Raw genomic sequence first — 72,089 nt, 5'->3', positions numbered from 1 at the left:
TATCAGTGATTAATTTAAAATAAGAAATAACATTGGGTATATTCTTAAATCTCTCACCTATTTGTACAATAACAGTGTCAATCACAACGTTGAAAAGGTGACATCTAAATTCCTCTACTGGGTTCAGTAAAACTTCATCTTCTGCTAGTTCGGAAAATAATCTTTTTCTTTTTCGAATTCTTTTTTTCAGGGAAGTCTTCGGAAATATTCAAGTTTCGTGCTATCATTTTTGCGTCATCTAAAAATGCGTTAAATTTTGATCTTAAATTTTGGATTTCATTTTTAATTTTATTCACTAAATTAAAAGCAGAGTCAAGAACAACTATTTTTGCTTGACATAGTCTGTTGATACTATTAATATTTGATAATATTGTAAACCACACCGATAAGCTTAAAATAAATGGCATTTCTTGTAATGAAACTAGTAGACTTTTAGCTTCGGATACTGCTGTGTTATCGTTAGTTGCACCAATAAAATCTTCTAAGGCATTATAAGTTTGTTCAAACTGTGTATACAGTGCTTTGACTGCGTCTGTTTTGGCTTCCCATCGCGTATCACATAATGAGTAATATTTAAATAAAAATATAATAAAATAAAAGCGTAATATTTAAATGCTTTTGTATAATTTCCCAAATTTTTGTAGATGCAGAAAATACGCAGTATGAACGTTGCAATATTCCGAAAAATCTTTGACAATATATACTACTGGAAGCAGCACCACAAATTATCAAATTAAAAGAATGTGATAAGCAAGGTACATAAATTGCATGAGAGTTTAAACGAATTATTCTAGATTGTACGCCTTTATATGTTCCCTTCATATTGCAACCGTTATCCTATGCTTGCCCTCTACAATTCATATCTAAATCAAGCTCACATATTCTTTTTAAAAGCGAATTTGCTAGTCCTTCACCAGTCACATCAGTTACTTCAATAAATCCTATAAATGACTCATTTATAATTAATTTTTTTTTACAAAATTTATTCCTCCTGATATTCCTTGTGAGAAATATCAGGAGTACAATCCATTTGGATACTGTAATATATGGCTGCTTTTATATTGTCTTTAATTTTTATTAAGGACTTCATTGCCTAATGCAGCAATAATTTCCTCTTCAAATCTATGCGCCAAATGATGCACAATTCTTTTTTTCGTATTTTTAATTCTGTTATTCTGTTTACATGATCCATTAGTACAGGATCATATTTACTTAATAATTTTATTTAACTTAAAAATTTTTCATTATTCGGCATTCCTATTGTTTCATGGGATCCTCGAAATGACAGATTATTACTTGCTAAAAATAGACTTACATCTACAATTCTTTCTACTAGTAATTTTAGACGTTCCATTTCTTTATTTATATTAATTTGATTTGTTCTGTCAACAGTCGAACATAAATTAAGCCTTTTTAATAATTCTTGCCAAGCAATAAAAGAATTAAAGTGACCAACAGAAAGCTCATGGTCTCGAATTACAGATGACAGTTTTCTCCATTTATTAAAACCATATATAAATCGTGTTGATTGATCTTTTCCTCTTCTTTTGGAAAATAATACACAACAAAAGCAAAATACTGAGTCTTGAGGTTTTGAGTAAACTAACCAGCTGCAAACTGAATTTCACCATTTCGTTTTTTTTTTTAAATAGTACGATGTAGAAAATGATCTACCTTCAACATTCTTAACGAATGCGTCTTGATGATGTTGTTTGGGTCCGGTTTTAACACAAAATAATCTAAATTTATCAGTTATAATATTTGGCCACAAACCTGGATCATTTATATTCACTTGATCACCATCGTTATTATGGTTTTCATCGTTATTTGCTGTATCCAAAATGTTTGTATAATCAGACGCGTCTTTTTTCGACAAATCCCACAGTTTCTACATTTTCGTTGAAAAGGTGTGTAGCTTGTTTGAAGTTTTCTTCTTCAGTTGAAGTTTGAATTGCAACTGCTGAAGTTGTAGCAATTTCGTTGTCTGGTTTATTTTGTAGCCATGAAAACAAATCGACTTGTGACTTTTTGAGATTTTGGTTTTCTTCTTTTTTCTTTTCTGCTGATTTCCTTTTTTGACACCCAGAGGGATACTTTCTTGGCATGGACATTATGGGTTAGGCTTTGCCTGTCGAATAAGTAAATAATATTAAATATTTTTATCCCATGAATTAATAAAATATTAAATATGTACATGCTTTTTACAATATTACAAAATTTTAGAAACACTCAAGGAATGTGTTTATTTTTTTTTCGTTTGTTTACTTCAGTACATCAGTTTCACCTTTATCACTATTAACTGAGTTGAAATTAACGTAGTTAAGATCTAATCACGTGCAGACAACACTTCATAATCCTGAATATTGATAATACATTTCACATAGCTTTTAAAATAATTTATCATATTTACTGAAATATAACTGGTCCTCGCGTATAACTCGCACCCCTGATTTTACTTTGCGAAAAAAAAAAGAAATTAAAAAGTTTCGTGTAATCTCGCACAGAAAAAAAAATGTTTAATCACGTTCACCTCATGGGAATAGTGACTCACTTCCCGTGGCAAACCACACGCCCGCCATACTGGCCAATACGTCTGCAGACGTATTGGAGAAGTAAAAGCAGGTCGTTTCATTGTATCACTGAATAAGATACAAACATTTGCAGTCTGTGTAATATATTTTTCAATAAACAGTGCAATTAGAGACAGCTGGGATAAAAATGGCACTAACTAATGAATCGCATGTCCCTTTTCCCCAAAACACTATGCTATTTTGCCACAAGCAAAACCATATGCTGCACTGGCAAACACTAAAAACTAGATGTGTTGGAGTCTGTCCCCCCAGCTCAAATGCAGAGCAACAATAAAAATTAACAGAAAGTGTTAAAATTCGTAAACGTGTTAAAGCTAGAAATATATAGCGAATATTGTTATGGCACTTTCAGATATTGAATTTGGTTGAAGTGAATTAGCATTTCAATTCAAAAATTGTCTGCTGTCTTTTATCTTTGACTCGCGCGATCTTTTGTTAATACCGCACCAATCATATGCACGTATCTTTACTGACCTATTACCATGGCTGTTTGTTCATTAGTCATTCGTGAAGGATTGTTCATTAAGTATCTCAAGTCTTGTAAATTACTGCTAATTTTTGCTTGAAATAATGGGAAAGCAGATGGTGCTATTTAGGTAGGATGTACACAAGGAAACTGCTCACTAGGCAGGAAATAGCAATTGCAATACATGCGAGGATTTTACGAAAAAAAACTGAACACTTTAGTTTCCGAAAATCAATGGAAAGGAAATTTGCTTTTATATCCAATAAGTTAAACATATTAATTGACAATAAATACTTCCAATCCATATTTCAATGACTTACGATTTAATAAAATCCAAATCCAAATACACTTTAAAAAACGGATACGTTCTTTACGAAACATGAAAAGATATATCAAATGATGGTAAAGAAGTCCCGCCACGTCTGGATGCTCGACGAATAATGCAACAACTGAACTGGACAAAACTTGTACATCAGTATATCGCGGAGATATATCGATGGCTAGGAAATAGGATGTTTGTTTCTAATTTTCTTATTACTTATTATTATGAAACAGTTGGTAGAGTTTAATTAATTATTGCATTTTTATTTGGTATAGCTGTACTTAATAAAATTGTATTATATTAAGTTAAAATATGCGTCAGCGAAGATGTTTGAAATGTATTTTTTTATTTAATTATTTTTTAAGATGAGCCCCGGGTTGCGTGCCGGAAAAAAGTCATTCGCGTGCCACGTTTGGCAGGCATGTTAAGGGTTGTCCACCCCTGCTCTAGACTAACCATATATAAAGAATATAATAAATATTTTTTCAACGGTTTCGATAACAAGTTAAATTATATAAATGTCTAACAGATTAGGAAAAAACTAATGATGTAGCAGGCATTTTAGCATTTTAGGGTAAAAACGAAATCATGTTTGTTTATTTTTATACACTGCATAAACGCATCAAAAGGGTTAAGCAAAAACCCTAATATAATAGAGAAACACAGAGATATTATTATTACAGGGGCCATAAAATACTGTCGATGAAATCCGTTTTAGTTATAAGCAAAATTAGAAGAAGAAGAAGAAAAAAATAAAAATAAAAAAATACATTCCGCAAATGTGTACCGACTGTGCCTACTCGATCGTAGGGCCCTGGGTGCATTGCGCCCATCGCACCCCCGAGATGGTTGGCCCTGACCGCCTGCTAACAAAGGGATTGCAAGTGGTTTAGCGTGGCGACAACACGAACACAAAGGCTGTTCGAACGGCAAACAAATGTTCTCGGCGCTCTCTTAAGCGGCTAGAATTTATTAACTGTGTGTTGCTTTGCAGCGGTACTCATTCAGGATAACCAAATATCACATCCGATTGAAAAATGAGAGCGAATTACTTATTTGAATTTGGAAGACCGTTTGAGTGAGTGGTATATTTTTCATTAAATATTATATATGAATATTCTAGAGAATTTAATATATTTTATTTTAAGTGAAATAGGCGCAAATGCTGTATTTGAAACTTAAGAACAATTCTGAAAAAAGAATTTGCGGGAATGCCTTTTGGATGATATTATTTCTTTAAGTCGCTCAGTGGCGTGGAAATCTATCACGAGTATATACTGTATATATTCGTTAGCTCAGTCGTTTTCAAACTATTATGTCAAATATGAAAAGCACTTCTATTTGGGTCTAAAATTATGGCTACATAATATTTCTAATAATATGTAATTGCATCTCAAATATTTAATTTAAGAACATTTAAATTCTGTAAGATATTAGGAATAATCATTTGTACTGTATTACGAACTGTGGTAGGTCGGATTCTTCAGCCATGTATAGTGATTATCGACGCTGTGAAACATCATAATTTTTTAAAGTGTTTTTTGATCAAATCATTTTTGAGAATCTTGGCATAATTAACAGAGCAACTTATAGAAATATGATCCTTCGTTTCAGTACCTTCTGTCCAAAAGGAATTTTAAATTACTTTGTGTAATATTGAATATTTCTCCCATCCCGTTTCTTTTGTATTTGATGGACCAAACAATATGACGGTAGGGACCGTCATATGGTTTGGTTATTCTTTGAGTAAGCGCTGTAATACTCAAAAGGACATTGTCCGAAGCAGAGTGAGAAACTACGACTGAATGGGGCAGCTGCCATTTGACGGTATTACGTATAGTGGTTGTATAGTGATACAATGCACGAGATATTTAACCGACCGCCATCCGTAGTTCGTGTTGTTAACCACCCAGAGGACGGATGATCTCCCCAACGCCTTATCTGCATTTCGCATATCAAAGGAGGAAGATTCGCGTGAAGTTCTTTAATTCACTTTGAGAGGTGGGTGTTATCTTTAATTAAGACTAAAATCGAACTGTTGCCATACTCGGAAATATGATCTAACGCTCCCAAAGGAAATCTTACTTTCGATAAATGAAAATATGTTAATATAATTTGTTGACGGCTTCACACGAAACACTGATATCATCGGAAATGTGCATTTCTTGGCATTTCTGTACCACGATTTTTAAATTAAGCTTATTTATTTACTTTATTTTCGGTTCCTGTAAGGCGGTTATAAAGTAATATAAAGTAAAGAATATTTAAATGCTCGGTTATGTTGATGATAAACAGCTCGTCCTTGCTGTGCATATTTATTTATTTTTTTTTTTAAATAAAGCCAGATACTATCTGCGGCCTCAGGTATCTACGGGAGGTCTTGGAACACATCCCCCGCGGATATGGAGGAACTACAACTAGGTGGTGGCTATCAGATTCCCTATACATAAAGATTACCTTAGGAAATGTAACCCAAAATAATGCAAATTATATTTTGTCCAGTTGCTCTGCAATGTGTCTTGGACGCTATAAAATATAAATGTTCATCAAGAAAATTAGTCAGTGGGATTTAAAGAAGCTGAAGTGTGTGCGTGTAGCAATATGAATATTATCAAATTTTGGTCTAAGAGTTTGTTATAGCATCTGGTTCCAGTGATTTTAATTCCGAATAGTGACTTTAAAATGCAGTAACAGAGCAGTCCTCGAAATATGTTCATAATATTCCATAAGGTGGGAATAAACTGGTTAGTTTTTCATATCCAAAAGAGTCATCAGCAGATTTTGTTCTTCTAATTTTAGATAAGGTATATTCTGTTAGTAATTAATGATAACTTAATTCAATAAATGATGTATTAAGAATGAAGTACTTTTATAACTGAAGGTAAATTCCGGAAGATTATGTTCATGGACAGACTTTCCACAGGTTACTGTCCTTTTTAGTTTTTTTTGTTTTTAAATTGAATGAAGTAGTATATCCATTTTAAGGAGATTTGCAGAGTACTTTGTTTTTCAACCGTAATTACCATGCGTATATCTGCAGTTCCAATCTGATAATACACATACACACACATTGGATTTCCACGGAACTCATCTATTCGTATTGTAAATGGAAACATTTATTAACTTGAGACACTACAGTAAGAAATATTGTGAATGGCCGTTTGGAAGTCTTTTCTTTTCTTTTCAATTTATCGACAAACTCAATGTGAGCAGCATATGCAACTGAAGTCTAGCCACGAATTCTTTAATAATTACGAAGAAATGTAGCGCATTTATTTTATATCTAATTTCGTCTTTTGAGCCGTGTAGGGAATTTAGGTTTGACACTTTTATTTTAAACTTTACGTATCTACATAGTAAAATTATTAGGATGAAAAAAATAAAATAAAAATACGAAACGTATGGATTACGATGTGACGAGAAAAAGTTTCATTTAAAGTCAACCGCCAATCTGGCGGTTGAGTATAAAATTGGCTCTCAATTATGACTAGTTAGCCTTGGTTAATTGAATCCATAATATTTGACTGCTTTTTGATTAACATAAAACTCGCCGATTTTCTTTTCGTTCAAACTGTCTTTTACCAGACTAATTCTTAATGCAAAGAGGGAAGGTGTTTATGCCTTTAAAAGGGGGGGGGGGGGTATGTACTGTAACTTCAAACATCTTGGAAGGAAAAAAAAGTGTTTAAATTAGCAATTTTAATGATACATTTGTAATAAAATCTGCATATAAACTGGAAAAACTATTTAATTGTTTGGCTAATATTTGAGCCTGAGTAGCGCAGTTGGTTTCAACGGGGTCATTGTGATTGGGAAGTTATGGGGAAAAATAATAAAATTTCTAGAAGAAAATAAACAGCATTTTTAATTACAAAACTACAATAAAAGAGATTCTTTTGCTCTAGAACAGGGGTTCCCAACCCTATACCCGCGGGCACCATGGCTCCCGATGACCAATTTGTGTGTGCCGGCCGCAGTTCAACCATGTGCCGTATAGTTTGAAATAATAACGCAACAATTCATGGCATGCTATATGACGCATGCGTTAATGACACATGACGAGTATTAAACGCATACAATGTAAAGTAGATGCGCATTCGAAGTTGTTCATTCCAGTTTAAGAACTGGAATATCATCATATTCTTCTAATTATGAAGCACTGGCCAATGAAATGCAATGCCACACTAACTTACATATATATATTTAAATTTTTATGTAATGTAAACTTTTAAGTAATAAAACATTTGATTATAATGTAAACTTTATATGTGTTCATTTAATAAAAGAATTCAAAAAATTTGCTTAAAAAATAAATGGTGCCCGTCGCCTTATCGGTATTTTAGAATGTACTCTAGGAAACAAAAAGGTTGGGAACCTCTGCTCTAGAAGAAAGAATTAAAATAAAAATCATTTGTGTTCTATTTTTCGCTTTCATATTTCATGAAGTTGAATTTCTGTTCACATCCATAAAAATCCTTGTTGGATAGAAAACAAATGGGAGTTTTTAAATTTTAAATACTATACTACATAATTCATTTCCACCGTTCAAATATCATCATCACTGTTCATTTTAAAATTTTGTATTAATAACTATTTACAAACATTTTTCACTCTGACAAAAAGGTTTAATTTTCCCCCACCGAAAACCTTTCTCCCCATAAGATTCCAGTTAGCGTTATTTTTAATATTCATACACCAGGAATTGATGTATGCGTATTAATGGTGTCTTGCACTGTCGTGTGACTCTTTCATTATGTCCAATATTTCCATGAAGGTTTCCCTTTTAAGACCGTTCATAGTTTGAGGTCAGTAAAAGGAAACGCGTGCTTATTATCAGAATCCAATTTTCAAATTAATACCCTCGTTACGGCAGCTGCTAAGTGACTGTGCGTGAGCACTTATGGCCGAGTGTTCACAGCTTTAAAGATCTGGACGCATTAGAGTAAATAGAGATAATTTAATATTCACGAGAGTGAACTCATACCTCTCAGTTGAGGGTGACGAACAGCTGACACTAAATCAGCAATTATATCAGCGGAACTTGATGTAACCAGTCTAGTTCTTGCGTCGTTAAGACAATATTCACATCCCGAAATCTCTTCTCGTGGCGATGAACACATTCCATAAGTTCTTCAAGTAGTAATCCATCTACGATCGTGTATTAACCTATTTTGTACACATTTCGTTAAATTAATTCTTTATAAGGACACAATATTTCATTCTGATTTTTGACTAAACATTGTTTACAAAAATTTAATATGGTTTTCCTATTCGAGGAAAAATATATATGTTCATCCAGTTTCAAATATAAATGCGCAGTTGGCTTATTGCCACCAGCTTCTGAATGTGTATGCCATCAGTCTGGTAGAATGCCTACGACAACAAAGCACGGCTTCATTGTGTTAGTAACTTTGCAGAGAATGGCTGAACTGATCTTCAAGATGATATCTTGCTTCCAGAAATAATAACAATTACCATAATTACTTAATACCTATTTCTATGACCTGATGTTTTCATTGAAAATTCTTCTGAGTTCTGTTTCTTCGCATATCAGTTTTTACTAAACTCTTCCTGTAATCCGTCAACTGTTTTCTTTATCCTTTCTGTTTCACTTGAAATTTATAAGTTTAACGAACGTCAGTAATTCCATTTAGTTTACAATCAAATGTCGTTCATTCAGAATAATCACTCGATAATCTTAGATTGTTTAGTACTCAGAATTAGTATAGTTTTTGTCATCCGTAAAGAAAGAATGGAGGAAATATAGACTAAAGATTCCAGAAAAGTAGACGATTACCGCAATTCGTGATTTTTTTATTATAAAACTAGCACTGAAAAATCAAGTTCACAACATAAGTGTAATTCAGTGATATTTGTGAGCACTTACGATTAGTCTAAATATGTCATTTCATTTTTTCTTAAGATGCGATCTGTAATTTAGAAATTCTCGCCGAGGTTATTTGAGTTAAGTTGAGGAAATGCTGAGCAGCATTTGTTTCATAAAAGCATTTCCTGAAATTCACTGCAATGTTTATTCACTGAGTTCAACGCTCTTTATTGTACTGCAGACATAGAATTAATAATTAAAGGCTAATTAAAAAGTTTTCCTTTTTGTTGGGAAGTTCAAAATTCTGTAATACAAATAACACGTACGTCTGCTAGTTACTGAAGTATATATAACACGAAATAAACTTCTTTATTCTTTAATAATATTGCTGTCAACATTCCTTAATATTTACCAATACTTCTTCGGATAGAGTAACTCCGAAGGCTTATTACATTGACGAAACCCAACTTTATCGGCATCGTAGAGGAGATGAAGCCAACAAAAAAGTCAATAGGAAAGCCTTCTTCCTAGAAAAACTAGCTCCATCTTCTTTGTTTATCTCCTTGCTAGGAAGAAGGCTTTCCTAATATGGTCTGCTAGTAGTTGTGCGAATTGCCTCGTCGTAAGGGAAGACATGAAATTTCGTAATTACCGACCCATTGTGTTGAACACGGGAAAAACACGAAGTCTGAAGTAGCTTTCAACCATATAAGAACAAACAGAAGACTTTATACGTGCTTGGAAAATTGGAACACTTTCTCATTTATAGCTCCTGAGACAAAAGAGGATAAAGTTTTGACCTTAAAGAAGCAAAAAAAAAAAAATTGTGGGAGTACATTTATTGATTCCAATTCCCATGTATATTAGGCTTCCGATAATACTTTTCATTATTCCGAAGGTTTCGCAAAATTACAATTAACAGAACTTAATAAATCAAAATGGTTTATCATGAGCTGAAGAAAGCCGTCGGAATATATTTGTGAAACGCCGAATTATTAAAAAAATCCTGCAGACACAGGTTAGGGATTATTACCTCCTGTAACTACTTTTATAGCAACCTGCTGTAATATTCAGAGGATTTAAAATGAAAATTAAATCGAAGGGACATATTTGAGTGATAAACAAATGCTGTGTTTGAACTGAAAATTAAAATATAACTGATATGAAAAAAGGAAGTAAGTGACACCTTCTGCAATCCAATTGTCTGCATCATGGAGACTGGAAAACAATCTCGAGTGCCATGTTAATAGGGCTCAGGAGTGCATTTTACTTTTAAGGCTCTTTCTGTACTACCTGTGGGAGTACAGAAAGAGCAGCTATTTTTGATGAAATATCCACCAAAATAAGCTCTAATTTTAACATGGATTAGAGCTGAATGAACCAATGGTTAGATACGCTATCAGATTTACTATTCCTCTATGCAGGATGATTTGTAAGCTAAGAAGTCCACACATTATGTTACTTTTAAAGATCTTCACAAACATTGGTCCTCATAGTTGGTGGTGGTAATAAGATTTTTCATTTTCATACGAGATCACCATGGTTCGTCTGTTTTATTAGTTTAGCATTTTTTGAGTGCTTTTAAGATTTAAATTCCTTGTGTTCAACATATTTCAAAATGCGATGGTAAACTGTTATTCTACTTGTAGACACCTACAAAACCAAAGGTTTCATGCAGAATAAACTTGCGGAATAATTTTCGGCAGAATACTGACAGGCGATCTGAGAGTTTTTCAAGCATGGTGGAACAGCGAGATAAACTATGGTATTTCTCAAAATAACTAATATTGATTATTCCCCAGCAACTATCCATTTCATTTTGCATCAACAGATTTCGTATGGTCACACAGATGCCCGGTGATGTGCCTCTCCAGTCCTCACCAGATGACCCTGTTGTATGGTTTTTTGGAGGCTTCAACTGTTTGAAAATCTGTCGCCATCTCATTGATGGTCTACCTTCCTCTTTTTCTCTTTTCTCCGGAACATTATCTTCTATTTTATGATAAGTCCTCCTTCCATCCTTTCAATGTGTCCAAAGTATTTCAACTTTCTTCTGTCTCTTCCCCCCTCAAATTAATATATAAACTGAAAAACTGATGTAAGAAAGAAAGGTGAAGTTGGTGAATTGTAAGTTACTATATTGAACCTGAACTAGTTAAAATCAACAGAATAAGATTTCTGATGTTTTCATCAAAACCTTTCTTGGTTCCATTTTGATTTTTTGTGTCACATAAATTCATTCTCAAAAAAATCCATTTTTAATACTCAGAAGATTATAGGACCTAGAAGCAAAAGTACACCTTGACTCCGTCAGCATACATGATTTGTACATTGTCTACCAATTGCTACTCGAAGTTTAATGTCTAAATTTTGCATGACATTTCAAATAAGAGAGGGATAGAGTTCATTGGCTCTTTTCATAGTTTTCAATGTAGACGAGATATTCATTTCATTTATTTCTAATTTCTGTAATCTCACCCAAAATTTTTACAAATTTCTTCATCGCTATACATCCTCACTGAAAATATGATTGTTTTATAGCTAAACAAATAAAGGTAAATTTGGTCATGAAACATATAACGTAAACCCTACATAAATCCTTTTTTTTTCAGAGTCATCAACAGGTTGAATAAAATGAGTCCCAAGATATTATGATTTTTCACATGACTTAATTTTTCTTAAATATTCTTATTTCAATTATATTCATTCTGATGGGATATAAGCGTAACATCTAATAACCGGTTGCTAATGGAGCTGTTTTTGTAGCACCGTAATGGTGCTACAAACAACAGCCATTAGCAACCAGCACTATGCTTTCAAATTTAGATCATCTCTTATACGTCTCAATTTGATAGTTCGTATGAAATTTCTATAAGTAGCAACTCTTTGTTCTGTGCAGCTTTAGAGTCGCCTTAACGCGTTAATGACACGACATTCTCCGTTTAAATGGAAAGATGGGTTCGTATAAAACGCAAACGACTCTTCCAAAATATTTGAGCTGAAGATGACTTAGTCGTTTCATACTAAGGAGACAGAGCTGTGCTCCCTAAATATATAGGAAAATTAGCCAGAAGGACTCGCAAAATTCAAACAACGCGGTTCCCTCGCAGATTTAGTTGTTTCGTTTATAATTTTAACAAACCCAATATGCAGTTCTTTACTGTTCAGTTTGAGTCCCCCGATTGCTAAGAATCTTTCCATTCAGAAATGTGTTCTTCTGTTAATTTAGAAGTATTTGATATGCATAATCCAATTATTAATCAAAATGTTACTTCGATAAAGTTAACTGTTAATGGCTGCAGTCAGTTTCAAAGCGATTTAATGGGGAGAGAGAGATTTCAAATCGTATGTCTTATTGCTAGGGTTCGAGTCTGTTAAGATGAATGAAATGCAGGTTTCATATTATTCATCCGTCCGAGTTTAAAAGTGCCAGTCGTCAATGCTGTTTATCAGATTTAATATTTTTGTGACACTGTAATCATTTCATGTCTGGTCATTAATTCCAGTAAACTCTTTCATAATAATTAGTACTATATCCGATTAGATACTGTTCAAGCACTTGAACTGCGAATGGATATTAAAAGAAACACTTATTTTTAAGTAAGACTTATGTGAAAAAACGAATTTCTTTAAAAATGAATGTAAATGACTAAAATTGTGACTTGCATTACGAAGGAAGATTTCGTTATAATTCTCTGTTCGCCCCCAAATTCTGAGCTAAACATCTATTCGAATTCCATTGAAATAGGTGTCAGAAAACCGGATCAAATCGTTTGTCATAATCCTTGTCATTTTCCCCTTCTTTGTGTCTGAACTTTGACACTATTGGTATTATCTCTACCTCGTTACGGTTGCCAAGCAACGTGAGACGACACATCTTTAGAGTATTGGAAATTCCGTCGCTTAATGACAAAGGTAACTAATCCATGTCGTGCACTTGTCCTCTAAGTCCAATAAACCTTCTCATGCGTAATTGTCCTGTAGGTAAACCCCGGCTGTTCTGTGTTTCCGACATGAACGTGATCTAATAAAAGTGACAACGGGAATACCGTGCAAATCTTAGATATTAAAGGAGAGCACATTGTATCTTCGCAAATGTTATGGGAAGCAGCCTCATCCTTTATTTCTGTAGCCTCTGTATGAGCGCGTGTATGCTAGTTGGAAACATTTAATCCTTTCTCGGGTTACTGATAAGCTCGGAAATGAAATCCACTTTGTCAACAGGATTGATCAGCCTCAAATATGAAAAACATTTAATATATTCGGAATAGCATTTGTTGGTAGCATTTAATTAAGAATAATCAATCCATACGACTGTATTGCAGTTCGTTTCCTTTATTGTAAGGGATGGTAAGTGAGAAATGATCGCCCAAGAAACATATGATTCATGAATCATGAATTTATTTATTAGTGTTTTGTTTTTTTAATGTTAATAATTGTCAGAATAAATTGCACCTGATAAATTCAGCTGACTCCATATATTTATAATCTGAATGTATATATTTATTTATTAATATATTATAATATTTATTAATATACTTATAACCTTAACTGTATATTCAGAATAAACTACATAATGGGATACAGAAAATTAATGTTTAATAAATAAGAAATATTCAGCTTTCTGCAAGAGGTTGCTGACATTATCAAGTCACAATACTAATACACACACACACCAAAAAAAAAAAAAAATATATATATATATATATATATATATATACTCTGCAACCAACAGGCACAGGATTCCAATCCCACTGTGGGTTTTGATGTCGGGATTGCCTTATTATATCAAGGAGTTGAGATTTTATTACTTTTTCTAGCGAAGCCTGCTCTCTGTAAACAATGAAGCGCGAAAGTGACCGTATGGCTGCCGAAGAACCGGCACCATGACCTAAAATAACTTGGATCTTAGCACGTTGACAGTTGTGTCAATCGATCTTGAACTGTAACATCTTTGGAGCCTTGATAATGGTAACATAATTTTAAGTTATCGTCGGGTTAAGTGTTTCGTTTTTTAAATTCTAGACTAAGAAATATTGATTCTGCAGAAGGTTTATGGCAGTGCCAAGATATAATGTTTCAAATGATTCAAAGCAGTTCTCCTAAACGAAAGATACGATGTATTAGAGAGCATTTATATATTTTCGCTTGAATATTGCAAATTGTTATAAATATCGAGTAGACATTGTCGAGAGTGTAACTTAAAACCGACAGAAATGGATCTATCCTGCCAAATGAACCAAGCATTAGTCTTGAAAAATTGAAATTTATTCAACATTCCAAAGGTATTCTTCATGTAAATTATACCACCGCTTAAAACCTCTCAAGCACCAACTGGTTTCCGATTATACTATTGCGTTATTGTAATTCCCTGATGTGCGATACCATAATTCATTTCTGAAATCCATTAAATGAGTATCACCGAGACATTTTCCTTAATAAAAATGTATGGAATGTTTTGGTCATATCAAACAGCAAATTGTTTGACATAATACGAATTACGTTAACTACGATATGTGTATCTCTTAGGCCATGCAGAAAGAAATAAACCACTTGTCTTATGTCTTGGTATTATAATCAACTTAATAAAACATAACGAAAACGTGACTTTCCGTAAGACTTTGACAAACATAGACGAGGGTGTGAGAAGTTTCAATATAAATTGGGAATGTCAAATCGAATCACGCCATTCCCTTCACACCTCGATGTTTATTCGCAGATGTTGAAGTGAGGTATATTTAAATATTTAGGTTTGTCTGTTGCTGTTATGTTACTTCTGTGCGTGAAATAAAAAAAAATAAATGATTACCCTGAATATGGCCCTGTGTTCCCCATTGGTCTTAGGTTTCTGGTTTTTACTATGCGTTAGAGCAGTCATTTGGGAAACTGTTTTTATATTTAGTTACGTGTTAGCGATATTATAAAGCCTTCTACAGTCTTCTAAGTTGTGATAAACATTTTGCTAATTAGATGAAAGTAAAGTATGCAAAAAAGGACGCTCCGATCGCATAAAAAGCAGGCAATCTCTTTGTTTGCTCTTTCAGTAGACGTTCAACACATAAAATATTAACAACATGCTTAAAGAATATTTGTCAAATAAGAATAACTTTCCTGTCGTTATCCCCATCTCCCTCGTTCCCTTTGTCACACACTTGCTATTCCCGAAGACGATGAAAACTTCGATTATTACTTCCGCTGTCGTCTTAGTTAATTCGCTATCTTGGAGCTTCCCCGTCACTGTTATCGTTTATGATAGCCTACAGTAGCAAACTGACACGGCGAAGACAGTTGCTGGAACAAACTCTTTTCTTCCATTTTTCTTGGCTTGTGGTTTATGGATATGCTACACGAAATGTCATTTAGCGGAACGGTGTAAATATGTCTCGTCTGCACTCCGTCGCGTTATTGATGATAGCCTTTTTTCTTTTTAAGGCTGCAACGATTAGTTAATTTTTTGTTGTTTAACAAATGGAAAAATATCTACCGGATTAAGTTAACCTCCTGTTTCATCCCTGCTCAATGAGATGTGAACTGTTGAAGATTTACGTCATTAGATTCTTTTCATGCTCCTTTAGAAGCCACTTTATTTTATAAAACTTTTTTCCCTTTGTCCTAAAACTTAGCAATGAAAATTGTCAACATCCCTTCAACACTTCCTGTTAAGGCGTTTTTTGGAAATTAATTTGATGATCCAGAAAGTAAATGGACTTATAAAGAATACTGACGATGCTCCTAGGTGAGATGTAACAAACGCCTTAGAAATTTATTGAAAACGTTCACAATACAATTTTGAAAGAAGATACAAAGAGATGTACGTGGATTGAGATGTACTTCCAAGTACATCTCAATCCACGTGTAGGAGGTACAATTGAAAAATTGTAATGGGAAGTGGCTGGTGCGCTAACAGAAGAGATAATCAATGCCACTAGCATATTAATGATGTATCTACAGAAATAATTTAAATTCTTGTAGATAAACAATAGGTTATATTCTGAGGTAATTTCGCTGTCAGTCAGTCCGATTCGTCCGTGGTGATTCCACAATATGAGAAAAGGTCAAACATATTTTCAACTCAATTTAAGACCGAATATAGACAAGTAATATTGGTGATATTGCTCTGCTGTCCTTTTTATTTCTATGCAATTTTGCTTTTTATGTATTATTTTGTGATCCTTTTTCAGAATCGCTCTGGGAATAAGGTACCGTCGCTTCTTACCTCAAATAACAGCATCGCTTCATTATTAGTTCCCTTTCATATAGTGAATTTATGCATTGTAATTTTATTTGATAAGGACAGAAAGAAAAACAAGGTTTTCTGGTAGGAATAAACATTTATCCTCACTACCAGAGACCTACTGACATTTCCTCATTTCAAAATAGCCCAGATTATTAAACTAAATCCAATTTTCATTTTCGTTATCTCAAATAAACCAAATTCACAATTCACTTACGAAATATATATAAGATTTGGGCAGAAAGAAATTCTCACCGTTAGTCCTTTTCAATTACTGTTTACCAGAACTTTTAATTATGTTCACTGTGTTTCGGAAATGAAAGTCAACGTCCATTAAAATGAATTTCAGAATGTTTCACTTCGTTATTAAAAATCAATTTAGTTTGGGAGAGAAAAATCCTTGCCGAGCTCAGTTTTCTTACAGAAAATGGTTTGAATCTTAAGTTTGGGAATGAATAACAGTGTTACACTGGGAGGATGGTGTGAAATTGTGAAGTGGACAGTATATTTAGATGTGAGAGAAAAAAAAAATTCCTCAGATGCTTCCTCATGATTCCTCAAATCAGAACTTGACCATTAAAATATTTAAAATGCTTAAAAGAATTTAAAAAAAAACACAAATGATTTTATGAACAAAATTAAATCATATCATAATATAAGTGTGGGCTATTGGCCTAATATTGCAGTTATATAAAAACAGTGCAAAGCTATTCCTTACGTCAATCCCTCCGCAAAGGCTAATGGTTAATACTCCGAGAATAGTGCTCTAGAGGGTAAAGTTGGCACCTTAAAAATAACTTATATATTGCCAAAAACTGGTAGTGGAAGAGGAGACGCTGTGACCTGTGTGAAAGGAGAAAAAATGTCTTAAACATATGAGAGGATGGAACAATTAGATATATTCGGATAGCATACAGCTGAAATGGTTCTTTCAAAGAGGAAAGGATTTCAAAATTAGGAAAAGGCGGGACTTTTCCTAATTTTGCCTAGTAAATAAAACTAATTCTCCGTAGGATGGATAGCTCTTGCTTAGAATTCACAAACGTTGTTCAGTTTTAAACTTCTGCTTATACAGAACTTCAATGATATAAATTGCATCCAGGAGCAGAAAATCAATACACTGTATCGGTCATCTTTCCTGTCGTAGCAGTACTTTTGAAGGGAGTCCAATTCGTTGAATTCCTTGAGCAATTTGAAATTTTAACTACCTTTCACACTGAGATACTACGTCCTCAATAGCAATACACTTTTCGGAGTCGTTCCTGTAGAAGTGTAAATGTTGTGAAATATATTTCTTCTGCAAAAGGTGTTCCCTCGTCACGTCTTTACGAATTCGGAGATGATTATTTTTTTTTCGCGAGAAGCATCGAATAATTCGTTTTCTATGCATTACAAATGTGTGTTGAAACTCACCTTGGATATTTAGATATCTGGAAAAATGAACCTTTCCATCAATCAGAAGTAATAATAGAAGATTTCGAAGATTTTTGTTATCTTCTAGCCTTTATTTTAAAATGAATTTTCTATAAATTCTTGTAGAATACTTTAGATCAGTAATCTATGCATTTAATAAAAACTCCCTTGTTCTTGATAATTTAAAAATATTTATCAAACAATAGTACTACAGTTTTCCTTAAATATTAAACAGCTTTTTCAGTATGTAATTTACAATCTATATTTAGATTGTAAATTACATACTATTTATATTTTTGAAATATCTGCAGGTATTTCAAAAATATAAAACAGTTTATGCTCTTTTAATCAGCACTAAGTGAGGAATGTAGGGTATTCATCTTATTTTCCTTTAATGTACATGTACCGAGATAGCATGTGAATTAATTTTATCGGCATATTCTATCGGCAAAATGTATATTCTCCAAAGGATATAAATTTTTCAATTCAGAGTTTCTACATAAAGAATGCTACTGTCCCAACTATGTAGAATGTTCGTCAATGATGGTTTGAAAACATTCAACCACTTCTCATTGAATATGATCTGAATTTAGGATATGAAGTTGTTTCTGTCCTTTCGTTTTCAAATGTACCAGTTTATTAAAATTGCTTGAATAAATGGATTGTGAAGTAAATATATTTGAAGAAGTAATTTATCTCGATTTCTTAATAGATTTTCTGAAACCATTCAGCAAACCCTGTTTCGACATATTTCAGTTATCATCTAGATGGATTGAAGGGATCTTTTCCATTTCAGAAATTATTCTGTATTGCTTCGAAAAGATAAACAAAACAATCCAAACTCATAATAAACACTTACACATGAAGTACTTCAAGCAGAGTACAATCTCACACACTCCCATCTTTAAAATCGTTTTACTTGAACTGTTGAAATTGTAACTTCAAGTACGTAGACGAAATCTGGAAGAGATGAACGAACCTATTAACTACAAGTAGATGTGCCGCATTAGATAAGGGTTAGCTCATAACAAATAATTGCAAGGAGCTATTACGATTTTCGTGTTTTGGGAACATAAAAGCAGACTACCAACAAGGTCGTGAAATGTCTGGCATTTCAAATATTATTCTCGGATGTATTCACACTCCAAATGACCATGTCCAGGAGACGCAGTTTCTCTAGGAACAAATTCCTTCACTGGAGTAAACAGAGTAGATCCCAGCTATTGATCCGATGCCCACGCGTTTGTAGAGGAAGGGAGGGAGGGGGTGGGGGAATCAATGCACAATGGGTGGTTATACGTTAAAGATTTGACCGGTGATACACGGTATAATCGAACTCTACCTGCATCATGTACTCCGCCCTGACATCAGTGTACATAATGTTTGTTCATGAAATACCTGCGCGTTTACCAATGTGTACAAAAATGTAGCTCTGCTGAATGGTTAGGAATTTCTGATGGATTGGCGCTTATAAAATTACCGAAAAGGCCTACGTAGATGAAACAATATTCTAACAAACTTTGAACAGCCTGAAAAGCTGTTGTCATTTAATTTGTAATTTGCTCTTAGAAGTTAAGATGGGTTTTAGTCTGTTGTAGAAATAATCCCAAATTAGCATTGATGTGAGTTGGGCAATCTTGAAACCCGATGACGAGAATTACTTAATTGCATTTATCTAATCCCATTATAATATGTATAGTAAACCCTCCCATCATGCAATTAATTTATGAAACCGTGAAATTTACCCTCAAATGATCTTTGTCTAGGTGAATAGATACATAATCCTTGTGATTGACTTTTGTTGTGTCTGTCTTTCATCCATCCTTATATTTGCTAGCTGTTGTTTGACCCCACTTTCAAACATAAAGAAAATTTCTATTATACTGCGCCACTCTATGTGTGAAATCACACTTTTTTTTTGTGAGGGAATCAAGCACCAATTAGCACTACAACTATGAAAACTTACTACAGGCCGAAATTGTCTCACTTATATATATGGTTTCCCGCGAGATTCGTATTTTAATGAGTGGTGCAATGAAACTGAAATTAGGCAAGCACAAGAATCAAGTTAAACAAGATATTTAATTCTCTCTCAAAATTATTCTTACATAAGAAACAAAAACTCTATTAAGATCAATACAATTAGAAAACAATTTATACATTCAATAAAGTATTAAGGTTCTACTCAGTTGAGTATATCATTTACTGCTAGATCTTATGTATAAGGCTTTCACAAATCTCATCCGTTATGATTTCAACTTATTTTTACTTTAAACAACATCAATATTCAGCAAAATATTTAAAAGTTAATTCTTTTTAGTCTCAGAGAAATATTCATAAACTTCAATTTATCAAACACTTGACTGGCAACTTCAATATCTATCAGAGGATTAAAATAGTTCTTATAAAGTTCAGTCTTAAATATACATATGCATTGTGAGATAACACATTCAAACACGAACTATTTCTTTAATGAAGTTTCTCACATTTTGTTTCACAAGGAAATGTTTTATAATATCACTTCAATCAAGCTGGACTAGTTGGTTTCAGCAACACGAAATTTAACCAAGTTCTCCGAACACAAGCAACACTATCACACGTTAGTTATAGAATAGATATTCTTACCGGTATGATCATCATAGCTTGCACATTATGGAAAATTCTTACCTCACTTCTAGGCACTCGATAAACTTCCACTGTAGACAAAACAAAACTTGTAGTATCCCTGAGTTCAACAACTTATTTGCCAAGACTGGAAAAGATATTTTCTTGCTCGTAATAACTTGTCTTACGATAAATCGCAATCATATTATTATTATCCAATCACTCAGGTAAATTCCTTTACAAGGTTACAGGAAACTATAAATAATTATGAGTTCGAAGTAAGATTCATTAAAATCGGAACAAGCTTCCAAATCTTTGTTGCGACGTTCGATCTCATGTTAGGTCACGTCTCACTACCTATCTACACTCACGCCATTTTCTTTCTTATTCTTCTTCTTCTATTTCATAAATACTTTCTCCTTTTTCCCGCCCAAACCACTCAATTATCACGTGATCGTTGTACTGATCTCAATGCTAAGGTACGCGCTATCAAAAATAACTTAGTTTACTGACAGCAGCCAATCAAATCACATTAGCAGAGTCTGTTAGAAATATTTTCACTTTCCTTAACAACAAATAAAATGCATATATTACAATTCACTTATGATAATTTACAAGTTATATAAAGAATTTATACAGAATAAATAACTAATAAAAAGTTATATAACTTTTTATTAGTTAAAATATTAGTTAAGTATTAGTTATTATATAAAAAGTTATATAATAACTAATACAATTATTATTTCAATAAACAAATAACAGTAAGTATTTAAATCAGAATTTACTTATGAGCAAAATTAGCTCAGGATATGCAATTCATGTTAAATCATGAATGAAGTATTAATAAATCATAAAATTCTTCATTCACAATTTGACACTTGTTATAATTCTAAACTTAAGTGCTTTTAAAAGCAAAATGTCCAACTTGGTTGATTGGTAGAGCCTCTGCTCCTACTGGCTCAGTTAAGTAAGTTTGAACGCGGTTAGTAGTTGGAAGGGTACAAACGTTCGATGCTGTTGGCACACTCTCCTTCGATGAGTCTTTGGACTCCCTGGAGGTATCAAGTCATAATAATAATAATCTCCCACATCATTTATTTGTTTTAGTTGAACTCTAAACTCGAGCCACTTATAATAGACTTTTTTTTTCAAGAATAAAGGGACATTTGGCAGAAAATGTAGTGTTGTACTTTTTTTTCTATTTCTGTTGTTGATAATTTGCGCATTATCTTGGATCGGTAGCTTTAAACTTAGACATCTTACATATTTTGAAGAAATATGTAAGATGACTAAGCTAAGATGTCTAGGCTGAAAAATTCACAATTTTTTTCAGTATAATACTGCGAGCGTTTACTAAAAAAAATGAGTTACTGCAGCATTGTCTTTGCACGATATCCTATCCTGAAGATCGATGTTAAGACGAAAGTGTTCAGCCTCATTTCGTACGAGTCAGCTGTATTCATAGAGCAGTTAGGTTTTTTTTATGTTTTATTTGAAAAATCTGCCTGAGGACACACATGCTTAATATACAAATAAAAATTTCGTCATACATATCAGTGAAGCTGCATCATTAAGAAGAGCTTGATTTATTCTTCTCAAGAAAAACAAGAAAAAATAATTCATAATAGTTATTTCACATCCAAACTTGTTGTAATGGATTCTCTTAATACAAGTACATTAATATTAAAGTTGCGTGACATTAATAATGCCTGCCCTAGTTGCTTATTCCAAAGGCAGCAGGTTCGAGTTCCAGCAGGTTTGCATCTATTAAAATAAAATTCTTGAGTTTTCTCATGCAAGAAAAATATTTATTTGCTTATTTTAAAATTTACCTTTGAATTGCTTTAAAAATTTGATTATCTACATTTTCCTAAGAGATGTTGTACATCACAGATTTTATCACATGAACGGATTGGATTATCTAATTAGATAGTACACACGCGCACACGCGCACACACACACACACACACACACACACACACACACACACACACACACACACTGAAACCTAAGTACGCTACGGAATACAGTTACAACCCCAAAATATACTCAATTCAGAACGAAGCCGACTTATACATTTTATTAGGTTTGCAATACTATTTTGGATTGTTAAATAGAATGTGTGCTTCATAAGAGGTTTTCTAGGAATCCTAGATAGAAAAAAAACTGAAGATTCACATCGTTAGTTAGGGAAATTTCTGGTTGTTTTGGAATGACTACTAAAGGAACTATGCTAAAATCAACTAACCATTCAGTTCATTCGATAGTCCCGCGAATTATTTGTGAAGTTAATGAATTTAGTGACATTTTAAGAATAAAATATTTCTTTAGAGAAAGAAATACGCTTTAAAAAGATTGTCTACTGATCGTTTGAGTGATCAATGGCAATGAGTGTTCAAGAAAGAAATCTCTGAGAAAAACCCGGAATTTCTTCTTGATAATAAATCTTATCTGTTCTGACGGAAGAAAAATTGGCCATTTACTTGTCATTCACATTCTCGAAGCTGGCTATCGATAAAATTTCATTCCTGAAATTCCTCTAGGAATTGTGTGCATTTTGTAGATAATGTATGAGAGTGGTATCACTATATTTAGGTCTGTGATGACCTGAAATAACAAAGAACGGTTTTTATAGCCTTTCTCCATCGATTATTTTGACCCACTCGAATTGCAATGACTGAGAATAAAATTAAATCAACTAATATTACTTTTCCCAAGTGTTCGGTTGCGAACACTTGGGAAAATAATGACATAGAATTGTACTCTTTGTCTGGGATATTGTAGCCCATGAAATTCGTTAAGAAATCTACACTGAAAAGAGGGGGCAAAGGGAATGGAGAAATGAATAAAATTATAAAAGAGAAAAACATTAAATATCATGTTTGCTTCGACTGTTGAATCCATCTATTCTCCCAAATATTCTTTCCTCCCATTCTCTAATTTTTACATTAATTTACTCTCTCTCTCTCTCTCTCTCTCTCTCTCTCTCTCTCTCTCTCTCTCTCTCTCGCACACACACAGCATTAAGAGGACGCTTTTTTATGCTATGATAAATGCATCTTTCATTTGTTATATGTTTCAGTTACACCCAATATTTAAATTCAAAAACTGGGGAAAACCTCCAGCACAGACTATACATTCTTACAAAGTGTTCGTTTTCTGAGTAATTTGATTTTGTATATTGCTTTGAAGTGAATGGATGAGTAGAACACTAGTCTTAGGCAGTTTTATTGTTTTGCTGAATTCACTGCTTAAGTTTCCTATTTGACCGTCAGTTTCAGCAAGTTTATGCTCTTTAATTATTTCCATTTAAATCACTTAACAGTTCAGAGAAAGCAATGTGTGTGTGTGTGTGTGTGTGTGTGTGTGTGTGTGTGTGTGTGTGTGTGTGTGTGTGTGTGTGTGTGTGTGTGTGTGTGTGTGTGTGTGTGTGTGTGTGTGTGTGTGTGTGTGTGTGTGTGTGTGTGTGTGTGTGTGTGTGTGTATCAATAATTATCACTAATTAAAGAATGTATGGAATCACAAAGTACTTAAACGATTGCGAGCTTAAAACCAAAAGTGCGTAAGAGTTGTAAAACGTTTGTTTTATAGTTTGTATACAAATGGGGTCAGTCGGTTTGAAAAATAAAAATATCTGAAAAATCCATTATTTTTGAAATGTTTTACTGTTTGAACATCTAGATTTAACAAATGATTTTGCTTGTTTCTGTAGTTACATTATGGAAGTGTTTATCAAAACTTTTGGGAAAAAGTTTATTTTGTATTATATTTTGTTTTGGTAAAGAAATACACTAAACTTCAATTTTAAGATCCCTTGCAGGAATCTTAAAATTGAAGTTTAGTGTATTTCTTTACCCAATATGCATGAAAAAGGTTATGGCTGTCAACAAATGACATAATGGTTAAGCTTGGATAGAAAAGATGCTGTTCTAAATTTCAGAAGTCGGAAATGAACAGTGTGGAAACAACGTGCTATCACCAATGGTGAAACAGTAAATACTGTGGAATGGAACAGGCTAACCTTATATATGAACTGGTGATATTGAAGCAAGTGTTTAAAATGTGTTATTTTTATTATTAGTAAACATAAAGAATGTGAATATTTTAATAATTCACAATTTTCTGGTAGTGTTTGGTTTAAAATTTTTGGCAAATGCATTCCTCAGAAGAACTATCCAATCCTCTCAGTGGTCCTCAAAAGAGCTAGCGTACTTTATTTTACGATATCAGTTTTATGAAACTTCACATTGTACTGAATTAGTCAAAGAATATTAAATACTTCCATACTTATATTAAGAAAACTTTTATATGCCTTCTACTGAGACCTGTTTTTCTGTATTTTCGCAAATGATTAAGAAATAAATCTTACCAGTACTTACCCAATTTCTATTAGACTATACTATGAAGGAAATTTCAACAGTCCATGTAAAGGAAATCATGCTTCTTCTTATGAATTAAAGAAATTAAATACTCTCAGTATGGATCTCAGATGTTATCTTGGAAGATAACTTCTTTGTGTACACAGCGAGGATGTTTCAAATACTTGTACATGATCAAGAAAGTAAATCACCTTCTACATCATACAGAGTGGATTGAAATGCACAAAAATCGTTTCTAAAGTATAAACGGATCGTCGTCTGTCTGTTTATTCAGAGAAGGAAGTAGCTGCAGCTCTTTTACTCCTAATTAACTTTTGGAAATCATTGGACAGTCATAGCCGTTTGATTTCAAAATATCGGGAGAGAGAACGGCAAACAACTGCCAACCAGTGCGTGATCATAAACAATTGTGGGCAAAATTAAATGACTGTTTTTGATCTTAATCACGATCATCTTTCTTCAGACTGTCTAGAACTACGGACAAAAAATGTTGCCAAATTAAGGCCAGAAGAAAACCCCGAAGCAGAAGGTAAATACAGATTTCTTAATTTTTAGGATAGCTTAAATATTTTCCTGCCTTATTAGGCAATATTTCTCTGAAATTAAGACGATATTTTAGACGAAATTTATCCTCACAATCACTGTAGTTATTTGGAGCTTAAAATGTGCTGTGAAAACAATTAAATTGTCTTCACTTCTTAAAATTTCATATTTGCGTTTGTTGCTAATTTTGCATATTTCTATCGATTATAAACGTGATTGTTCATACAGGTAGTTTCTCTAGGAATAACTACTCAATATTCTAATCCACACTAACTAAGTGTATAATCTTCTGCTGCTTTAATTTGCCCAAAGAAAGAGACTCGTTTTAATATAAATTTTAATAAGGGAGAAAAATCTACTTTTTTCAATCACTACTAACGTGAATGGTCGAATTGTTGTATTGGTTTAAATGAGAGAAACTAAATATTTGGCAAGGCCGTCCTCAAAAGCGAACTAGCCTCTACATCGGTATTTGATTTCTTACACACTACATTAAGCACGTGGTGTTGTCTTCCGTGAAATTACTTGCCTCATTCCAGCTGCGACACTAAAACTATCACGCTTACAGCAAGGGGTTCTTCGTTGCAATACCGTTGTTTATCTAGCATCAAGAAGAGAGAATGCGTGTCTGTGTACTTGAAGGGGGAAAAAAAAATATTCACATGTTGTGCGTATCTCTGCATATGCACTTAGGGAAAGGTTCGAAGTGCAATATATTTTTTCGTTATGATAATATCGTCAATGCCATTCCGTATTTTGTATGCCGTTTAATTGCAAGTATTCCTTTTATAAGGAGACCGTGGATAGGTTTTCTTTACACAACTTCGTTAAATGTGAGAGTCAAATTAAAATTTGAACTTACTTACAAAATAGCTTCACGGGTTTATTTCATCCGTTTTAAAACTTTAAAGTTGCTGATATTTGCAAATAAGTCGTATACTAGTATTGTTCCAGCGTGTGCTAAAATTGTGTTGAATTTCATAATTATTAAATAAAGGTGAGATCAAAAACGCCACTAAGGTATCTGTGTAGCAACTACATAGCCTTGGTTGGAATTACTACAGACGAAATCCTTTCCCTAGTTGAAAAACAAATTAGTCCGAAATATACCTATTTAGTAGAAAACGAAGAGGGAATTAACAATCCTAACATTATCAAAATTAAATAAGTCGTTTTAATACATTTAAATAATTTTAAATAAATTTTATAATAATTCGTTAGCCATAAGAGCAGTCCATTAGCTGTAATATGTTAAAAGGAAGACGGAATGACTAACCTACTAATTAAAGAAGTTTACTAATAATTAGGAAATGTAAAATTAAAAAGCAACAAAACTCATTAGTCTACCTACAATACATTAGTACTGTAGGTGTTTACATCTAGTGCGTGGGAATTGCATAAATATATTCTACGTATATTATTGAAATTAATCAACCGATTTCAATGTTTTATGAAATAGCAGCATTGATTTTCAGTACTTTTAACTGTATTCAGGTAAGTGCATTCAAATATTGATTTTAAGGCGTTCTATCTCTCCCATACGTAGCAGATAATGTGGATATTCATCACTTATTTAATAATTCTCATCTACAGCATTTCCCTACAGCAAGTTTCCTTCCATTTTGAATTAACTTATTCAAATAACACATTTCTTATGGGACGAAAGGAGAATCCTCTATACCGTTTCATACACTAATTGTATAGAAAGGTCATTGGACATAGATAGTGTGAATCTCTAATTAAGAATTACCTACATTACTATGAAATAGACCTTCGCCAATGTCATCGACGATTTTGCTAACAGAAAAGCAAGAAACATAACATTTTAGAATGTTGAAATTAAAGTTTTACTTGAAAAATAAACAGAGTGTTCTAATTTATTTCCCTATACCTTGGTGTGTAATGAGAGGGGCAGCAAACTCAGCGACCGCCCCGGACGACAAAATCTCTCGCTACACCACTGGCTAGAACACAATATATTCGGAACAGAGTTGTGAACCGAATAATAATAATAATAATAATAATAATAATAATAATAATAATAATAATAATAATAATAATAATAATAATAATAATAATAAAATATTATTCAGTAATAGTTAACATTCAAGTGAATTTTATGTCGATTCCTTATTGGATATTACAATCTTGCAGTTTCATATCCCACCGTTACAAGATTACAGAAGTGGACACAAATTATTAATCAGCTCTTTGTATTAACACTACAGTAGTATTTCTGAGATAATCTGTACCCCTCTTTAAGTAATTAGAGAAACTTCTTTGATCTCGTTTCACTGATGTGATCAAGCATATCGAGATACTAAAAAAGCCAATAAACCTGAAAGATATAAATATCAAGTGATTTTTCAGGCAGAAGTGTTATAGCTTCTATCTCCTGATCATATTAATTCACGCGGTTTCTTTTCTTTTTTGCACTTTCCTTTTCGGTGTTAACAGTGAAAACAAACCAATCAACCCAAACATCAGTGCACATTTGAAGTTTATTTTTCTTGGAAAACGAACTATTTCTTCTAGCAATTAACTAAGCATGTAGTTCTGTTTGTGTTAATGAGTGCCCTGTACGGTTTCTAACTTTTTTCCTTCAGTCATACCAAAGTTACGGAAGATGCTAAGAGAGAGGAAAAATTGTGGAGTTTTAACGTATTTCATAAAAGAAATCTATTTATGCTTTATATTTATTCTATCGAATGGATTAACTGCGATCATTGATGTACGTACTTATAATCTCATCGTCAGAGCTCTATTGGTGGAATATATATTAAAATTGAAAACAAGGTGAGTCCTCATATTCAAGTATGATGAATTGCGTATTCAGGTATTACATGTGATGCTACACAACCTTAGACATCCTTAAAAGATCAAACATTGTATTAATATATCTTAACAGCATAGAATTCGTGGTTCAACATCATCAATGCGTACATTAATTAATGGCGATAAATATTTGTACAAGGGGAATAATTATTAAAAATGTAGATGTAGAATTATAAATATTAAAAATAAACCAAATTAGGAAAATGAAATTAACTATGCTATTAACTATGATTTAAACATAGTTAATAGCAAATTACTATTACAATAATAAAATAAAATGTATGTAATAATTTTTAGGTGAATTGGAGGAAAACTTAGCGCTCATCCTGACCCGTCTCTCATACCTAAAACTTCATCCCATTGTTCTTATTTGTACATCCACAGTTTTGGTTTGATAGCTACATTTAAAGTATCAAATGAAAGTTTCAATATCAGTAAAATGCCGTTCCACAGAAAATAAACACTAACTCGTCTAATTTGGTCTTCCTCTCATACTGAGATTAGTTTCCTGTACAGAGTGAGAAGCGCACTTTATTTTTAAGTGCATCCATCCAGCTCTGGGATCTGTCGGTTACTTCTTGTGCTTGAATAGTTATCGTTTCTGATTTCCTCACAGATGACAGATCGGCCATCAGTCTCTGACACTTTCGGTAAGGAAATTGAATAAAGCCGCGGAAACTGTTCTTAGGAGCCTCTCTGGGTGAGCGGATGGTTCGCGTTCCTTGCTAGTTGGGCCCCCTTCATCTCATGAGTGATGCTTTTATGAATGAGATGGGTGCGAACCTTCAAAGGAAACTTACGGTGAGCGCTACTTTTTAAAGGAAGCATGCAGCGTATTCTGATAACAAATTTATTACGGGAGAAATGTTGATAAATGAATTGTGATGTGATTGGTCATGAAGAAATGTTGTGTGTCCTGATTTTTGTCACCCATTTAAAAATAAATACATTATCTCCTCTCTCATCTGTTTACTGTAACCAAAATATCAAGTACTGGAATACGCAATTATAATTTTATTTTCTACTTGTCTTTATCCATCCTATCTGGGGTTAATTCTTGTACGAATGTTATGATCGAGCCTTATCTCAATCCTCTTCTTTCGCAACCAAAACGGCGTGATTATTATACTGGCGTCGCTGGCTGAACGGGTAGCTTTTCTCTTTGTTCTACAGGTTGATGGTTTCAACTCTCATAGTGACATGCACAACTTTAAGACTTGTTTTCGAAGTCTCTTAGGTAACCTGTCCACAAAAGGAAGTTAAATAATTTTTGTCCACGCGAGCCGCCAACTGCATAACTTACTGAAAGTCTGATAGGTGTGTTGAAGGCCAGTGGTCCAAGTTACACTTATTGTATCAGGGTTTCAACCATTCTTATGAATGATGTACATTGAAAAGAGAGAGAGAGAGAGAGAGGGACGAGGAGGAAATATATCATAGATGGATGCCAAGACAGCCAATGCAAGTTACTACATACTGCTGTGATATAATTTTGAAAATAATGCTATTTTTTCCCCTTTTTACTCCCAATCTTAAATAATATTTGACTTTGCGTGATAATGATTTTAGTTCTTTAAAAATTAGCATTCCGATAATTTTTTCATTATTCCTTTTTCCGGAAAGGGTGCTTTTCCCTGATGAATTCTTACAATTAAACTTCGTAATGAATTTATTTTTTCATATTATAGTTTATAATTTCTTTTTGTTCTGATGAGAGATTTAGAAAAGCTCATAATAAGATTTATTGTGGGAAGCATTTATGCAGCATTCTATAAAATTAGAATCCATTCTTACCAGAAAGGAAAGGTTGTTTTTAGCGCATTTTGGAGATAAACTTCGCAAGATTAAATGAATGATTATTCTTTTGATTTGATATTTATGCTTTTCATTTTCAACAGACTATTCTGAGTCCTAAAAATGTTCTCATGGCAACGCAAGCTTCAACGAAGAAGAACTGTCGCTATGGCAACAGGTTCTTCATGAAAATCTATCTTAGCTGACAAAGTGCACATCCGCAAATTGCCTTCTCTGCAACATATCCAAACATGTCGTTCTGTATATAAGTAGCTGATACGCTTTTAATTTGGCTTAAGGTGTGTACATGTCCGTAATAGTTGTTTCTTATCTATTTCTTAGTTCTGTATCTTCCTTCGATACAATAATTTCATTCCTTAGTCTTCGATATTTCTTTATTATAGACATGCATGTGTTTGTATTTGTAACAGAAACTTCAGTCCCTTGCTTGTAATAATCTAAAGATTTTGTTTAACATTCACTTGATATTCATATTAACATTATTTTTTACGTATTAAAAAGTAATACTATTTAATTTTACCATTGTAATTACTCTGATAACTTTTAGGATGCGTTAAGCGTTATTGTGCTCGAATTTTTTAAAACAAGTGGTCACCAGCCTATCTAAACTAAATAAATAAATTAACGAAAAAAGACAAATTAATTTAGCGACATACGCCTGACAGTTCCGTATACAAGAATGATATTTAAATTTTAAAAAAATGGGAGACAGACCCCAGTACTGTAGTGAGAAACACTCAGTGAACCATTTGAACTCCCAGTGCGTTTTCTCTCTACTATAGAGCAAATTCACAGGTTTATCTGTTAAATTGCCAACGGAGTTCTGCCGATATGGATGAGTGTTATCTTACGCGCAGACAGTTCACAAGATTTCCCTCCCCACCCTCCTGCTCTGACGTAGTATTTCAAATGGACTACTAAACATTAGTCGAAACATATCAATTTGCTACGTGAAAGTGTCCGTTTGGATAATTGGCACGTTCCTATTGTAGAGCGTGGCGTCTATTTTCCTAATTCTTGGTTGATCTTGGTATCATAAAGATTAATCTTTTGTTATGTAGTTGGAGTCGCATCTTTCTGCATCTGATAATGCATTAACGGCATCGCCTAACTTTAAACTATTGTATACGAATTACTGGTAATTGGGGATAAACTTATTCTAAAGGTTTGTTTCTCAGAGACATAAAGAAATCAATTTTTTAGTAAAAGATCCGAGCAGCAGAAATTCATTTTAGCAAAAAGATCGCAGAAACGATAATAGTTTTTAGAAAAAACAGGAGCAACAAAATTTCTTTAACCAAAAAACCGAAGCGACTGAAATGTTTGAAAAAAAACAAAAAAAAAACCCGAAGAACACGATTTAGTTTTATGTTGATTACTAGTTTCATTCCAACAGTTCGCAATTGTGCAGATACAAGTTTAAAAAAACACTAATATTCAAGGTAGCATAATAAATACATTCAGAGGCCGATGATCTAGTTTTCACTGCTCGCTACTTTTTTTCCTCCGTTTCAAGAGGGATCATTTTTAGAATATGGGGAGTTATGCCTTACTCAAGCCGAAATTTAGGATAATAGTGAAGAATTTATGTTAACGTCTCCTCTTTACGCGTACTTCATGTTAAGAAACACCCATTTCCCGTTTTCAGTTCATAAAAGAGTGTCTCTAGAATTCCTTTAACGTTTCCTTTCAATCATGGATGCTCAATTGCAACGTTCCTTCTCGTGTAAGGCATTTGTTACAATTTCACGTGCTCTTCACCGCTCGCTTCCTTCAACTATTGGAATAAAGTTTTGAAAACATCTTTCACACACGAGCAGTGCCATTATTACGATATTAATTTAGCAAGTGGATTCGAGATGGAACTTCCTTTGCGATAAGACGATCATAATAATTAATGCTTAGAAAAGAATTCTTTTGTTTAAGAAAAAAAAATTAATTTTCATAGAATGTGAGATTTTTTACGGCTTTAGTTAAGGGGATAATTTATTTTAACTTGTTATGAAATTTAGGCAACGAAATTCAAACTTTTTACCTCGAGCATATTTTACTTTTCAGTTACCTCAATCCATTTGCTGGTATTCCTACAAATTGAGCGGACAACATATAAGTTTTCATTCGAGCCGGATGGAACTTTTATTTGTCTAGTTCCGAAATTCACATATTCTGAATTTGTTCTGTGTTTATGCTAATAAGCACTTGCAAATGAGTTGCACATTCAAACTATACTGAGAATGGATGGAAATTCAGCTTTTTCTGGAGTTGACTCTCTCGCGAACAAAAGCCTTGTAACTAGCATAATTCAAGAACTTATTTACTTCGAATCCTTCTCCTAAAAGGCTGCTTTATGCATTTAGAGTGGCATGCTGACACACTCCTCTTGCAACAAAAAACCCTTTCAGTGAAAGCCCTTTTTGAAAGGTAGGTTTTCATTTAAACTCAATATCGCAGCAACAAAATTAATTCATTCTTGCATTGTAGGCGGGCGGGCCAAGTCTTGCGAGAAATTAAGTTATGTGTGTCTCGATATTATCGAGATATTTACAAACTCGATGCTTACAATTAAACTGACTATTGCTTTCAATATTGCTAGGGGCAGAGCGTTCAAGACTAAACTGTGTGACAAATCTTATCAAGAAAGCCGACAGCCGCATCCAGAGGGCAAAGCGCAAGTAAGTGACACGCGTCCACTTTTTCTTCTTATCTTGTTTACTATTAGAAGTGAGATAAGGTTTTTTTTATCAGAAGAAATTACTTTGTTTTGTTCTTTTTCGGTTTCTTCCCAACACTTCATCGATGAAGCGAATATCCATTTCAGAGGCAACAAAGAAATGGTCTTTCACTGTGTGGAATGGGCTGCTGTATGAGGTGGTATAAAACTTATACTTACATGTGATAAGTCTGACGCCATATCAGCCAAAATATTGACACAAAAAAAAAATCATACCGGTAACCAATATTGGTGAATTAAAGTAGAATCTCAAATATTTATTAAATTCGTCACATGTAAATGATAAATGCTTAACTTTTTTCTAGAAAAAACAGCGAGATGTCATTAGACCAGGGGTTCCCAAACAGTTCTCCTGGTTGTCGCAGCGAACTATTTTGTGCATTTTTTTTCAAGCGACTCCAACGTTTTTAGGCACAAATACTTAGGCCATAGTACATAATAAACGGAACTGTTTGGTATTTCTTTTGGCCTAGGAGCGCTTGGGGAAAATGTTTGAGGCATTAATGGCTCTGTGAACCAAAAACTTTCAGGAAATTATGCATTAAACTAATAGAAACGAGCACTATCGTTCTATTTTGATATACTGGTTATAAGAATAGTCGTGTATTCTTAGTGGTAACGGAGTCTCCGTAGTTTTCCTTCGATACCCTTTAGTTATACGATCTGGATTTGTGTCCTGACGCGAGAATATTTTTGGCCTTTCTAACTGAAGATGATCATCTCATAATGCAGTGGAAGGGTTTTCATCCAGCAGAACACAGGCAAGGAATATAATACACGTTATTTGCTTTCAGCAATAATTCCAAAACAACAGCTGAAAGTGAGTGTTATATTTGGATATAACAAATATATTTGTATATAACAAAAATAAGGTCTGTTAAGTCATAATTACCCGACTGATTTACTATTAATTTTAAAACAAGTAATCTGTGTTGTTTCACCCTATTCGCTTGGTGAATTACAAACCAATGTTAAAAAATGCTACTATAGTTTGGACATTTTCTAGAAGATTGTGTACCGTCTGCCGGATAAGCTTATTTTATAGGATAAAAAAAGAGTTTGTGGCAATAGATTAAAAACATTCTTTCATACTTGTTAATTTAATTTTCCATTAGTATATCGGGGCCGTTAGTCTCAAGCATAACATTTCTCCAATCCCATCTGGGACAGTTAATCTTCAAACGTTTGATAGGATGAACAGAACTATTGTCTCCTAGTAGACCTCAATTTTACATTGGCACGCAAGACGACGGACAAGATAACGCAAATGCTTGCGAATGTACTTTGCCACGAAAACTAAACCGTCAGAGACATTAGAATAGATGTGTTTAAATGTATCCAGATGCTATTAGCGCTATTATTTTGGCTGCATAATAGCAAAATGGATGCGTAATTAATTGTCTGCCTTTCGTCTGGTTAGTGAATCAAAATTAACGACAACAAAGCTTGACTGCCCCTTTGAGACCTGACATCATCATTTCAACATCCATTAATTCTCTCAACATTGTTAATTCTTTTATACATGCGTTAATTTCGGATTTTGTTTGGCGAATTGTAGATAAATTAAAAAATTCTTTGGAATTGTATTATTCTTCCGAAATTAATTCGTTTTTGTAGTTATTTTAGACATTTCGACCTATCAAATATATGGTACATTTAATCTCATTAAGCATAGATTTTAAATTTACCACAAAGTATTACAATGCAAAATGGTACCAAGTAGTCCGTAAAATCCTAAATTTGTCATCTGAAGGTAATATGTGGCTTGATTTTTGACTTCACGTTTCTGTAGTTTAAAATTCACACGCTTGATCAGATTGGCTAATGCTTATTTATTTATTTTTAATTGTTATTCAAATATTAAGTTGGCTTAGTCTAATGAACAGGTATAGTTAGGAGAATCAGTTTTTTGTTGTCACTTTTACCTATTTAAAACAGAGATGCGTTTCTTTAACAGTTAAGTAAACTGGGTTCCTAATTTGCAAATTTCACTTACTTAATCTATTCCACCCTTACATCATACGTTTTTAAAAATCTGCAGTATATCAAGGTTTAGCAATTTAATACACACCCACACCCACCCACACACACACACACACACACACACACACACGCACGCACGCACACAGTAGGATCATTAATAAATCAGCATATCAAAACTTTTTGAAAAAGGAGAAAATTAATTAGTCGACAAAGTTATTATTTATTTATTTCCTTATAAAATTTGGCATGAGACATGCTGGTTGTTTTTGAAAAGAGAAGTTCCAGTTGATAAAAATATGGCTAAACGTATAATACATCTGGAATAGACTTTGAGCACCTAAATTTTCTTCATCCTTGATCGGCGCACTGCTGGACAAAAGTCGCTCCAACTTTCTCCAATCCATTGCATTTCAGCAATCCTAACAATTTTTTAGAGCCTTTACTTACTTGGTTCTCTCCCCCCCCCTTGTCCACTGCGATCCATTGGTCTGAATTCTATCAATGATTTACCATCTTGCGTTGTTATATTTTGCAATGTATCCAAGTCCATCTCCATATATTTTTTATATATTTCTATATATATTTCTATATATATTATATTATATATAATAAATTTAGTTTAATCCTTTATCCAAGTGTGAGCAAACAAAGTTTGCGCCTGAAAGTATCTTCAGGACTGGGGTAAGGTGGTACAACACCGGGAAACTCGTTGCAAAGGTGGAGCAAGCTAACATCAATCCTATCTCAGTATCTCCTATAATGCAAAACATATCTCCTTGCGGATATGTATAATGTTATGCATTAAGGGAAGGGCCACAACTGAGACTAGTTTCGACCTTTATTGAGGATTCTTCAGTGAGAACCAGGTCCAAGTGGAGATACCAATCAAAAGCTGCATTAGCAAGATCATCTCTACCTATAGGAGTTGCCAAACGGTGTGCCACCTTTTTATTAAATTACTCTGGATTTAGAGAAAGATATTGAAAGATTATTTTTCACTTGGTTAGACTATAAAAAATGTAGTTTAATCTTTTATCCAAGTGTGAGCAAACAAACTTTGCGCCTGAATAGTATCTTCAGGACTGGGGTAAGGTAGTACAACACCGGAAAACGTTGCATCATTTCTATCTCAGTATCTCCTATAATGCAAAACACATCTCCTTACGGAGTTTCCTGGTGTTGTACTACCTTACCCCAGTCCTGAAGATACTTTCAGGCACAAACGTTGTTTGCTTTCACTTGGATAAAGGATTGAACTAAATTTATTATAGTCTAACCAAATAAACTTTCAATGTTATATTATAATTTATATTATAATATATAATTAAAATTATATATTATTTTATATATATATATATATTTCGCTACCTAAATCATAACCATACACCTAAATTACAACAGGCCATAAATTCTCACAAATTCCATTTAAATGGTATAATTAATTTTAAATGCCTGTTTTTGACATTTTGACTCTGAAGTATTTTGCTGAAGGATTGATTTCATGCGCGAGTTACATCCGGTTTCCAAAACCTTGTTAAATCTTTCAGACATAAAAGAAACTTCAAGTAAAAGTTGAAGTTTCTTTAACATAATTAAGATCGTGCATAGATCCGGGGCCGCATGAGCTCCTCGTTCAGTTTATTGCAGTGCAAGAATGTAGGAACTTGTAACCCTCGGATATAGTATGATAGGTCGCACTTCTTACATACCCGTATGTCCGGGTATATAAGACGTCTTGGTGTTGATGTTTTGCATTTGGGGAAGTATAGAAAACGTCACTGTCAGCGTAATGACCGATTGATATGGCGAAGTATTTCAGCTGAAAATGCTGTGAGGATAAGTCATGAGGACCTGCTGTATTTTACTCAAAAATTATAAAAACCATGCGAGACCGATTGAATAACTTGGAAATTTCTACCATTTAGAAAAACAATGCAATTATTTTGGTGAGTGTTCATGTGGCCAGTTCCTTATGGAACAAGGAATCTAGTTCCTTACGGAATAAGGAAGCTAGTATCCTTTCGGAATGAGTTTAAACTCAGTTCCCTCTAATACGAAAAGGGAATCATAGTAAGTGCATCACCGTTAGCTATGGCATTGGCGGACATTTAATGGTAAGTCATCTCTGCACAATGAAATGAAAATCTTAATCAAACAAGAAGGATGCCCTTCATTGAAAAAAAAATTGGATGCACTCTTGATTAGTTTTCGTCTAGCAATTGAAATGCAATAAACGGAACACGGCAGATAGATTTGAGTACTGAATTTAAGGCTTGATATACACTTGAATAATATGGTAATAGAACTAAATTGCAGACTAAAAATAGTTATGACAAAATTTTTAATTAAATTTTATTTTATATACTCTTGCTTAGATAACAACCCATAAACTAAATGGGTTAAAATGAAATTCGAAGTGAAATGTTCTTTAAGCAAATTCTTAAAATTCCGCCATGCAGAAAACTTTCATGTGCTTTGGAATTTCTGTGTAGTTTCGCTTGTGTTTGTATCTCAAGAACGATTCCAAATAAGAATCCTTTTGGACGCCGATTTCTCGCATTTGCTTGATTATAGAAGACATGTTTCTCGTACAGCATCAAAATGATCCAGGAATTGCTTCTAAGAATAGTTACTTTCTGCTTATTTAACATTACTAGTGTCACAACCTCTCTGTCTGCAACTAAGCCAGACGAAATCCTATTATGGTCTCCATGGGCACAGATTTCCTTGGTAACGGAGTAAATGAATCAGTAATATTGCAGTAGGAGCAGAATATTATTTCTTGTAAGGGCTCGTCATTAAGGAAGCAGCATATTTTTGGGATTTTATACGCTGACCAAGCCTACACCTTTATCACACTGACCAAGCCTACAAAAATACTACATGGCACATAATTTGATATGAATTTTGTCTTTCCTTGCAGCGATATGAAGTGAGATTTATTTCAGATAGGATAGGTGGAAGGGGAATGGACGTGTGCTGACTGCAGAACAAGGCATGTGAAGCTTAAATAATAAAAGGAGGCGGATTTTTCTTTCTTTTATCATAAGTCAGTTTAAGTTTTTCTTAGCTTTAATTGATTTTGTAACGATGTTTACTCAAGTGTTTTTATTCAAGAAACAGTTGGAATTTTTTGTGGTTTTTAAACAGAAAACTTACATTTGTTCTTATAATAGTCTGGTTCTTTCTCAGTTGTTGAACGAATTACATAGAAATAAATACAAATGAATAATATTTGTATTTTACCCTGCTAGATATGTACTTAATCCCCCCACATGACTTACTCTCACATCCCCATAGTACCATAATTCTACCTTCTCTAGAGCTTCGATTAGCCTTACTTGTAATCTCTGATATAGTTTTGAATGTTTCTTTGTAATTTCCTATAACATAGATGTAGTTATTAAACGGTCTCCAAAGTAACCGATAAAAAACTTATGGCATCGAAATAAATGTTGATAATTATTATTTAGCATTTACAGATCGCACACACGTAAAATAATAGGTACTTGCATAATAATAAAACAGGTACTCTCATAATAAAATCACCGAAAGCCTTCCATAAAAACAATCTCTGAAAGGACATACTTACGACCAGCTGAATTGCCACTTTCAGAATGGCTGCACAATGAAAATTATATTTTAGTCAAATATATGCTAGTATCATTAGTACCATTCCGTGCATCCGAAGCGCCACGACGGGTCCACTCCAAAATGAACTGAAAACCGGAGGTTCAGCCGCTTTTACCATGACCATCTGTAAGTTGACGAGTGGAATGGAAAGAATTTATTAAACTCGAACCATCCTTCACATTGAGTTTTTCCTCTTAATTACCATGGAGGGATATGAATTCAATTTATTGAGGGACAAACAAACCCAAAACTCTCCTAATGAAAATGTTTGATTATTCTCATCATATACACATAATATTTATAAATATACAATTCAAGTATGCTTATCATCCTCTTTCTTTGGTTTTTACATTTATTTTCGGCTAATTGTTTGTTATAAACAATAAAAATATTTCCTTATATATATACAAATAGAATAAAATATATTATCAGATAGTTTATACAATTGTTTAAAATAAGTGAGTAAGTTTTTTCAATATTTTATTTGTTTTTATGTGTAACCAAGTGCCGTTGCCATACCACGTTGCCATACAATTAAATTTGCGCGATACATCACTGAATATTTTAGTGACTGTATCTACGAGGGCTCACATAATATGGTGTGTAGTTGTCGTAGTATGTTTATAGTGATATCTTATGATATACGTTTAAAATAAAGGTCAACTCTATTTAGTCCCATGAAGTAGTCTCTCAGTTTTCTTCTGAAAGCATATTCTCAGGTTCTTGATTTGATTTCATTTGGTAATTTATTGTAGCTGCTTGTTGCTAGGCATTCAAAGGATTTATGAAATATTTCTTTGTTCGCCTTGGGTACTACTAGCAATTTACGCCCACACCCTAAATTATAGTGCACATTACACACCGAATGACACACAGCGTTCCTTCTTACGTTTAATATATAAACAAAGAGATAGTTTCTCCAATGGCAAAATACTGTATTATGAATCACAAAGAGATCGTTGGTTGAAGGTACGAAATCGGTAATGGCTATAGCTCTAATTATTCTGTATTGTATTATTCGTGTCAAATGAAGCAGATTGTTGTACTAGTCTCCATCCCAACAGGTGATACCATACTGCAGTGAGGAATTTACCCAGGAATAGTAAAAACATCTTAAGAATGCTGCATTTAAATGCTTTAACATAATATATTCTGTTAATTATGAACCTCAACTTATATGTTAAAAATGTGATGCGGGAGTTCCATATCAAATTTAAAATTGCTATCGATATGGAGGCTCAAATACTTGAATATATATATATATATGATTGCGATATTATTACGATATATATATATATATATATCGCAATAATGTTGTGCAATGTGTTTTTCTATCCAAACCGACCGAGTACATTCGACGGTTTTCTGCTTTCATAGAAGACGAACTTATTTGAGAGCTGTGTTGATAAGTACATCGTATTCTGTTATTTTGTATGCTGTAAATCTAATGTTACCTAATAAAACATAATTATATATATATATATAATTTTTTTTGACTAAGCTACAGTTGCAATTTTGGATATCACCACATTTCGTTTCATGCCATTTTGTGGTTATACTGTGATCTAGTTGATCTCTTTACATGAAGTGCATATATCTCCTCTTCTCGGTATTATAAATACATGATTTATTGCTAACACACTTATTTAGTTTAAACATATCACAGTTAATCCGATTCTCTAGATAGTACTTCTTATTTCTTAATATTGATAGTTTAATGTAATCAACTGAGAGTGATTTTTCAGTTTCACTTTAAATATTTACATTAAATTGTAGAAAGGTATTAAAACCCTGATCACTGAAAGAAATCTTCAACGTAAAATAATTTCGTTACAGATTTTTTCTAGCAAAATAATGTACTTTTTAATTGATTTGTAATTCTCATGAAAACGTATAATTAGATTCGTTTAGATTCTCAAAAACGAAATGCACAAAAGGAAAAAGCTGATCATGTTACCTAATAAAACATTAATTAAATAAACGTTATGAATCACTAATGTAATAAGTTTTTTCTCTTTCTATGTTCATTTTGTCTACCCACCTTAATATTGACGGCGTTCAGCAGCCTGCAGCGAAATTTTAAGGCGTACTTGGAGTATACTCGACTGTGATTTCCCTCATGGCAGCAACTATTGACTCACATTGATATCGGCTGAACTTCTTTATTCGGAAACGGCAGAATAAAACTCGCAATAATGTTGTGCAATGTGTTTTTCTATCCAAACCGACCGAGTACATTCGACGGTTTTCTTCTTTCATAGAAGACGAAATTATTTGAGAGCTGCGTTGATACGTACATCGTATTCTGTTATTTTGTATGCTGTAAATCTTTTTCTCTTCCATACAAATGACGTTGCAGTTTACTTTACCGCCTTTCAAATTATTAAAATAGCAGGATAAACTCTAGTTACCGAAACCGGTGGATTTTATTGGTTCACAGTATTGTTTGTGTGTATGCCCAGTGACCTACACAAGACACCTTTTTTCTCCTTTCATGAAGCTGTTTGCCATTTATATCGACTCAAAGTTAGGAGGATCAATGCAACTCTGATAGAATCAAATCCAAAGTAGTCTTTGAAAACTCCATAAAAAGAGAAACCCGATATTGACAAAATAAGGGGGAAAAACTCACATTTCAGGAATAACGGGAAAAAAAAGAATTGAGTAGGTGCAAATCGCTGATAAAAAGCCTGTAGCTCTCTTCTGATAACAATATACTGTTACACAAGACTATCATATTAACTATATAATTCTATTGGAATCTATTGCTCTTTCGGCAAAAGGAACTTAGCAAAGGATGAACTGTAATCTCCAAACTAATCCCGCAGTTCAGTTTTTGATGTGAATGCAATTATCATAAATTATCGAAATCGTAAATGCAATTGGAAATGGGAACTTCATTGCGAAATTAAATTTAAGGAAAGGCTTCCGAAATAATCAGAATTTAAATTTCAATCATTATGTAATAATTGCAAAAAAAGTTTCATTGCTGTAATACACGCAACGATTTCTCCTCCAATTACTGTTTTGACGCTAACCATGTGTGATGTATGACGACAATTATTATTTTATGGTGAAATTGCTTTTATAATTTTCAAGATCCAATATGTACAAGAATAATTGTTCGTTCCGATGAGATAAGTATGGGTAATGTTCATAACACTTAAAGCATTATTTTTTTTAATGTTACATTTGATTCTAGTTCCAGTGAAATCTTGCACGGTTAACTTGTAATTACGTAATGGTCATAAAACTCACATTCTTAATAGGAAACTGAAATCTTCCAATCTCCTAATTTCACATCTATCTAAATTAGCACGTGGTATGTGTACACTCTCAGATTTAAGAATTTTATTAATAATAAAAGCACTGATTCGGACTCTTTTAAGTAATGCATTAGCTCCAGAGATACTCGATTCACTTTAGTGTAATTTAAAGCGGACTTTGAATCTCTGTTGTCCACAGCCAATAGAAATTATCAAATTCCAGCAAATTAGAAATTCGATCAAAAACTTATCATACATGAATAACCCATAAAAACATGAGTTACTACACTAACCTTCTAATGAGGAATAACGGCTCGAAACGGCCCACTTAATCTATTAAACAGAAGACTAATACAATATCAATATACAGATCAATGCCAAGGCGATGTGATCTCCCAAAATCTATTTATTAGGCCTTTAGAATACATTCTGAAAAAAAAAATAAGAGACCTAAACGGAGGAATAAGCATTGATGGTGAAAAACTACAAATCTTTATGTTTGCCGATGATCTAGTACTGATACCGAAAGACCTAGAAGAAATGGGTGAAAAAATATACACACACAGCAGTAAGATAGTCTTAGAAATGAATCTAGAAAAAACAAAATGGATCAAAAACATCACAAGTGACAGTCACCTATGTATTGATAATATCCCTATAGAACAAGTTCACTCGTACAATAACTTAGGACAAGCAGTAAAAATGAATAACAATTTATCTGAAGAACTAATAAAAAGAAAAAAAAGCTGCATGGCTATCATTCAACAGACAAAAAGAAACACACTGATCCAAATCTTGACATCTCTGCGAAGGCAAACTTTTAATAGTGACATACTTTCATCACTCACATATGGATCAGAAACATGGAACACGACAAGAAAAGAAGAAGAGACTCTCAGAAAAACTCAGCGTGAAATATAATTCAGGATTTGTATCATCAGCAAAATAGAACATGGAACTAAGAAAGAGATTAGAAACACGGAACTAAGAAAGAGATCGGGCATAAAAGATGTGGTAACTGCAATATATGAAAGCAAGATGGGATGGGCAGGTCACATAGCCCGACTTAGGGATAATAGACGGATATATAGAATACCCAACTGGCAAACAAAATAAAGAGTAAACCAGGAAGACCACCTACAAGATCCACAAGTGAACTCTCTGGGTATAACATGGAAGAGAGAGGCTCAAGATCGAGATCGTTGGAGGCATCTTTTTGACCTGCACTAATGGAGAAATCTTGAGTGAAACACAGGTCCATCAAGGTAATACAGATTGATGTGTGGAATCAATCCTTGCTATGCAGGTTTCGAAAGTATTTTCATATCGAAATGTTTAAATTTTTCACTTTACTCACTCACTTTGATTTAATATGAAAATCTAAAAAACCTGTTCGCATCCCACACTAACACAGTGCTGATAATAAAGATAAGCTGTTGAAATTTCATGAAAGTCGTAAAATTGCAGGGATTTTAGTAAACTTCAACTGGCTGTAAATTTCCTTTGGTTGGGGAGCAAAGGTCGTAAATTTGGTCTGTTATGATAGAACATCAGTTCAATATTCCTTCCCTTAGGACAACATTCAAGCATCCTCCACCATACCTGATAATGACGATAAACTAAAACATATTTTGAAAGGATTTTAAAAATTAAATACAGGTCAAAGAGCGAATGCTTCGTTTGTTTCTTCATATACCATACCATATGGAATATACCATATTATATATACCATATTATATATACCATATTACATATACCATAATATATATACGGAATATACCATTTCTTCATATACCATACCAATAAGATGAATGTAGTCACGCACTATCAATTTCTACGTCACAATTGGATTTAGTATCGAGAGAATGTAAATATCATCTGATTGACTAAGCTTTAGCAAACGCTCTGACATGGAATCAGGTTTGATGCGGTGGTTTTGATTATTAACATTGTGAGATGGCCAATCGTAATAGCTGGGGAGGGGCTCAAGCTTATCTACAACGACCAGCCGTGTTTGCTGTGAAGATGGCAAATTTAATCAGAGAGAACGAACGATTCAGAGTAACGGTGTTTTCTAAGAGGTTTCATCATCTTGGCTGACAGCTGTACAGCATCTCTCATTTTCACTGAAGATAGGACGTTAGGATGTGCGGAGTCGTGATTTTGTACTCTGCAGTTTCATATGTTCGAACCAGACACATTTGGCTTGCAATCGTCTTGCAACTGATAGTGATGTAGAGGAAGGTGGATTCAAGTATGTTTTAAGAATTATGTGTGTGGAATGCAGGATGATATATTGTAAATTGACCAAGGTAAATATTTATAACTGCTGGAAACCCAGTAGAAAGAAGCAGGTGATGGTTTCGGCGAGGAAGACTTGATGGTTGTAAAAAGTGCTGCACTAAACGCAGCTTACCTCAATAATTGAAAAATAAGAAGCGGTGGAACAAATGAATTGCCTCTTCCATAAATTACGTTAAAAGCGCTTTATCAGAATAAAATCATTCACATCAGTGTCTTTGGTTAAATTATATATTGTCAAATGAATCGTGAAAATAATAATGTGATTTCCAAGAAATTCCAATTAATGGCATCGTTTCTTAAAAGCAATTTTATAAATACAAAAAAACTGCATGTACTCAAGTGACTCTGAAAGAATAAATCCTTTATGTGTGATCGGGAGAGAAGTGCCAGATTCCTTTTTGCCATGGGTTTAATTTCTATTTTCCTATTCTCAATAAAGAATAAATTTTGATATTATGCAAAATTTCTTAGCTTAGTAACCGTTGTTGTCACATTTGAAACCAATTTGCAAACGAATGTCTTTTAAAGGTACCTTTAAATATTACTTTATTTTTATTATTTCCTAGAATTCTCCGGGTACATTAATAAGCGCACATTACTCTGTTCCTCAGAGAACATTTCGCAGTTACTTTTAGTGCTCACAATTATCATCCAAGTTCGCTGCTGCGATTTAAACCTGCATTTGGTGAGCATCGTTTTATCCCGGGATCAAAGATCAACATACAGGCAGAAAAGACAAGAAGAACGAAGTGTTTTCTATTTAGATACACCAAAGACATCAATAGAAACGAAGATTTTTTTGGGAAGACTTTTCCGTCATTTCGCTGAAGTTGCTTAATACAAAATTGTTTATTTACGATGTTTTGAATCTGCTTCAATACAGCTGAAAATGTATGTTGGAGAATAGGAAACATACTCGACATCATCAGAACGTGTTGATCAACATTTCAGTGGCAGCTGAGAAACTATGAGGATGATTCAGCAAAATTAACGAACAGAACTAACGACTATCAAGGAATTCTGTCCACAGTTCCTCTTATGTTTGCACAATTTTTGGAGACCACTTTTGCTCGTGATTGCTCAATCACTTGCGATTTACAATAAAAGAAATCATTCAGGTATTTACTAAGTTTTGATTACTCTGAATTATTCAACGTCTGGATCCTGAAAAATTCACACGAGTTCAATTCTTGTTAGGTTCTCTACAAAGGAATCTAATTGTGCATTTTGTTCACCCCTTCATTTTCGTCCCCCCCGTACAAAAGGCAACAAATACGTAAGATTAATCATGCGTTAATTATTAGTAACAAAGTCCCTTTTACAATCATGAAGTACAACCTATTTAAAAATATAATTCACAATTAACAACACTTTTAGTGCCGAAAAACATTTAGGCGTTTCAATCAGTCAATATATATACCTTCATTTAAGTTCTTTTTTAGATGAATTTCCTTCTAATTTTCAGAAAAAACTTTGTGGTTTTCATGAAATATTGAATTTCATCGAAAGTCAATAAAAATGCATTTTTTAAATATCCAGAAAGGCAAAAGTGTAGAGAGCGCAGTCATTTGCCTAATTTACAGAAGTAAAGTTGAAGTACCTCTTTTTTGAATATTTTGGTCGATGTACCATCTCTTATATGCGTTAACTTTCCAATCACCCTCATTTGAATTATTCCTTCTGACTTAAATAACTCCCTTTACACTGACCAATTTCTTGGTCTACATAAAATTCTTTGGTACTTGAAGTTAGATCACATTAAAGACAAGACATATTAAATGTTTATGTTCAGAAATTTGGCTTTGATACTGTGTATTTCTGCGAACTTAATAACAAAATATCGTCATTCGGGTGCATTTTAAATCTGCAGTTGGTTTTAACATCGTTCTTTGAAAACGAAGCATAGAACTAATCAAATAATCTTGGCATGGAATTGTGCAATAAAATACTCAGTGCCCATTTAAAATTGCAACATTTCTAATCGACAATTCTTACATAATGAAATCAATGCGGTTTAGAAATTTTTAATATCGTCAAGATATAGGATATAACGTTCCTTTCTTTGCAAATGTGCCATTGTTCCCCATTAGTGATAATGCAGGCAGGCTTGTCTCTTGATCCATTTTATTACTTTCGCCAGCAATGCGCTTTTATTGAGTACCTGAGATAATTTTAAAGTGTGTTGTTTAATGTTGTTTCTGTCAAAGTTTATGACTTCATTAAAATTTATGAATCGTTACAGAAACTTTATCAAGGGTTTCTGTAACGGATAATAAAATTAATACGTTACTGAAGTCAACACAATATTATTCATAGAAAAGGAACAAAAAGGCATCCCACGAGACCTCAACGCATCTTACGACGATTCTAGTTTGAATCCTTTGATAATGGCAACCGGCTTCGTCATCTACTCCGAAAGGTAAATATCTTTTCCCCTCACTTGACGTGACCACAAAGGTAATGTGATTGTTTCGTATATTTTTAGATAGGGGGAAAGAAGTAATTTGCGAGAGAAAAATATCTTAAGTTGCTTCATATTTTGGATGATCTTCGCCAACAAACAACTATCCTGGAAATATTCTAATGTAGACAAGACAATAATAATAATGGAAGCATATTTAAAAAGCCAGTTTTCATACTCGTTTGAGATATTTTATCAAATACACAACGTTTTAGATTACGCAAAAAAAGTTTGATAATTCCATTATTACTGTTTATTCCATGTCAACATAATAAACGTGGATTCAGGTATTTTCAGTCTCCACCAAACCGAGCAGTGATATTCATCCAATCTCTAATACATCTGGAATTGCGGAATTTAACCTTCATTGATACGGGAAGACCCATCATAACTCCTTGCCTATTCCTATTTATGCTGTAACCAGATAGTGCATATACGCAGGGCAACTGCATCCCCTCATTAACAAAGCTAGTTGACAGCCTAACCTAATTTGCAAGTTTGTTACGAGCCCACTTTTAGCTGCTTGACTTCCAGATCTGTCAACGTTATGAATCTGGAACTTTGTGCTTGATCACCTTCTGTTGCCGATTAACTTTATTCTTAACTGAGCTAATCTGGATCAGAAATAACTCTTTCACCCTTATAGGTGAAAGAGTTTTTTTACGTCAAATAAGTTATATTTACGTACATATTTGATGTAGTATTCAAGAATCTACCAGAATTCTAATTCTAGAATAAGTGAGGAAAAAAAGATGTACTTGCTTTATGATATTTCATTTGCGCTCCTCTCTATCTTTATCTCTCTTTGCTTCTTAGAAAATCTAATTAAAAGGACACTCATGCAATCCTGCCATTTAAGCACTCCCTTCAGCAATTTTATGAGATAGCACGCATTAAAAGAAATTAATTCCGTACACCTCCACTACCCTTTGTTAATTAGTGCAGATGGAAAGGTCCGGCCTTTTCTGAAATTAACAATCCTGATTCTCGTAAAACCAAAATTATCCTCTTTAGTAGGAAATGAGACAACGTTTAAGCGCACATATTCAACGACAATACGAAGGGAAGTTCTTTAATTGTAAATAGAAAACTTTTGCTGTGTATTGCAGTATCCAGGTTAATACTTCAAGAGAGAAGTTTATAGGCTCCCTAGCATATACGGCCTATCGATGTTTTCACACCCAGACACTCGCAGAGCAAAACAAAAGATCAAAAGTTAATTGATGCTGCTGTTAGAGTATTTTTCTATAGAAATGTAGTTATTACCTACGAGAAGAGTTCAATATTTAAATGTTGCTGCCACTCTGCAGATCATTTATTGGATGTATTTTCTTATCCAGAAAAGTATAAGGTGATAAATGCCTGAAAAAAATATGAACAGGTTTTTAAATTAAATAAAATAACTCGATATATTGTTTTCAATATATTTTAATTTTATGTTTACATAATCCGTGACAGTTCATACAGAAAGAATTTGTCATTTTTCAGTCATTAAAAACAAAGTATCGATGACACATTTACCGATAACTTGACCTCTCAAACACGACCCTTAACTACTTTATCTGCACTGGTTAGAAAAGAAATAATGTTTATTATTCCTGTTTAAATCTTACCTCGGTCTTCCTCCCTATAGCATGCCTTCCTACAAATAACCTAGTATGTTCCAATTAGTCGGGCACAAAATTAAAGTTAGTTCATTTAGTCAAAATTGTCGGGTTGGTGGTTTTACAAATTTATGTTTCGTTGCTCTCAAGCTGTATACAAGTTGATGACATTAATAAAAGTGGAATGTGGAATTCATCAATGCAAACATGCACTTCAGAGATTGTACTGAAAAACTAAATCAACAGGACTCCTTTATTTGAGCATCACTTGTAAAGGAAACAGAGTGAGTGAGAGAGAGAGAGAGAGAGAGAGAGAGAGAGAGAGAGAGAGAGAGAGAGAGAGAGAGAGAGAGAGAGAGAGAGATCATTGATAGCTTCTTGCAGTTGAAAAAGTCTCTTCATCATATGTCCGAATAGTAAGAATTATCCCGGAACAGTCGTTGAATTTTTCGACATAAACGATAAGAATGCTATAAGTGCCCTATCTAGTGGTCATATATCATATGACCACTATCATATATCGTGCAAAGCACCAACCTAAGACATTAGGCCAGTGCAATAAGGACAATGCGGCACTGTTTACGGACAGACCTTGCACAGATGGAGCACTACCGGAAAGGAAGCTCTCCCACAACGTTGCTCGGAGCTACAGGCAATGCTGAGCCGACGAACAAAGCTCGTTATCGTTCCAAATGTTCCGGCAGCAGTTAGCAACAGAAATTTAGAAAATTAGTAAAAAGGGATTACAGAAATTATTGGCCAAGAAAGGGAATATAAGACTTTCTTGTGATTTACTTCGCCTGTACGATTAGAAATTGTACATTTTAACGGAACTTGTTACAAACAGTTGCTTCTTTCGATTGGACTTTCTCAAATAATGAACAGTCGAAGGGATGCTAATTGAATCCGAAAATTAAAGTTTTGGATTTCTTAAAAATAGAGAAACGTTGTTTCTATATTTATTAAAAAGTTGTAAAGTTGTTTCTATACTTATAGGATTAGAAGTTTATGATGATTTACGGTGTATTTTATTCTAGGATTACTGTAAATAAGAAATCATATACACCTGTATCTTTTAAGAGTAAGCCTGACCCCCACCCCTCCCGATATAGTTTTGATGCGAGTGCTTGTGATTTGAAAGGATGGATGTGCAATTATTTTCACTCATGAACAAGGCGAATTTAGGGTTAAATAATGCAAGTGAAGCCTTTTCCTAAAATGATGGATTTTCCGAGACCCCTGGACTTAGGCAAGCAAGCAGAAATAGATCCTGAAAGCAATACCCTCTTAGGTTGGACAAGTTACTTTTTTATTGCATTTTATTTTGATTGTTCGCAAATAAAAAATAAAATCTTCCTATAATAGGTTAGAATACAATAGCATGCATTTCGATTAAAAATAGTTCATATGATTAATGTAAACCACCCTTAATCGGAGAAACAATGATAGTTTCAATGATCATTTAAGATTATGAAAACACAAAACGATTTGTCAGTAATGTAAGCCTCTGGTTAATAAACTAGTTGGAGTTCAGTTCGAGATATCTTAGTCTGAGGCCAATCTATCGTGTGGGTTCTTCTGGCAGGTTTTTGTGGATGAGAAACCTCAGTTTCTAAGAGGGGAAAAAACTTATCTGCATATGAGATTAGTTAAATCAACATTTAAGTGTTTTTATTTAAAAAGACTTAGTTATGGCGGCTCAATAGTTACTAAATAAAGAATAGTATTCACACGGACACGTTTTTAATGTAAATATATCTACAAAGTTAAGAATATACAGTTTCACAGCATTTTGTTTCTGTCATCTATTAAAATAAACACCTGCAAAAATAATGTCAAACTGAAAACATCGTTTAGGTCCCAGAAACTGCTACTATTTGTTCTGTGAGAGTGTGTAGAACGTCAATAGCATGGTGAACCAATATTTCGCAATAGATTATATTTGTAGTTGCGTTAATATACTTTACAAAAAAATAGCAGTCGCACGTACTTGGAAAGCCTTATATAACTCACAGACAGGCCAGAATCAGAAAGGTACATGCGTCAACTGCTCCTCCGATAACTGACACAAACATTTTAAAGACAAGTGTGTAATTTGACATTTTTCATTTACTTTATGATAATTACACTGGGCAATGAATGTAAACTTACTGGGTACGTTTAGTGTGTGTGCGTTTTCTAATCCAGAAAAGAAATCGGAACTTTGTAAGCTAATTCTGGACCTGCGTGAACAGGGTAGTGTTTTCTCACATCAGTCTGCTTTTCAAACCAATTAGTTCAAAAACTGAAATATCCTGAAATCCTGATGGATATACAGGGTGTTCGGGATAAATTTGACATATTTATAATTAATTATATTTTTCCGTAAGTTACATGTATTAACACACACTTCTCTTCATTTAAAAGTTTGGACCCTTCTTCATTCATATACAAGATGTCAGAAAGGATGGATAGCTGGAACCCACCTGAATCATGGAAGAGAATAACTTGTATCATGATGATTCGTGCCCGCCATCAAAATAAGGATATTACGACTGCTGCCCAATGCTCCCTGAATACAGTAAAAACAATCAGGCATGAACTAGAGACTTGCAATGGTGACTACGAGGATGTAGCAAGAAGAAAGATCCCTAGCAGACGATCTGATTGCGTTCGTACAGCAGAATTCCTCGCAAATCTGCAGGAACAGCTGTTGAAGAACCCTGGCATTGGAATTCGGGCTTTGTTCGTGGAGTTGCTAACTGTAGTCAAGCGCTGGATAACAAGGGTAGCCAATGGTAGGCCGTATGTATGGCAGCAGGATTCGGCCCCTTGCCACACCTCTGGGAAAAGTCAAAAATGGTTGTCTGAAAATTTCTACGACTTCACCAGTCCAAATGTTTGGCCTCCAAACTCCCCAGACCTTAACCCCATGGATTATTTTGTATGGGGCGCAGTTGAAAAAGACACCAATCGCACTTCCAGTAATACAAAAGCCCAGTTAATGGATAAAATTAAAACAGTTTTTGCGGCCCTTCCCAGGGAGACTGTAGCATCAGCTTGTTCGAGGTTCCGAAGCAGAATTGAAGCTGTGATCGATGCTAATGGTGGCTATTTTGAGTAAATCTTGTTGATAGTATTGTAATTAACTCTGCCTGTAATGTTTCTTTTGTCAATTCATTAAATTTAATAGATACAAAGAAGATTTTCTTTTTCCTTACGAAACTGTCAAATTTATCCCGAACACCCTGTAACTAAAAGATTGAAACTATAAACTTGATCTATCGTTTCAACTAAAAGATTGCAACCATAGATTAAGAGAAATTTTATTTTAATGCTGATACACATCGCATGTTTTGCGTAGCGCCTAGTAATGTGTGTTTTTTAATTCCACTCATCCCGTCCCTTTCTCAGTGCAGATTCATTTATTGTCGTCTTACTGCTTTCATCTCCAATATGTAAGAACAAGTTGCGTTTTTGACCTCATAGTAATGAGAAACCGACTTGATAAACAACAGCCTTTTTTGTTTAACACTGAATTACTTTTTGCTTAGATTGGGCTGTTTATTCGGCGCAACTTTTCTGCGTTCATCATCTCCTGGCACTCTTTTTCCCATCCCAACTCGTCATGTTTGTTCGTCGTTTCATTTCTTTCTTGTAGATGTCGCAAGCACACTCTCTAACATTTTTACATAATTCGATAAAAATAATGAAATCCTGGGAAGCTTGTGTCATCTGCACGTATTCTTCAATTAATTTTCTTATAAAACTACTTTATATATTTTTCGCAGATAAAACAAATTACTTTGTTTTTCATTCTCCAACTTAATAAGTTTAGAGTAGTTTTTTTTTTTTTGGTAATGTTTGCATTTTAATATTGAACATGTTGATCATATCTTTAAATGAATGCGGAGTTTCAGTTTTCTAAGATTTTCTTTTTCATAATTTCAATATGAGGAGTGCCTACCCAGCTGTCCTACAATTCTATGCACAGTGAATGAAATAAAATTAGCAGTAAGAACAAAAGTTAACTTCCCGGTAAGAACAGAAGATCTGTTAAAAACCAGTCATCTGATTTTGCAGCGAATAAAGCGAACATTCTGAAATAAACAAATAAATATTAAAATTATTTAAATAAAATAATATATATATAAAATGCGAAAACATTCCTAAGTATATATCAGCAGTAATAGAAAAATATGATTTATGCAATTCTCTGATGCGTTTTGTTACAACGCAGTTGGTACAATAATTTTGTTATACGAGAATCGAATTAGGTAGTTGACCTTAAAAAGGTGAACTACCCGATAGCGACGCCTTGTAGTAGGAATTGTTTATCGTCAATATTAATTGGCCCCTCATCTCCACTGAGCACTTCTTGATTGCCATTTCTTATCTGAAAATTGTTTCGAAGCTATATTCTTATATAACTATAACGTGTCACGTCGATTTACACTCTTTCGTCAGGGAAAGCTCATTGTCAAAAAAATTCCAGTTATGTCCAGCATGGCTCCAAAAATTGTCAGTTCGCCCCTTTCTTCTGATTTGAATCCTAGGAGGGTAGCCTCTTCTTGAGAACACTGTCCGTTTTCTAATGTAGGTAGAGCCAAGAAGCTTATCTCGTTCAAAGGAGGCCCGCGACGTTCGTAGATAGATGTTCTTAATGTTGAAGCTAGTATGCCTGTGAACGTTAATTTCATTCGTTCCCCCTTGCTGGTTTGTTTGTTTCTCAAACATCCTAGCGGCACTTAAGACAGTACTTCCACATGAACCGCGATATCTACTGTATTTCCAGTGTTTTTATTTTGAACACAACACTCACTTTTCTACTGATATTAGTAAAACTGCAGAATCTTCAAGACTAAGAAGTAAACTTTGTCATTTCTCTTCTTCTCTGTTTCTTTTAATGAAGGTTACTTTTTCTTCATCGAAACTGTTCATTCTTATCCTGAAATCCAACATTTCATAACTATAATTCATAATTATGAAATGTTGGATCATTCTAATTCTTAATTATATAATTAAAAACAATTGTTTTTTAACCAACCAGTTTACAGAAGTGCTTAAGTGCAAAGTTTATCTCAATTTATAAAGCTAAAAATACAAGAGCTTTTGAACCTGCTGTGTTTTTGTTGCTATCTTCAAGTATCTTAGCAACCTTTTTAATAGAAGAGAAAAACAATGTTTATTTTCTTACCGAGAACATTGTAAAAAACGACTCATATCTTCGTTAACGCAACTCAACTTTTGTTTGTTTTTTTTTACAAACGAAATAATCAACGATCATTAAAACATTGCTTATAATGTAAATTTTAATAATTTTAATAAATTAAATTTTAAATTTTAATGTAAATTTGTAACGCTTGTCAGATACACACTTGTATAAATAAACAACAAAGATCTCTTGGCACCATTTGTTAACTTAATTTCTTAGATTGATAAGCTGCACGCAGATTACTTCCAGAACAATATCATCTTTTCATAGTATTTTATTTTCCACTGTGCAGTGTGCTTTAAGTTATTAACGCATAGCACATACCGAGGTAATCTCAGTTCATTAAATAGTACAGCGGTCACATTCAGTTATCAAGTGTGAATAACATAAACATAGTTTTGCTACTCAGAATTGAATAAACCTGAACGTTCACATTTTCTATTAGTGGTGTGTTTTTATAAGAGACTGGGAAGTGAAAATAAACACTTAAGGACGTTAGTACTGCATTATTAGATTGTAATGTTTGTAGACTATCGAAAAGGATATGGGCTGAAATTTAAATAATATTATCGATCTACTACATCTAAATATCTAAATTCCTCAACATAAAAAGCAATTCGCTGTTTCAGAAGAATATCGATCTTGAGAACTGGAAATCTACAAACATGCAGTTCACAAACTCATTTTCTCTCTGATTTAGCAGTGGGAAAAAGAGCAACTGAAGTTCACTGACATAATTAAGAAACATCAATGATAAATGAACGTTTCCTACAATCCATGCATATCGTAACTGACCAGAATATGAAAACAAAATTGCCACAGTCCCTTTAACGATGAAAATTTATAAGATTTAGATAAGCAAAGCAAGAAACATAGTTATTTCTAATTAATTTCTCCCGACAAAATAAGAATGCCACTTTTCAAAACACTTCCTCTTCATTAAAGAAAGGGTTTGGCGGTAAAAATTCTTTCTCGCATTCATGGAGAAAGCAAAAACGACCATTTAGCTAAGAATTTTAAAACGTAAACTGCCATTCGCGGCAATGTGTTTTAATATAAAATTATTTGGAGTGTAAAAAAAAACTATTCATGCAGCTTATTAACGTTTATTACAATGAAGACGGCAGAAACCTCCTAAGGAAGTTATCCCCGTTGATTAGATAGAATGTAAAGATGTCTATTCAACATCTTAGTATTAGACAAAACCAGACGCCATTTAACAAAATAGTATATGTTGACCAAGTCTGATCAACTGTTGTAAATGAACTGAACTTGAAATCTTGAGTGGCACAATTGCTTTTTTACTAAAACAATTAATTATAAAAGTGGAACTCATTGATCATATTTAATTGTCCGAAGAGAACTCCGATACTCGAAATTATTTCGTTTTAAGCAACTTCTGAAAGAGAAATATTATATTAAATTGTTACTGAACCACTCCATTTAGGTTTCCTAATTGCAGTGGTTCAGTAACCCAGTTTCTGTTGATTGCATTTTGAGCAAATTCAAGATTGATTTATAGAAATGCGTCTGAATTATAGAAGAGCATCTCGCAGATGGGTGCGGCATCGATTTCTAAGAGATCGAACTCGTCTTTAATTTTCCCGATAAAAGAGGAATCCTGTTATAGCTGATACAGCTGGTACACAGACACTGGATATCGATGGGAAGATCGATTCTTGAGATATTTTATTGCTAGCAAAAGAAATAAATTGCATTCTTCTAGGATTTAGGAAATGGGCTGTTCAGTGAAAAAAGTGCACTTCTCTCTACGTATGACCAACGTATTACAGCAAAAACTAACCGAAATTCTCCATATTCTCCGAATCACACATCTGAAAATCTATTCAAGACAAATATTCAGGTTTTGACTCTAATCTTTTCACTTGCAGTATAGCACGCCCACACTTTAAGAGCATCGCTTGGAGACTTGCCAAGAATAGGCGATTCATGCTGAAGGGGAGAAAGAAATGAAGGACATACGAATTGTTCTGCAACACGCAAAATCACGTGCTTTATAGGTAGAATTTTCCAACTGTTATACAAGCAACATAGTTAACACTTTAAAAATTACAATGAGCATAAAAGAGAAGTTAATTTTCCGACGTGTAATAATAAACAACTCATCCCAGAAGACAGATTGATTACCCTATTATCGGAATGAATTCTCCTTCTGTTGACATGCACAGAAGTGTAGAAGGGTCTCAAATCTGTGGCCGTATTATACTATTATTATTGGTAATAATGTTAAAGGGGTTTCAAGATAAATCCTTCCGGTTATTGGCCGGATAACGCTAATTTGTTCATTGCATGGATGTAGTGTGTGTGTGTGTGTGTGTGTGTGTGTGTGTGTGTGTGTGTGTGTATTCTCTAGCAGATCTAGAAGTATATGTATATATATATTTTTTTTCCTCTTATATTGATGGATTTTGTAGTAATAGTTTCTTCCCCTCAAAAAATATTGAACATTGGGATCCATAACTAATCCTAAGGAATGCTGGTGAATTAGATATGCAGGTTGTTTTTCATCATAAATTCATTGTAATATTTTGAATTCTGAATTTATAAGGTAGCGAAATAAACATCTCAGTTTATTATCCGATAAGTTTATTGAGTCAAGTTCATATCGATCAATTTGTTCTTTAAGTAAACTTACTTTTCTGTACTGATGTTATATGTGATTATTTCAAAACGGGTTAAGACCGTCTGGTTGAGTGCATTATGTGTTTCTTTTATTTCAATACGTTGTTGGATCTGGAGTCTGTGAAAAATCCCAAGAGGAAGGAAACTACTTAGAAATATTTCTCGCATTCCAACTGACCAGGAGTGCATCCGTCTTACAACTGCAGTTGCACTCTGTGTCCACGCATTGGGTATTCTTCCGGATCCTCAAAGGATTGTTCTCCGTATAGCATCTATGAACACCAACAGTTCAGCCAACTTCTAGTAGTAGTGTTCAGTTTAGAAATCATCACTGTGGTTTGGGCACTATGGAGACTAACAGCCCAAGGAGTTTGATGTCCGATTGGTCATTGATAAAAGATCAAGCATGAAGATTAAGAATTAAGATAATACACTAACATCTTTTATATTTGGCCATAATAAAAAAGATGATGGATCTATAATACCCTCGATATCTGAAAACAATAAATTACACGATAACCACAATAATTAACTTTAATGAAATGAAAGTACAGATATTTTTTAAATGAACGCCTTTTTAAAGAAATTTGCAAAGCCATTTTACATCGGCCGAATCCGAATCGGAAAGATTATCTCTCTCTCTCTCTCTCTCTCCCAAAAGTTTGGGAGATTCTTATTTTATGTAACTATGAAAGTGTTTTTTATAATACTATTATTAATATGTTTTTAATTGGTAAACCACCAATTGGTGTATGTACCTTGTATTCCCATTTTTCGATTTGCATTTCTATGCACTGATGATGTACTGTTATGTTCAGTAAGAAAAATATCTCTGTACATTCATTTCATTAAAGTAATTAGTGTGGCTATCGTGTAATTTATTGTTTATAGTCATGCCACAGGTACTTTTAAAGATTAGACCCTCAATATCTGTTACTTAAATTTCTTATTTTACTGTTATTAAGAATTGCTTATCTATTGTTCATTATATGTGATGGAATGCTAAGCCATTATGATTACTTACTGTCATACAATTACATTTTAACTACCGTCCGATAGCGGCTAATTACGATAATCAATTACTTCCTATTCAATTAAGATATCTTCTCTATCCGCAGTCCCCTTGAGAAAAGTTCAGCTCGTTAGAAGTTGGCTTGCTGCAATCTCCGCTGATCATTAAATGCCCTTAAAAAGATCGCGATGCTTTACAAGCTATCTGGGTTGTTTTTTGGACACCTAGTTATTGTACATTACTGCAGTGCTAAGAGCACCACTGGAAATTAAAGATTATTTTGCCTTGTTCATATTCATTTGCAATACAGTCGCTAAATATTAACCTAGAATTAAACGCCTAATCATTGTTAATTGCACAAAGGAAAACATAACTTAAATGTTAGAGATAATAACCAGTTCTAAAAATTTCTACAAGCATTTATGAAGTGCATTTGCGTTTAGAATACGTTAATATGTAAACAAGGGGGGGAGGGGGTTCTCTGTCCTATTATATTACCTCTATATTTACCTTTTAATTTATTATTATCTCTTACACGCGCTATTGTAAACTTTTGTCTATATATATATTCCTTTATGCTATGACTCCTTTTCTGCTTATTCTAACTTCCTTCCGCACTTTCCTTCTTATTCCTCGAACACAAGAAAATTTATTTGATAAGCTGCGCCACTGATGTCCGTTCTAGTATTAGGAAGTGGTAAGTATATCCAGTAGTTTTCCCATTATATCCAAATTATCCCTGATTAAATGATATCTGCAGTCGTGGTCTACTATCTATCCTTTACTATCCTTCCTCCTGGGTTCCCTCTAATAGGCTATAATATTTTTCGGAACAGTGCATCGAAAAATGAAATATCAGGCGACACTCTATTAACATTTAAACAACACATTTATTTACCATAAAACATTTACACTATTATTCCATCAAAGAAAAAAAATGCTTAGTTTAACACTAAATACCACAGTTATGTTAAGATGCCCTTGCAATTCATGATAATCATGTCACATAAATATCCTCTCCTTTCCAATATCAAGTTTCTATCCTAAGCAACTTAAACTATTAACAAGCTGTTACTCCTTAACTGTCATACACATAAGAATATCATTACACATAAAAGTTTGATCCTTCTGAAACTAAGATAATATTCTAGGAAAAATGCACTATTAACAAACTGTTGCTCTCTGGCTGTTACACACGTGATCTTTTATTACTTATTAAAATCTTAAATCCAACCAATTAACTCTGCTCAAATTCAGCAGCCTAATCTTAACAGTCCACTATTAATGATCTCCTATAATTCACAAAATTGAAGAAAAAATCAAACTCACTTTAGGGCTGCTACCCACTGCATATTCTTATTCCCTGGTTTCGGATTGGAGTCCTGACCTTCTCCTCCCATATCAGGTTTTCTCTCCCTTCTTACCCCGGCATAGTTTTACTGACGGCTTCTGGAACATCCTCCCGGCACTCGGATGAAGATATTCGGCTTGAGGAGTACTTGCGTGCACGTCAAACTAATGAAACAATTCTTTCCCGCTCGAAAATTCCTCTCTTCGGACGATAGCTTCCGGCGAAAGTTTGTCATCAGATCAATACTTTGCCTGGCGGACCGGCTCTTGTCATGTTTCTTTCAGACCACTGGCATGACTTCTCCTGAAGTCGCGTCCTCGATGGCTTACATCCGATGGACAACCGATGATGACTTATGGATAACCGATACTCGATCTTCCGGCCAACGCCTTTTATTCACCATCTTTCGGATCCCTGCACGAATATATGGGCCCCCGAATATTTCGGTGCGATCCCTTGTTCTTTCCTTGACACTGACCTTTTCTTTGATCTTTTACTACACTTCGTTAATCCTATTTGTTCGGGTAGGTGGCAGTGCGTCTGAAGTTTGTCAGTCCGTCTGACACTGACCTTGAGTGTTTACAATGGGAATTCACCAATAACTTTCACATATCCTTATAAGGAGCTAACATACAAAGTTTTCTGGTGGCAAGGTATTGCCTTTTTGTAGTACATTCTAGAATTTTCCTTTTTAGGGCAGTAAGTACAGACAGTCCCTATGGGATTATTTACATTAACAAACTGTTTTAACTATATACAGATATACAGGTTATTTTTATAACATCCTTACAGGGTTATAAAAATTGATGTAAAGCTTTGTTGGCTTCTGTAAAAATTGATGTAAAGCTTTCTGGCATTATTAAGCTAGATCAAATATTTTACAAATACTCGAATCTCAAACGAGTAATTCTGACCGAAGATTTAGAGGTGTTCGAAGAATGAGCCCCTTTGCAACTTCTTAAAACTGGATGACTGTTACATTATTACCATCAGGGAATCGGTATGACATTTGAATCGAAAGAATAAATAAATTAAATGAATGAGTGAACGTGAAGAAACTTATGTTAAGCTGTATCAATTTGCGAGCGAAAATGTATGCCAATGGCTTTCAAGAGAGATTTTGGAAGGAAAAATGTTTACGATGATGAAATTGGAGTAGCGTCGATTGTAATGTTTAGAGTTAAACCGAAAATAGCAAGGTTAACATATTTTTGTCATCTTTGTGATCTAAAACATGTTCCTGTGTTTCGTTTGAGCGTCACGTATCTCAAGAAAAATCCTAAGTATCTGGAATTTGTGTCTGCGACACCAATAAAAATTGTTTACACAGGTTTTATGTGTGTGTGTGTGTGTGTGTGTGTGTGTGTGTGTGTGTGTGTGTGTGTGTGTGTGTGTGTGTGTGTGTGTGTGTGTGTGTGTGTGTGTGTGTGTGTGCGTGCGTGCGTGTGTGTGTGTGTGTGTCCTGTGTTTTTCAAACTATATGTCAAATAGTAATCTTTCAACTATTTGATGTGTAGGCATCATCATACTTCAATTTAATGAAGGATCTTACTTTTTTTTTTCAAGGAAACTTTCTTGTGATTTAGCCAGAAATGGAATCATATTACATATTACACATATTTTAGATCTAATTATCAAGATGAACCTCAGCTCAAGCAAATAACTTTATTATAAGTAATACATAAGAGAAAGCAATAGTTGAGTTCTTCCTGTGTTTTGATATATTTTTAGTTTCATTAGTGGTCAATGAATATTCCTATGAGGGTGCTCCGAAAGGTTCTCTGCCTAATAATGAAAAAACGAATTTCTAATTTCAAAATTATTTTTATTTTTCAACATAATCTCCCTCAAGACTAATACATTCGTTCATTCCAGCGATGCTCCAGTTGTGGTTCCTGTTGTGGTTCTCAGTAAGATCTGCAAACTACCCCTGTACAGCTGCAATCACTCTTGATTCTAAGAAATCCGCTGACCAGCGAGGAAGAGTTTTAGTTCATGGAAGAGATAGAATTCAGAGGGAGCCAAATCTGGGTTGTGCTAATGAAAGATGATTTTTTTCCTGCAAACCGGGTCTTTTCTCACGAGTTTTTTTTGTATAGTCTGGTTAAAAGATCGGAATAATATTCCCGGTTATTGTTTTACCCTTTTTCAAGATAATTAATAAACAAAATGCCTTTAGCATCCCAAAACATTGATGCCATGACCTTGTCATCTTTGGCGCTAAACAACCGACTCGATCCGCTGTTTTGACTGTTGTTTGGATTCTGGTGTGTACTCGTGAAGCCAATTCTCATCCACAGTAATAAATCGACGCACAAAATCAGTTTTATTCTAGTTAAAACGCTAAAAGCACTGTTCAGAGATTTTCATGCGAGTGCGTTTTTGATCTGCTGTGAGCATGCGTGGCACCCATCTTACGCAGAGCTTTTTCATTTACAATTCTTCATGCAAAATATATCCTACACGTTCTTTTGAAATGCCTATAGTCTCAGCAATTTCACGTACATTAACTTGCCGGTCATCTAATATCATAATCGTGCACTCATCAATGATTTCTGGTGTTGTTGCACTTTTTGGACGTATTTAACGTGGATCATCCTGAAGGCTGGTACGGCCACGTTTAAACTCAGCAGGCCATTTCTTAATTGTCGAAAACGAAGAAGAGTGCCGATAACGTTTATGAACTTCGAATGAATTTCTTTTGGTTCTAAACCGTCTTTTACAAAGAATTTTATAACCGCACGATACTCAAAATCCATTAAGGGATACAGACAACACTTTTGCTTCAGACAGCTGTATAAAACAAACTACTCGATAGAATGACTTGCAATTTCACATGGATACTTATGACAGATGTACCATCTGTCATAAGTAACTTAGAAAAAAACCTTGAATATAGTGTTGCCATCTATGGCCGAGGTCCAGAACTTTTCAGAAAACCCTCGTAAACCTTAACTTTCCAAACTCAAGGGTCAATTCATTCCATCTGTTCTTCGGAAAAGTTCCCTTCATTCTCTCTTCTCCAAAGGCTATGTGTTGAAGATAGATATAAGCGGTTCCTTTTTTCCCTCCTTTAGTCCAGATACGGCACTGATATATTTTTAACATCTCAACTGCAATATTTATATGTAATCTTATTATTGCCCTTGGCGATTTTAATAACAAGAGATTAGCAGTACAGGTTGTACGCATAGTTCTCTAAGATTTATTCTTTAATATGATTGTTTTACTCCTCCGGTTATTTTATGAGAAAAAATCACTCAATTGATGCAGCAACTTGACTTTCGTTAGTATACTAAGATTTACTCAATTATAGCGACAACGATGTCTATAGTTTTCTATTCCCTCTACGTTCTCTGTCGATTTATTTTATGCAAAAAAAAATTTATTAATGCATGATCATCTCAAAATGTTTGTTTTCATTATAGGGTTATCTTGTCATTGCGCAGTTTGAGATACATTCTCCTTAGAGAATTCATAGCGAATATGAAATTGAATTTTAAAATTTGTTCAGAAATATCTCGATTTCATTTACATTTCGACAGCATCCACGTAGTCGTTATTATAACCCTGTGGACAGGATTAGACAAGGATATAGCAGGCCATGCAGGTGCAATCTGCTGGGACAAGGCAATAAAAGGTAAATGTTGTTTCAATGGTATCGGAAAGTAGGAGGCCAAGGACACGTATGGAGTTTTTCCCCGAATTGGTAAATGAGACATGATTTTCTGAATATACGATAACTAGATGCAGATATCAGACTTTAGACGATTAAACGGTTCTTGGTTTAAACAGGGAAGAAACTACTGAAAATGAATGGAATAAACTGTATTCCCGAGAGGTTTCATAAGTAGCTTTGGAACGTTTTAAACACACTTGAATTACTGACGCAATTTAGATTTTCATCTGAAGAGAACCAATGCGTTCGAGCAGTGTTTCCAGTCAGTGAATCAAAAGTTCCAATAAACCTGACTCTGTGATTTTATGCCTTATTTATATTAAGGTCGTATAATTTCTATCAGGTGCAACATTTAGATTATATTGAGGACTCAGCAGATTCTGCAGCGATTCCATTGGCTGAAGGCATGAAGTCTTGGAGAAGCAGATGAAATCCATACCGTTTGGCTTCACAATTTCGGTAGCGCATGATCATATCATTCTGAACCACCAAGTGGTTATTAAAACTTACGTACAGATGAAGGGTATGAGAAAACATCGCAAGTCAAGCTAAAATTCTTATGAATGTGGATGGGTGAGTGGGTAGATCGGTGGGTGGATGGGTGGATGCGTGCGTGCGTGCGTGCGTGCGTGCGCGTGTCAGTCATAACGACTCGAAGGAATAACCGAGAGGCAGGGTATTTGCACATCTGTTCATTCATTCAAAAACGAAACTGTTTGATACATCTGAAATACTACTATAATTTCTCTAATTAAGAAAATCGTTTATTTGTGCAATTAAAATGTCTGTTTTCTATAGAAGAATGGATTTTCAATAATAAAAAAAATCTTAATTATCAAGACTAACCACAGCCTTGGTTAGCTGCAACGTGTCTACAATTAAGCTGATGGGCTGTTGGTTTTAACTCAATAATAATAAAGGTTAGTGAGTGTCTTAGCATATGTGCGAGACCACCATGACGCATACTGGAAGATCCAAATTCCATGTTTAGTCTTATCGGTAACTTTTTCGTTTAATTCTGGCTTACACATGGTTATTATGTGTAATGCCAGTATATTATGTATGTACTATACGTTTACCACCTGGTGCAATTTCATAGAAAACATGAATCAAAATCCGTTTAATTTATATCAAACCCACGACCAATACCTCGGAATGGATTAATTTCTTTTCTCCATTCCCTCTCCTCTCCTTTTCTGTTCTCTATCATGTTCCATTTCTTTCGTTATGTCACTAGATCAAAATTCTAAAAGCATATTAGTCGATTGGAATAATATGTATTTGTTTTAATGGGAGTGTCTTTCATAGTTCAGATCTGGATTGTTGGAAGTTAAATCTAAATTCGAAGCGTACTGTCAAGGAAGTGAAATTACCACCGTTTAAAAGAGATTTTATTCTTCTGACAGCTGAGAATCACATTTTTTTTAAATCTTTCAATGCGCAAAAGTTTCTAGGAAAAAATTTCATTCTCATTCTCTTTCCCTCGCTCTGCTACAAGAAGATGCAAAATATTTGGGAAAGCTTTCTTGCAATTTTTATTTCCATTTTTGATATGAAGATGGATCGTGCACTTCTGTAATGATTCCTTGAAAGTGCGAGAGAAAATGCGATTCTAAGGATGGAGAATTTGACGTTCATATCACTCAGATATCAAAGAGAAAAATAAATTTCGGAATAGTTCAATATCAATACCGAAATAGGCAATCCTCGGTTCTTAGAATTAGGAATGGCAAAGATCTTCGAGCCAATTTGTAATTGTTCTGGAATAAACTTATTGAAAAAATAAAAATGAGAATACGTCATATGTTCTCATGGAAACGTTTCAGAAATAAAGGGCTGCAGAAGCTTTGTTAATGTAAACATCGGCAAATTTTTTTTATCACTTAATTGCCTAAAATCTTTAAGGTTCTCAGCGTATTATTTTCTTTAATGATAAATTATTTTCTTACTGAATACAAATAAATTCTGAACTTAATGTAAGCTGATAAAGCGAATCAAATTAATATTTTAGACTCACGACTTGCTCTCTCTCCTAAAAGAAATAAATACAAACTGCAAATGAAAAATCATTAAGAACGTATTCGTTTAATAAACGATAATAAAGTTAAACATGCTTTTTTTTCTCAAAATTCATCATCGGCTTTATTTCAGATACAAATCGACATTTAGTCTAAGATTTCGACGTAGACATAAAAAAGTGGAATTTGTGGTTTTGTGTAGCGCACAACCGCGGGTCGTTCAAAGACAAATTCTTTGTACACATATCATCTTTGACGATGCCAACTTCCTCTATTTGGTGAAAACTTTATCGGTGTAATTTCCGATTAGTTCGCTGGAGCCGGACAGTCGACATAAACTGTACATTATTCATTTTAATGAGTGCGCAAAGGTCATTGGAAAATAATTGATTTCTTATGGTTTCTTTGTGACATTTTATTGACAAATGAAAAGGCGTTTACTTTGTTTCTTCTTTACACACTTTCCTACACGCCTTCAATGAGCAACATATTTTGCAATGGCACTTGTCGTTTTAAGAGTGGGTTGGATGTTGCTACGTTCAAAACGCCCGACATTAAACAGCATAGGGCTATTTCAGATTCGCATTGAATGGTTGGAAACATTAAACTACGAGTGCAATATCATTAATATCATTACGAGGCTGCATTTACAAAAGTTTTGCAAATTTGAATTCATATTGAAAATTTTTATTCCTTCATTATGAAAGAATTTGGATTTTCGGTGAGAGCAATTTAGTTGGTTTCAGGGCAGCTCGTCCAATAATTTTCGTCCAACGAAAATCTCGTCCAGTAGGACATTTCGTCCAATCTTATTCATCCACTGCTATTTGACCAATTGAAAATAATTGGAAGAAATGCCTGAAAGCACCTGGGTTTGAGGTTATTCGTCCAATCCCATTTCAATTTGAAAATAATTTGACGAAATACCCTGAAAGCACCTGGGTTTGAGGTTATTCGTTCAATCCTATTTCGCTTTCAAAATAATTGGACGAAATACTCTGAAAGCACCTAGGTTTGAAATTAGTCCAAGGAGTTATAAGTAACTTGTGATCATTAATAATAGCCAATTGAAAGTTAAATTTTTTTTGTAATTTTTCCTTAAAATTTGGCAGTGCTGAATATGGCGAAAATTGCAATGAGTGGGAGGGGTAAACCAATGCTTTCTCTTCAAAGTTATTATTATTATTTTCACTCTTATAACAATAATAAGACTAGACGGTATTGGCGATGCGAGATTCGTGATAGTTGCAATGCTAGGTGCATCACAACTGCCAGTTTAGACAACATCGTGATGTACAAAGACGGCAAGGACGATCATCAACATGAATCAGGCGTGGACGGAGAGGTTAAGAAAGTTAAAAATAATCTAAAGAGAAGGGCGCAGGACAATATGCATGGTCCACCCTCACACGTTTTATGCGTAGGGATATAGGACAAGTTCAGCATGATGAATATTACTTATATTGCTGGAGAGGAATAGTTTACGGAGGCAAGTCAATAGATGGCAGGACACTGCGAGGCCTCGTACTCCCTCAAGTTTGGTTGGCATTGAGATACCGGAAGAATATCAACAAACGTTAAATCATGACAGATTTCATTTTTATGATTCTGGTAAACAGGACGGGGGTCGTCACCTTGTTTTTACCACAACGGAGAACCTAAGATTACTTGGAGCGAGTGACATTATCTTCTCCGATGGCACATTTAAAACTGCGCCCTCACAATTTGCTTAGTTGTTTACTATTCATGGAATATTTCTAGAGCATGTCATGCCTCTGGTGTACGCTCTAACTCCCGCAAAAACTGAGACTACATATCAGTCAATATACCAGCATGTTATCAACACCGCAAAACAAGCAGGGATCATTGTGAATCCACATACTGTTATGATGGATTTCGAGCTGGCGAATATGAATGCTGTACGGGAGATATTTCCTAATGCAAATATAAAGTGTTGTCTATTTCACTTTTCTCAGGCTCTTTGGCGACATATGGCGGCTTTGGATCTGTCACAGTAGTATGAAGTTGCAGGAAGTCCTATAGGGAAGAAGCATCAATGCTGTTCGGCTTGCCATTCGTGCCGATCGAGGACGTACTCGAGGTATTTGACTACATTGCAGAGAGTGTTTCGGAAGACCTGGAAGGAATGATAGAGTATGTACGTGTTTACATTAGAGGGCGTCGATCTTGAGGGCGTAAGGGGGGTTGGAAAACCCTGGCTTTCCACCCGAGGTATGCAATGTCCATGATTTGGTGATCAATGGGACACAGAGACCCAACAATTCTGTAGAAGTTTGGCATAATAAATTCCAAACGTTGATGGTGATTTACCATCCATCACTTTGGAGGTTCATTAATTCCCTGAAGGAGGAACTGAGGCAGAACGAACAAGATATAACACGCCTTCTTAGAGGTCAAAGAAACATCAGAGCTCCTGTGAATAGCCTGTACTTACGTAACCAAGAACGCATTTTCTCCCTAGTACAGCAATATCCTCAGTACAAGGCTGAAAACAGACTGAACACGTATCTGCGGTCAATCGCTTATCGTTTGAAGGTGAACCCAGCCGAGGAGGTCAATGAGGAAGACTAAATTCTCCAAACACCGCAGATCTCAAAATCCATTATCTCGTTTTCACATACTGTTTCACATCAATTTTCGAATTAATTATGTTGTTTCCTTATATGATTTGTTATAATTAAATGATCACATGCATATCATGTAGAAATAAAAACAAGTGGCTCAGAATCACTCTTGCGTTTTCACTGAGAAAAAATCTAGGTAGCTTAAGAATTGATTTGACCATTTTAATAGCAGTATTAGAAAATAAATCTTTAATTGTAGATGTGTGATCGTTCATAAACGTAATTAGAAATATGTAGGGCATAGTTACTAACGCAGCAGTTTTCTTTGGTTTTCTTATGTTTTAACGATAAGTGGATGATTAAATTTATGGATAATAATTTCCTTGAAGTCACTCCGCGTCAAAATTGGTAAATTTCATCGCAGACAATATCTTACCTTTTGTATATATTTATGCAACCTAGGAAAATTTCAGCAACTTTGGGAAATACTTACTTTTTTAATAGTTTGATATTTTGTTAGGAACTCTTTCTTGTCCAACGACGTGTGAGGAAGTGTTAAATATCTTCAGAAGACAGTTTTAGCTATTTTACCCATGTTTTAATCATGTGTCCAAAGATCAATTCCTGGTGATTTAACAGGGTCAGTTTGACTAATTTCTAAAAGTCAAAGAGTTCTATCATTGGAAGGTCCTGTGAAAGATGTCTCTAGAAGGAGAGGTTCTGGATTGTATTAGCATATGTTTTGCAGGTTTCCAGCGCTTTAGAGTAATGTTTGGCTAACTATATTTGCCATGTGTTTCTCTAATTACTGAGGGGATGTGTTCAAAGACTGATCAGTAGTATCCGGAAGCGTTGTGTTCATTAACAATCTGATGATATTCCAGGCTTCAATGTAGTCTATTGCAGAATTCTTCCTACTTTTTTGTTTGCAGTTAGAAATTTCATCTTCTATGCTTTTACTTAATTCTATTCACTTCTTTCTATTGTTATGTTGGAACAGTTTACATGTCGAATCAGAGTGCGTGTAGGTCTAAGTTGTCGTGGGCCGACCGATGGGGATGAAATGCAAAATTTGTTATGGGGGAAAGCTTCATGATTGTGAGCAAATGAATGGGGATAACAGAAAAAATAACCTGTAGGCAGATAAATGGGGATGTCAGCCGGACGGAACTGACATCCCGATTCATCTACCTACTACGACGTTTATTTGTAATCCCCATCCATCTTCAACTTTTATGTTTCACTCCGTTATCCCCATTCCTTCTGCCCACAGTCATTAAGCTCAGCCCATAACTTGTTTGGTGCAATAGCGGGACGAGACAGCCCTTAACGACGTTTATCTTTAATCCCCATTCATCTGCTCAGGGCAACTTGTATATTTTATCTGTTACACAGCAACTTGTAGTAGGTTAGTGAGGTGACAATAATAGTCAGTTGACATCGATGTGACAAATTGAGATTGTACGAAATGTCCAGATGAGTTGTGATTGGACGAAATGTCCGACTGGACGAGTCTATCTAGGCATCAAATCATCAAATTCCTCCATGTACCCTCAAGTTGATTTGAGATTGGAAGAAATGTCCGACTGGACGAGTTGAGATTGGAAGAAATGTCCTACTGGATGAGTATGCCGTTGGACAAACTTATAAAAGGACAAAAAATCTTGGACGAGCTGCCCTCAAACCATTTAGTCCCTTCTGCTTTTCGGTTTTTGGCAGATCACGCTCATTAGATGACAGATAAATGGTGAGCACTGTAATTCTTTTACGATTTTTCCTATAACAGCCATGTATGCTTAGTTAGGGGAAGGGTCACCTCTTAAGAATTAAATTTGCGTGTTTAACTGATTTTTTTTATACTTAATCGTATGCTCTTTCAAACAGTAAATTCATAGTTAATTACATGTCACGTAACTGTTGTAACTACATTTATAAAGAAATAAAATCCTTACATAGCAATACTTATTATCGCAAAGTAATAAATGCTCAAAAACCATGCTGACCCATGTTACGTTGCAGTGCATGCTCTTGTTTGTAGCAGATGGTCGCTAACCTTTAGCAACGAAATATTTGTTTTATTTATTATACCGCTTAAGAGCAAATTACCAAAACACAAAAGAGCACTTTGCAGATTTTATTATCCAAGTGTAACTTGAGTTTATCGCTTCAAAGTTACTCTCTTCGAATTGTCCGACTGGACCGCTGTGGAAGGAGAGGGTGTTTCCCGTGAGACCAGTAAAAGGTGTCCCGACTGCTTTCTGAAACAAAGATCTACGATTACCCGAACTTACGGAGAAGGAATGTGTCACGGGATTGTAACGGAAAACTAAATTATGTAGCCCCCCCCCCCTCCAGTAGGTGCAGCTGGTGCCTCCCATGTTACTCTCACTAGCAGCGTCACTCACAGAAACTGCATACAGCTAAAATGAGCGGAGATGCAGCTTGCTTTTCATCCATTTTACAGTGATTAAATGAAGGGAAAATAATTCAGTACTCTTCGCTAATTCAATCATAAATAAAGTTGCTTACTACAACGAAGATGAAGGATATGGACCAAGCACGAGACAACTGCTGTTCTCTGCAACATAAAAGGAAGAGCGGTAGTGTAATAGACTTTTCTAAAATTTTCATTGTTTCAATGAAGCATTTTAGTTAAATCAAAATAGTCTTCTTAATTAGTGCATTGTAGTCGATAGAAAATGTTTACTAACAATATTCGAGCTAGAACTATCCGCATGGTAGATTTTGGGAGAATATGACAGATTTTTGGACCCGTAACCTCATATTCTACTATTGTCCTGACGCACAAAAACATTTAAAATGGGCAGAAATCAAAAGTGATAATTTTTTAATATAAAGTAGTACAAACTACCATTCAAATTGCATTTATAAACCACAATGTGTTATGTGGCTTCACTATGAAAGGAAAATAATTCCGATGGGTTTTTATTTTATTACTCCAGTTTTATTGCGATTTTTTCCAAAATAATAATCTACTACGTAATTGTTTTTGAATTACAGTAAGTGATTATAGATTGCATTTGTGTGTTAGAATCAGGAGTAGTATATTCAACGTTACTGTGAAGGTCATTGTATTCACATTTGGGACAGTCTACCAGTGATGCATTGTAGAACACTTTATCCGGATGATGGCCGTTTGAGTTGAGTCTGATGACCTGTTATCAAACTGAACAAGAAGATTATTTTAAAAGGATGACTATATAGTCAGATTCTGAGAAAAAAAAATTATATTTTTATGCAAAATTTGGCTGGCAATGTTTGTGCTTGAATATAAAGCTTGAATGCAATTCGTACTTGAAATTCTTGAAGTCATCTAATGACACATATTTGATGTAGACATTTCAAAGTTGTCATGTGTTCATTTCATACTTCTGGCAAAGTTGATTCGTCCGCTGATTTAGAGTTTTCTTCAGATTTAGAGATCTCAACCAAATTAGGATACAAAATTGACAACGCCTGAAGTAAATGAAGGAATACAAGATTTTTGGCAAAAAAGAGTTGTGTAAATATTAGCTGAAAAGTTATTTAAATGATAGAATTTGTAATGAGATCAGAGATGTAAGGAAGTGTGGAACACATGGCCCACGTAACCTTAATTCTTTTCACAGGCAAGTCTCACAAAGATATGAATTCAAATTAAAGTGGGGCGCACTGCATAGCATGCATGTCATATGAGAAGATATTATTACAGAGATATAACGGCTAAATTTTATTCCCTGTGTTGAAGGGGTGTGTGGGTTTAAAGTTGATCTTAGTCGTAAACTTTTTGGTTCTTCAATAGTTGACTGTTTTCCATGGTGCGTGATCTTCTCGTAACTTACATGAGATAATTCTTCAGAACAAAAAGAGAAACGATCATCGCTTCCGCCCTTCCAGTAGTGCTACTAAGTCAATCAAGTAGGTGTTAATCATTGACAGTGATTTTGCCCTGATCAAATGGAAAAGTTAACGTCCAGAATTGATAGTAAAAAAATTGTTTGTGCATTTTATCACATTCGTAAGAAAGGTTCAGTTGTCATACTAACAATTCAATAAATAGTACTGTTTAACTTATGACCGTTTTCAACAACTAATGCTCCCAGATCGAGAAATTGGAGAAGAGCAAAGATTGTCACCATCCACATATTCAAATATGTGGTTGTTTATTAACACTCAAGTAGGGTCACTCACAGAAATATCCAAGTATAATAGAAGAATTACACACCTCTCTCGTATCCATTAATTTCCATACTTTTAGACATAACCGCAAATCAACTTCTTCACTGCAGATTATATTTATTAAATGGTTAAATTTTAAGTAGACTGATTACTGACATATTACATATTAGTAGTAGATACGATTTAAATAAAGATAACTGTTATTTTAGATGCGAGAAATACATCCGTTAGACTAGCGCAAGTCATGAAGTATTATCGATCACTGACTGTTTGTATTAAAATAAATATTAGGGCCAAAATTCGATCTGTTTTTTTTTTTTCAATCAATTATAGTCTTAGTCTACGATTAAGAGTAAGATTATAAGCTATTCATCAAAATAACCTCTGAAGTCTGTGAATTCGATTAATTAAAGAACTAGAGAACTTTGAACGTATAACGCACAGTTCTTGAATTTGTGGATAGATTGTCGATTAAGATGATCGCCAGTAAAAGAAACGAAGTTTGCTTTAGAAGTCGTAACAGCTTAGAAATTAGTGGTGAAGGTAAAACTACTTGACAGCTAAGAATGTAATTTGATCTTCGATCTGTTTGAGATCATGCAGCTACTTCACTTATCTTCAGGTGATATATCATTTTTTTTGGTAAAACTGGAATATCCTGCAAAAATATTATGGAAAAACTGATGAGTGTTCTAGGCAAGAAATGAAAATCGAATTTCTTGTTCAAATGACTGGGAAATTAAACATGAGTCTTCAGGTTATTTTCCATTAGCAAATATTTCACTAGGACACCCGTAAGTTATTAAGTTAGAATTTCTCAAGAATATTTGAGTTAATGTGCATTAATTATTATGCCTTTGACTTCACCGCTTAATCAGAGTCTCCGCTCCGATAGAGTTTCAAGGGTATGGAAAGAGGAGGAAATAGTTTTGTTGCATAAATGCGGTTCATAGAAGTAGAAAACTATCTTCCTGTTAGAATTTCAGAAGTGGTAGTAATGTTATTGGAGAAGCTGATTAAAAACAAAATTCAGGAATAGGTGGATAGGAACGGGATAGCGTACGGGGGTTAACGTGGTTTCGTGGAAGGAAGCTCAGGCTTCAGTAACTTTTTCACTTTCTATAATAGGGTTACAGTTGAACTGGGTGAAGATAAATGGCTATCTGATGATATTGTTATTAATTTTAAAAATGATACGGACATAAAGTTGATAGGGATAAAGGGATGGTTGATGGGGAGATAGGAGACAGTATCTTCAGGAGTAGTCCTGTAGGTCCAGTGACTAGTGCGTGCCGTAAGGCTGTGGTATACTACTATTTAATTTGTATATTAATAATATAGGAGATGATCTGAGGAAAATTGTTTACGGATTATGCAATATTAGGACGAGTTGAAAATTTTCAGCTATTTACTGACT

This window comes from Typopeltis vanoorti, chromosome 16 (genome assembly GCF_054136105.1).
Source record: "Typopeltis vanoorti isolate ZY-2024b chromosome 16, IOZ_Tvanoo_1.0, whole genome shotgun sequence".
NCBI lineage: Eukaryota > Metazoa > Arthropoda > Arachnida > Uropygi > Thelyphonidae > Typopeltis > Typopeltis vanoorti.
This window is presented reverse-complemented; position numbering follows the sequence as displayed.